Source organism: Mesoplodon mirus (assembly GCF_964341445.2).
Source record: "Mesoplodon mirus genome assembly, chromosome: 7".
Classification (NCBI taxonomy): domain Eukaryota; kingdom Metazoa; phylum Chordata; class Mammalia; order Artiodactyla; family Ziphiidae; genus Mesoplodon; species Mesoplodon mirus.
In genome coordinates, this window is record NC_138983.1 from 15,550,713 (window position 1) to 15,622,801 (window position 72,089).

The window sequence follows — 72,089 nt, forward strand, 5'->3', positions numbered from 1 at the left end:
CCAGGGAGCCCTTAGACTATGGACCCCTATGCTTACTTGCTGCTCGGGGCTCTTTAGGGAGTAGTAGGGCCAAGGTCCAGGTCTGGCCCAGAGTCATCACCAGCCAGGAATGAGTGGCCAGGCAGGAGAGGGGCTGAGGAGAGGCCCGACCTCTGACAGCATCGTTCAGGAAAAGGAGCAGACTGAGGTCAGGGGAACCCCAGTGGCCTCTTCCTGGCAGCCAGGGACAGGGCCAGAGCTCGTGGTTCCACTCCCTGAGTGATGAAAGCACCAGGGACCTGGGGTCGCTCACCAGCCAAGCCTCCAGCCGCCTGCTCCCAGTGAACTGGAGTTTCCTGCAGCAGGTCCCTCTGCTAGCTTTCCACGAGATTTCATTCTTGCTTCCTTCAGAGCAGTAGAATCATAGGTGGGCACCCTGTCACCCGGCTAGACTACCCTTCTTGGCCCTCTTTGCAGTAAGGTCAAGTTCTTGCCAATGGGATATCGGCCAAAGTGATGTGTGCTTCATCTGAGGCAGAGCCTTTAAGACAATAGGCCCACCTCCTCCTTGATCTCCTCCCCCTGCCCCACCCAGCATCAACCAGGACATGGCTGACACCCAGCCTCACCCATGAAAATGTATGCAACCCTAGGGAATGGTGGGGAAACAAGATAGAAGGAACCTGAGTCTCCAAATGACTGAATATGGTGATCTACCTGCACAAAGCTTTACCAAAAGAAGAGCAAGAAATTTCTTTGTTCTTTATGGTACTGGGTTTTGGGGTGGGGGGGACGGGAGAGAGTTTCTTTGTCATAGCAGCTTAGCTTCCTCTAAGTAATACAAGGAACTTCCAATAAATATGACAGAAAAGAATAAGAAAGTGCAAGGCAAGTCATTTCTGAATCTGGGACCATTGGTTTCCCTTCTATAAAACAGAGCTAACATCCAGTATTACCAGTTTACGTCTAGTATTTTTCATTGAACTTCGACCATATGTCCAGGATAAAAGGAAGGGTAGGGATACAAAGAAATAGAAAACAAGAAAAATCTTCAAACTCCCTGACCCATCCATCCTAGTAGGGCCTAGCTCACCTTGACCAGTCTCACGACACACCTGTGTCCTGGTTTCACAGGGTCCACACACTTTCTCCAAACAGGCTGTGAACATTCAAGGCTCTAGGCCTTTGCTCAAGCTGTATGCTCCACTGGAATGCCCTTTCCATTCTTCCTTGCTGGTGAAATGCCCCTCATCCTTCCAGACTTCCTTTGGGGTACAGTTAGCTCTTCCACACTGGGTCATATTACCAGGAAGGTGCACATCCCTCTGGTTTCTTTTTAGGTAATAATCAATTTCCAACTTTCAACTACTAAACTTTGAATGTCCAGTACTGAGTGCAAGGCCTGGAAAAGAACAAGTGCTCAGAAATGTGCACTCATTTGACAAACACTGATGGGGCCCTGTACTAAGGATAAGAGGCACAGTCGTGAAGAAAACATACACCTCTACCCTCAGGCAGCTTATATTCTAGTGGGGAAAACAGACGTTAAACAAACACACACACAAGCTAATATCTAATTACACATAGTGATGAATGATGTAAGGAAACAAACAAGACATGGGACTAGAACACCATGGCTGATGACAGCTTTTCAATGGGATGTCAGGGCAGGCCTCCCTGAGGAAGGGCCATGTGGGCCAAGACTTCAAGGGAATGGGCATTGGGGAGGTGAAGGAGGGTGTCTGGGGTGGGAATGGTGCTCTAGGCAGAAGGCACAGTATGTACAAATGCTCAGAGTCAGGAAAGAGCTCCATGTGGGATTTGTGGATAATAAATGGGGGAGCGTGGCAGGAGATGGGGCAGGGTAGCATGAGGATTTGGGGTTTTATCCGCTGAGCACCCAGCAGCCATGGAAGGGCTTTAGGTAGAGGAGTGACCCTCTGTGGCTTCCATCAGCAAGAAAGGAGGTTACTGCAATGGTCCAAGCCCAACAGTGTGGAGCTTTGGACTCAGGAAGTGGCCGTGGTGGAGGAGAGAGGTGGGCCGGGGGGGTTTTATGGGAACAAAATTGAGGTATTGAACGTGGCAGTTAAGGGAGACGTTTTCTGGAAGAGGGGAAGGATGGATAGAAGAGAATAAGGAAGGGAAGAGGGCTTGTGTCTTCAAGAAATGTATCTGGCAATCAGTTGAAGCTATAACTGATGGTGTGTAGGGAAAGCTGGATGACAGGGCAGAGTTTGCAAGAGAATGATACCATTGGCCCCTTTAAACAAGCGCTGTCAATAGCCGGGTGAGGGGGAACAGAATTTGTGAATGACTCAGGCCTATAAAGAATGGAAACAACTTGCACATCCATCACTAGGGGATTGGTTAAATAAATTCAGGGCCTCTTTATAACAGATGGTGTAACTATATCAAAGAACAAGGAGACTCTATATGGATGGATAAGGAACTGTTTCCAAGACTTACTGTGAACAAACAAGGCACAGACAGTGGGCATTGCACGTGACCATTTGTATTGATATTAGAGAGGGGGAAATGTATGAATATAAATATACAAGTATAAAATATAAATACATTCTCTTCTGGAATAAAAATAGACTATCTCTTAGAAGTACCCAAGAAACTGAAAACATTGGTTGCCTCCAGGAAGGAAAACAAGAGTAGAGAGAGACTTTTCACTCCATATCTTTTTGTGCCTTATGGGTTTTCAACCATGAGAATGAATTAACTATTAAACAATTAATAATTACCATTAAAGAATATGTTCCGGGCTTCCCTGGTGGCGCAGTGGTTGAGAGTCCGCCTGCCGATGCAGGGGACACGGGTTCGTGCCCCGATCCCGGAAGATCCCACATGCCGCGGAGCGGCTGGGCCCGCGAGCCATGGCCGCGGAGCCTGTGTGTCCGGAGCCTGTGCTCCGCAACGGGAGAGGCCACAGCAGTGAGAGGCCCGCGTACAGCAAAAAAAAAAAAAAAAAAAAAAAAAAAAAGAATATGTTCCGGCTTAAAGAGTAAACAGCTGTTACACAACATGTATAGATCTAAGGAGCTGCTGTCAGGGAGGACTTCTGCCTGCTCTGACGAGGCCCCACCCACTACTTCCCCTCCACCCCCCATTGCCTCACTCCCACTCTTTGGTGCTGGGGACACAGCAGTGACCTGGGGAACTCCTCGCTCTTTGCCTTCCTGTCCTATAAACCCAGGTGTAAAGTAGGACTCTGGTACCAGTTGCAGGGTTCTACAGCTTTGATTGGTGCTATTAAAATTGATTTTCTTTTCTTGAAATCACCTAATATACAGAAAATATATGGTCAGTTCCACAGCAGCAAATAGCCTAAATCAACACACTCCAAGGTCAGAATCCCAAAGCAAAAAGTTTCCACTGAAAACAGTTCCATGTGTCACCCACGGGAGCAAACCCCCCTGTGCCCTTGGGAGCCAAAACCTGGTGAACCCAGGGAGGATCCAGCCCATGCTGGGGAGCCCCCTGAAATCTGCACATGGGTGGCCCCTAATGGACCAGTAATGGGCCCAATCCAGAACAGGGCAAGGCACGAGATGGGAGAGGAGGAACATGTAACATGATTTGCAGGACCCAGAGCTGAATGAAAAGGAGAGGTCCCTGCTCAAGACTTAGTAGAGATTCCAAGATGGTGAGAACAGAGCATTAAAGCAAGCACAGGGCCCCACGTGACTACACAAGTCCCACACCCACAAAGCTGGTCTTGCAACCACGCTCCAGGGTAGGCAACCCAGAGGAGGCTCAGATGAGGTTCAGAGAGACACCTAAGGTCACAGGCACCTTAGCGGAGGCACCAGGATTTGAACCCAGGTAAAGGCCATGCTTCTCGCACATACTGCACCTAACAATAGTAATCACTGTCACGGGCACTCACTCCATGCAGGGCCCTGTTCTCAGCACTATCCACGTATTTGTTTAATGCACACAGACACCTGCTATGTATGTTAGTATCTCTGTTTTTACAGATAAGGATGTAAGCACAGAGAAGTGCAGTAACTTTGCCAAGGACACACAGCTAGTGAATGGCAGAACAAGGGTTCAGGTCCAGGGGGTCTGACCCCCAAAGCCCACTCTCACCACCACACTCTCCTGGCAGAGGTGGTTCAGGGGTTCAGGGGGCTGAAATCAACCCAGCCATCCAGAGTGGGTGGGTCAGACTTGCGAGCAGAGCAGAAGAGGCCAGAGAGGGCTTTCCTGTGACCGGTTTCTAGATTTGTCTGGGACCACGCAGGAAGTGCTGCATCATCGCCACGGGCCCATCGTGCAGGTCCTAAACACTCTGACTGTTTATAGGAAAATGGGCAGCCACATCTTCACTGACGGCCTCAGGCTGATGGGACAGCAGCTTGCAAAGAGGAGGGAAAAGATAATGGAAAATGCCGAGGGAAGCTTGAATGTTTCTTCCTGTTCCAGCGTTTCTCCCATGAGGACAGGCGGTGACTGACACCAGGGAGAAAAGTCCCCACTCCTCCCACAGGTGGCATCTCTATGCAATGGACACATGAGCCCGCCCAGCCCACAGCCACCTGCGTGTCCTTGCCGGGGTAATGGGACACTGCAGAGGGGTGAGGAGGAGGTGTGGGCATCTGGCAGGTTAGGGCAGAAAACCGGCCTTTAATAACCTGTGGCTAATGGGAAAAACAGTGCTTTCGTGGGAGGCATGGCGGACCCCAGAGAAGCAAGAATTAGACTGACTAAATCCTCTCTCTCTCATCACAGTTCTGTGGGAGCCCTGAGCTGTGTTTACCACATGGTTCATCACATCCTCACCCAAAACTTCAGGAATAACTACGTTAGTATTCCCATTTTATCAATGGGGAGGCTGATACCCTTGAAACCGTAAGTAACCTGTCCAAGAGCACCCAGACGACAAGGGCCAGAGCTGGGATCCCAAGACTGGTCTGTCTGACTCCAGTGAGTGAGTGGGTAACCGCCGTGTTAGGCCACCACACTAGGTCACCTGGGCAAGTTTCCACCTCTGCATCTGAACATGAGGGCTGAGTAGCCACAGCACGTGGAATTGTGTGAAAGCTAAAATAAGACGCTGTATGGAGCGTTCCTAGCACGGCAGCTGGTATATAGTAAGTGCTCAGGAAAGGAGCTGCAGAAGAGAGCCCACGTGGCTTCAGGCTAGTCAGACCTCCCATATTGGGCATGAATCCACTTGTAGCAGGTTGTATGATTTTTTTTTTTTTTTTTTGCGGTACGCGGGCCTCTCCCTGTTGTGGCCTCTCCCGTTGCGGAGCACAGGCTCCAGATGCGCAGGCTCAGCGGCCATGGCTTACGGGCCCAGCCGCTCCGTGGCATGTGGGATCTTCCTGGACCGGAGCACGAACCCATGTCCCCTGCATCGGCAGGCGGACTCTCAACCACTGCGCCACCAGGGAAGCCCAGGTTGTACGATTTTATTTTATCTCAGACACCCAGAGTTTGGACATTAAGCTTCAGCACACTAATGGATGTAAATGAGACGCAAATTAAGCTGTCCCCGGATATTCAGGAAACCAGCTATCTCTCACTATATAGCTCTCTCTTCTCCTTCTTCTGGAGATCAAGGGGATGGGCTGTCTCTGAAGACAAGCCAATGCTCACATCTGTCTGAGTTACCGCTCATCACCAGTAAATGGCATCTCCAAGCACTTGCCATAGCAGAGGTGCTTTCAGGGCCCAATTCTTGGCATCTCCTTTCCTCTCTGTGCTCCTTCAGGAGCCAGGTCCTCACAGGTCTCCATCAGACCCGCTCAGAAGATATGGTGAAATTTCCTCTTACTCAGGACTCAGTGACTGAGAACCCCTCCAAGTGGTTAGCCCTACTGGAAGTGTTCACACGACAAGGGAAATTCGGACAACCACAGGGGTAGATGGAGCTCTGCATAGTAGGATGAGATGCCGAGGGGCAGTAGGCTAACGTCATGCAAATGCCTAGAGGTAACATGCACAACTAAATCAGGAGGGTGGAAGGAAAGCACCCACAGCCCAAGGACCCTCAATGTGTGGAAGCAGTAGGATCTGGGGTGAAGGTGAGCACTTGCCCTGTGTCCAGCTGGCCTCCCCCACTATGCAGGAGCTGCAGGCCCCGAGAGCCTGGTCTTTCCAAGGAAGCTGTACACCTCAGCTTTGAACTTGACATTCTTCATTTCTGGTTCAATTTGTTGTAATACAGTTAAGCGTAACAAAAGTTTGAGGTTTTCTGACTCATGGGCCTCCTGTTTATAGAACCTCTTATATGAGTGGTTCTCAACCTTCCCTGGGGTCATGGACCCTTTGAAACCACGATGAATAAACTCGAAAGGAAAGCCATGGTATGAGAAGATAGTTGCAACTCATACAACTGCAAAGGATTGGTGTCTAGAATATATTAATACAAGAACAAACCAAAAGTCCGATACGAATCAATCATAAAAAAACCATACAACTCAATAGAAAAATGGGTAGTAGACCAGAAGTGTGCTTTACAGAAAGGAAACCTGGATGGCCAATAAACATACAAAAAGTGCTCACTCTTACTGATCATTGAAGAAATACAAATTAAATAACATTACCAACACACAAACACACACACACACACACACACACACACACCAGATTGGCAAAAATCAAAATTCCTGACGGTAAGGACAACAGTGAGATGTGGAGGAAACGGAACTCTCATCCACTGCTGAGGGGAATGTAAATTGGAAAAACACTCTGGAAAAGAATCTGGCACAGTCTGCTAAAGCTGTATGTGCATACACCCCATGACCCAACAATCCCTTCCCAGTTACTTTCCTTACACAAACTCCTGCGTGCATGTAAGACAATGTCCACAGAACATTATTCATAAAGGTCAAATCCTGGAACTATCCCTCTTTTCCAGGAACCGGTGAGCTGTGGCTGAGTTACGCAATGCAAGACAACAGAGCAAGGGAGCAAACGTCCAGGTTCACACACGACCTCAAGGATCTCAAAAACAGTCATGTGGCCCTCGGGATGCAAGTCTGAATATTCACCTTCAAAGTTCAAAGACAGGTAAGACCAAACAAGATGTTGTTTAGGAATAGGTTCATAGGTGGGAAAACTATAGAGAAAGCCAGGGAATGATAATTTTTTTAAAAAATCAGGAGAGTAGTTACCTCCTGGGGGAGGAAGGTGGTACTGTTAAAGCAGGGCTCACCGGGGGCATCTAGGATACTGACAGTGTCTCTCAAAGGAGAGGATTGGTACACAACAGGTGTTCCATTATTCTTCCATTATAGAGTAAACTTTGTATATTCCTTTTTGTGTATATTTCATCACCAAATAAACATAAAAATCAATCTTCCTTCTTTCTGCCATTAAAAAAAAAAAAGATCTGGGCTTCCTTGGTGGCCCAGTGGTTGAGAGTCCGCCTGCCGATGCAGGGGACACGGGTTCGTGCCCCGGTCCGGGAAGATCCCGCGTGCCGCGGAGCGGCTGGGCCCGTGAGCCATGGCGGCTGAGCCTGCGCGTCCGGAGCCTGTGCTCCGCAACGGGAGAGGCCACAACAGTGAGAGGCCCGCGTACCACACAAAAAAATAATAATAATAAAATAAATAAATAAAAATTTTAAAAAAGATCTGATGAAATGTAGGGATCCTTTTTCCAGAACTATGAAAAAACATCCAAGTGTTCCATCTCAGTGCAGAGGGCTCAGAGAGCCCTTCGAGGTCCTCTGTAGGAAGAGCTCACATATGCTGCTACAGCTGATTCACACAACCGTCATCCCGGGAGGTGGGTAGCCATCCTTACTCCACCAGTGCAGTGATGCAGCTCAGGCAACAGCATTGAAGGGAATGTTCCAGTGCTGGCACAGCCAAGCCAGCACCCGTACAGAGGAACTCTCCACATCTGCACGGCCTCCCACCACCAGCCTCAGGACCCTTCCCTCCCTTCCTGGAGCATTTCCAGCTCCAAGACCCTAGCATCCCCGTTGCCTGCTCAGGGCAGCAGCTTCGGCTGGCATCCCTACTTGCTGGGTCTTCTGCAACCCCCCAAATCTCAATCCTTTGGGGGAGAGAGAAGTATGGAAACACCAGAAGGTAGCTAATTGCTTGTGTTACAAAGAGTAATCTTGCTTTTTAAACCTTAGGAGGTTAGTGATCTGTTTTTGGTGTATTAAAGCTTAATTGTTTAAGTGGGGGAATAAAAATCAACTTCTAAACAGGGGAGCCTAGAAGGAGAACAGACCTCCTAGAGAAGCAACATTGAGAGGCAAAGGAAGAAGACTCGCCATGTGGCTCGGGGAAGCCACTTTTTGTCTGTGGGCCTCAGTTGCTTATCTGTTCAGTGGAGAAGTTGGGCTTCTAGAAGATGCCTGAGAAATTTCCAGCCCTGACATCCCAGGGTGCTAACCACCAGCTTCATCTGCTCCCTTCTGGAATTATATGAGACAAGAATGGTCTTCCTCATCACAGCCCGGTGCCTGGCACGTGGTAGATGCCGACTAAAAAAGTTGTTGACCTGTACCCTACGTGCTCCCTATTCCTCGCAAGGCTTATCACAGACACAGGCCTTCAGCCGGCCCTTGACATTGCTTTCCTCATCTATAAAATGGAGAGAATATCTATGAAATGGGGATAGGGCCAATGTGAGCTATAAAGGATGTGAAAGCCCTTCCCCAGTGCCTAGGACATATTAGGTTCCATCTGGTTCATTCCTATCTTTCCTTGTCCTTCTTCCTTGGCCACCTGAAATACTGCCTCTGTTCTGGCTGAGCTCACATTCCCCCAGCACACACAGAGAAGCTTCTCCATCCCTGAGTCCCACCACCATCCCACTGGATGGCCCAGGCTGTGGGGAGGCAGGTCCCCATGCTGTACTACAGGTACGAATGGAATGCTAAGCCTCTCCACCTCCAAGAGGTCCTAGGAGCCTCTGTTTGTTAGACATGGTTCCCAGAGCTTGTGGGGCCCCAGTACGGTACCAACTGCACACCTCCCTCGCTTGGGGCCAAAGCCCACAAATGTTGAGTTAAAAGTGAGGGCAAGGGACTTCCCCGGTGGTGCAGTGGTTAAGAATCCGCCTGCCAATGCAGGGGACGCGGGTTCGATCCTTGGTGCGGGAAGACCCCACATGTCGCAGAACGATTAAGCCCTCGCGCCACAACTACTGAGACCGCGTGACACAACTACTGAAGCCCGTGCACCTAGAGCCCATACTCTGCAACAAGAGAAGCCGCTGCAATGAGAAACCCATGCACCACAATGAAGAATAGCTCCCACTCGCCACAACTAGAGAAAGCCTGCGTGCAGCAACGAAGACCCAACGCAGCCAAAAATAAATAAATAAATTTCTTTAAAAAAAAAAAAGTGAGGGCAATAAATCCATCTAGTAAATGAAACACTCTGTAATGGAGCTATCAAGTTCCTTGAAATGTAAAGAAAAATGAAATAATGAAACAAAGAAACGAACAAAAAAGCAAGAGCAATTCTGACTGGAGAGTGGTTCTTTTGAGGTGTTGGCTATTAGGGGAGGTCAAAAGAGGGGGATTGGGAGAGAAGCACAGAGAGAGGAGAGAGCAGGACAAAAGAGGAGGAGGAAGAGGGGTGGGAGGCAAAGAGGTGGAGGGAAGAAAAGGGGGTAGGGGGAGACAGAACGTAGGAAGAGTAAAGGTAATTTCAGGTCCTGGTGCTAAGAGCTTTGACTAAATTGGATTTGGCATCAGCAGCTTGCCTTGGCTTCTCTGTCTGATTTGGTCTGGGTGAGGAAGCAGGGGTCCAGACTGTGAATCCACACTGACCTTCAGATAAGCTGATTGTTGGCTGGAGCTGCCCACCGCATCCCTCACACTCAAGGGGAGACACACACGCAATCTCTTGGGGGCGCAGACTGCCGAATGGGGAAGGGGGGCCGGCTGCATTCCTAGACTGAAGGTCACAGCTCCTTCCAGGTGGCCCTCCCCACACAGACCTGGGGGTGGTAACTGGAACCACTGTCACCCAGGGCACTGAACTGTCCCTTGAGATTTCCCTGCATCCTACCCAGATCTTCGTGGACAGTCCCTTTATTAAAGTCTCCTCCAGTTACCCAGTTTCAGTGAGACCCCTGTCTCCTGCTGGGACCCACCTGAAATAAGCACACAGTGAGTGATCCTCAAGTCAGCCCTGCCTCCAGGTTCTCCCATTTCCAGATAAGGAAACTGAGCCCAGAAGCTCAGAGAGGGGAAGTGACTTGTCTGGGGTTGCAGAGCTGCTAACGGAGAAGCTGGAGTTGGAACCTGCATCTACTGGTCCCCCAACCTGGCATCTTTATATAATTCTGGTTTCCTAACCAGAGACAGACACAGACACAGGGACAGAGGTTCAGCCATGGAGGACCAGGCCAGAGGTCGGGAAGCTCAAAAGCTAACACTGTCACCACCCACCTGGGTCCTGTCTAAGCTGGAACCTCAGAGGCAGCTGGAAACCTACCTTCCTCACCACCCAAAGTCCTGTCAATTCATTCCATCAAAATGTCTCTGTGTAGGGCTTCCCTGGTGGCGCAGTGGTTGAGAGTCCGCCTGCCGATGCAGGGGACACGGCTTCGTGCTCCGGTCCGGGAAGATCCCACATGCCGCGGAGCAGCTGGGCCTGTGAGCCATGGCCGCTGAGCCTGCGTGTCTGGAGCCTGTGCTCCGCAACGGGAGAGGCCACAACAGTGAGAGGCCCATGTACCGAAAAAAAAAAAAAGTCTCTGAAATCTTCCATCATCACTGCCAGTGTCCTATTAGCCTCTTCCTCGTTCCCTCCTGCTTGGACACAGCCAAAGCCTCCTACCACCATCAGCCTCACTACAGGGGGAGGGATCTTTCTAGAATGCCTACCTCACTTTGACGTTTCTTCCTAGAATCTGTCTCTGCTTCTTCACTGCCTATGGGATAAAGTCCAGACTCCTTGGAATGAAAACATTTCCCAGCCTGGCCTCTGCCGACCTCCCCCAGCGGCCTCCTGACCACCCCACAGGGCAGCCACCAGAACATCTGCAGTTATGCACGTGCCCTGCTTTCCCACCTCCGGGCCTGGGCACAGACTTTCTGCTCCACCAGGAGAGCCCTTCCAAGTTCTCTGTTCGGGGTAAACTCTCATTTCTCTTTCAAGATCAAGCTGAAGCATGATTAAGAGGAGAGTCTCCTTAGTTCCCGCTCCACCACCACTTCCCTCACCTCACCCGAACAGCCCCACCCACCAGACCATCTCTCCCGCTATTGTCCCCAGAATCTTTCTTCCTGCCTCTGATACAGCATTTTTTTCTGCTATGTCAAAATTCCCTCAGGGAGTGAACCCTCGCAATAAATCTAAAATTAACCATGGATTTCTTTATGCCACATAATAATTGCTATTGTGCCTTTCTCCCTTGCTGTTCCATGAACTTCTGGGAGCAGGGATGTATCTCTATGTCCCCAGGTCAAGGCCTGAACCCTAGCAGTGCTCAGTACATCTTGCTGACTAAGCCACTAAGATGAAGGATCCCCGACTGCGTGAATAATGAGCCTTTGGGCCTGAGGCTGCTGTGTGGCCTGGGGCAAGTCTCTGAACCTCTCTGCTCCCATTTCCTCTTCCAGAAGTCTGAGTAGTAAGACCTGCCACTTGCTCATAAACATATAACTACCCTTTTCCTCCCCTTCCTTAGAGCTCAAGCCTTCTCCCAAGTGCTACAACACTTTATGTTTATCCAGAGCCTTCTTTTAAATTCTCCTCTTTGAGTTTCCCTAAGTCCTCCTCCTGCAGTTGATTTATTTATGCTCAGAGGAGGGCTTGTTGGATCACAGAGGTGCCGCTGCAGAGCCTGGGAGCCCCCGTGCATACCCATAAGAGTTCTCTCATCCATAAAGGATTCTGGCTCCTAAGCAAGCATGATGGGCCATGAGAACACACAGGCCTTCTTGGTACCCACAGGCATATGACGTCATCCTGGACTAAGACTCGGAGCTCTGTGGAAACCCAGCCGGGGGGGATCCTGGACAGCACCCCACCTCTTCATAGAATCATCAGGCAGCGTTTGAGGTGACAAACATCATTCTCCTCTTGTGATACACTTTTCCCTGTTTCCACCCCTGGCCCCCACCTCCCCCAGTCTTCCAATAAAGGTGCTGCCACTCCCTGAGGCAGAAGTCATCCAGAAGCAAGGCTGTGTGAAGTATCAGGCTGGTGGCGGACACCCCCTGGGAAGACCTGTCCTCCCCGGCTGCCTCATTCTAGCAAGCTTTCTCACACACTGCCTCCGATTCACAGATCCCAGGAAGCCATCCACTTACAGTGACGTGACTTATGATTTATGGTTATGATTATGATTCTCTTCTCCCCCCTCCCTTTTTTTTGGCAAAACATCTGATTTAATGGGGACAACGCTATTCAGAGGAGCTGTGGGCTGTAAAAATTCAATAGCAGGGAAAAAATGCTGCTAATGGTCTCTCCTACTAACAGCTACAGAGATCAGCTCTCAGGGCTGAAACAGAGGCTTCTCAGGAACTGGCCTGTGACATTCCTGCCAGTGGCTGAAAGAGACCCAGGCTCAGCCCCAACCTGGTGTGGTGGCCCAGGAGTCTGGGACTCCCTCTAAGGCCTGTCTCTGCCTCCTAGCCAGCCCATGTCTTTCATCACCTCCTGGCCCCTCCGGGCCCCCACTGTCAGTGATGGGAGGGGGCAGGGACCCTAGACTCTGGGGCCAATAGCCTCTTGCCAGGGTCCTTGGCTAAAGGAGACAGCCAGCAACTGCTGCCAGGGCTTTCAAGCCTACCTCTTTCCTCCAATTACAAGATGAACAATCCTGACCTAGAGGTGTTTTTACCTACTTTAACTCCTCTGAGCAGCCTGGGGTGATGGGAGCCCTGCTGGGTAGCACCCAGAATGCCTGGGTTCCGGGACTTGCTATATGACCCTGGGCAAGTCCCTTCCCCTTCTAGGTTTGCTTCTCTGTAACATGAGGCAGCTGGACAAGATCTCAGGGGGTTCTGGGTAAGCGGGGTAGGGAGTATGCTGCCTATTCTCTCTTCATGGGAATATGAGCTCCATGAGGGCAGGATTCTCTTACCTGCTGTGTGTGCAGCACATAAAGTATAGCACCTGTCACCTGGAAGTCATTCAAAAAATATTTGATGTGTGAATTCTGCAGAGCAGCAAACTGATGGCCTGAAGGCTCAGGGGCAGAGGTTTGGGAAGGAACTCAGAGCAACTCAGAGGCCCCAGCTGAGGTAAGAGCTTTTCCAGGGTTCCTCGGCTCCCCGGCCAACCCCCTCCTCCCCCAGAGGAATCTCCTTCCTTTTGCTTGAAAGAAAGTCACATTCGTGGGGCTGATGCTCCCAACCTCAGGTCAGCCAGTGGGGTTGAGTCCCCATGATTCCTGCTTCCCACATCCTACCGAGAGGCAGGCCTGGCACATGGGCCTGCGTCTCAGGCCCCGGGGGCTGCTGCGTCCCTTCTAAGGGGCTCAGTCCTGACTTCAGGAGTCAGTTGCTCCAAGTCCAGGTCTGGATGGGCCTCTTGAAGCTCTGGCTGCCTCGGCAAGCAGAGAGCAAATGGGCAGTTTCCAAAATCCAAATCTTTGGCCTTTGATGGTTGAAGGTCAGGATGGATACATGGACTAAGGAGACCTCAGGACAAAGGCAGTTATGAGCCCAGGGGCCTCGACTGGGTGGGCCTTAAGTGTCCTGCTGCCCCATGTGTGCCAGCTCGAGGGAGCTGCAGTGACCCGAAGGGCCTAAAGGAGAGCGCAGAGGACCTAACAGCCTCCTCCAGACCCAGCTAGTCTTCTCCCCTCCCCACGCCGACAAGCTCCACCCCCCAGTGTCCAGGCATCTCTTGGCAGAAGCGGGTCAGGCTCTCCCTTCCTCCAGGCCTCTCCCCTGAGCTCTGGTACTTGGAGGCTTGCCTCTTCTGCTCCTCCCTGTAATGTGTCAGAAATCAAACTCAACACCTCCCCCCAAACCTGGTCCTCCAGGGGCTCAAGACGGGGCAATGGGGGACCTTCATAGGCTCCTCCCTCACCTTCATTTCCCGCTTCCAATCCCCCGGGAAGCCCTGTGGACTCTGTCTCTTATTCCCCCTCAGTGTGCCCCTCCTCTCCATCACACTGCTATTGCCCCTCTGCTGGCTCTATCCCCCTCTGCTGCTTCCATCCCCCCTCTCCTGGTTCCATCCCCCCTCTGCTGGTTCCGTCCCCCCCTCTTGGTTCCATCCCCCCTCTCCCAGTTCCGTCCCCCCTCTCCCGGTTCCATGCCCCCCTGCTGGTTTCGACCCCCTCTCCCGGTTCCGTCCCCCCTCCTGGTTCCGTCCCCCCTCTCTTGGTTCTATCCCCCCTCTGCTGGTTCCGTCCCCCCCTCCTGGTTCTGTCCCCCCTCTCCCGGTTCCACCCCCCCTCTCTTGGTTCCATCCCCCCCTCCCGGTTCCGTCCCCCCTCTCCTGGTTCCATCCCCCTTCTCCTGGTTCCATCCTCCCTCTGCTAGTTCCGTCCCCCCTCTCTTGGTTCCATCCCCCCTCTCCTGGTTCCATCCCCCCTCTGCTGGTTCCGTCCCCCCTCTCTTGGTTCCATCCCCCCTCTCTTGGTTCCATCCCCCCTCTCTTGGTTCCATCCCCCCTCTCCTGGTTCCGTCCCCCCTCTCCCGGTTCCGTCCCCCCTCTCTTGGTTCCATCCCCCCTCTCCCGGTTCCGTCCCCCCTCTGCTGGTTTCGACCCCCTCTCCCGGTTCCGCCCCCCCCTCCCGGTTCCGCCCCCCCTCTCCCGGTTCCGTCCCCCCTCTCTTGGTTCCATCCCCCCTCTCCCGGTTCCATCCCCCCTCTCCTGGTTCCATCCCCCCTCTGCTGGTTCCGTCCCTCCTCTCTTGGTTCCATCCCCCCTCTGCTGGTTCCATCCCCCCTCTCTTGGTTCCATCCCCCCTCTCCTGGTTCCGTCCCCCCTCTCCTGGTTCCGTCCCCCCTCTCTTGGTTCCATCCCCCCTCTCCCGGTTCCGTCCCCCCTCTGCTGGTTTCGACCCCCTCTCTCGGTTCCGCCCCCCCTCTCCCGGTTCCGCCCCCCTTCTCTTGGTTCCATCCCCCCTCTGCTGGAGAACTCCCTGTCAAGCCCTTCCTGGTGGCCTCTGCCGCTCAGTCTGGCTCTTTCACCAGTGAGGGCCTGAGGGCAGACCTGCAGCTGAGATCCTTTTCTGAGGGGGATGAGAGTGTGGGTGGGGAGGCTGCTGAGGCAGGGACAGTACTCAGAGGAGGGTGTGAGCCAGGAAGCTCGTCTTGTTCTCCTCAGCCGAGGTAGGAGTGGATTGGAGGGAAGGAAGGAAATGGAGGATGAGGGAGGGACCTCAGAGGCCCCCCCTAGACCACCTGGCCAGCCCAGCTTGAGAGGTTCTGTACCTTCCTCTGCCCTCACACAGGGAGCTCCAGGGGCCCTGTGAGGCCTGGGTGTCAGTTTGCAAAGCCCAAAGGGAGAAAGGTAGCTGCCTCATCCCTGCCTTCAGAGAAACAATCTGGTCTTTGTAGCAGTCACTTGTTCACGACTGTCTCAAATTCTACTGGTGGAAACACCGTAATTGGACGGGCTGCAGCAGGAGAATGCTTATGACAGGACAGCGAGGGAAGAGAACAGATGGCAAAGTGGTACGTTCATTCTGCCTATAGCCACTTAGTAGGTTCCCCCAGCCCCGCTCCCCCAGCCCCACCCGTGCAAGGGGGTTGGCCAACAAAAGTGCTGTTTCTGGGCAGCCTTTTCCTGCAGGGTTCTTTAATATTCTTGCTGCACTGTGCTTTTGTTTTTGTTTTTAAATGGTGTTTGGACCTTCCTGAAGCACTGACAACCTTCCAGCCTCTTCTGCAAACTCTAAATGTGACTTTGGGGGAAGAAGAGGTGGATAGAGGGCAGAGCTGGGTTTCAGTCGAGAAGCGGCTGAGGCCCAGAGTGAGTAAGTACGTGAGTTGGTGAGAACTCCTCCACACCTCCTGTTTGCGCCGGGGTGCAAGTTGGCGCTGAGTTAAGATTCCCGAAGGGGAGAGTTGGGGAGATGGTGGCTACATCCCTAACCTAACTCCAGGGGCCTTATGGTGCCGGGCTGCCAGGGCAGGGACCTCCTCGGAGCCAGCCTTGTGACAGATGATGGCTTTCCTATGTCAGGGGTGACAGCCAGTGGGAAGGGAGGACCCTGCCTAATTGCTTTTAATTTTAAAATCCTGATTTTACTAAAGAAATCTCCTGCCATAGTTCCCTAACTATCCCAGGGGCTCAGGGAGAGGAAGAGATGCCTTCCCTGCCGGGAATAAAATCATATTCCCACAGAGGTGCCATCAGGACTCTGAAGGGAAGGGTGTAGCCCCTCACCCAGGGACCCCAGAGCTCTGACCAGCATCTCCGAGAATGAGACTTGCCCCTGGGGGACACGTGGAGCCACCCAGGACAGGAGGCAGGTCCCCTCTGTGACCAGATAACCTGGGGTCAAATCCTAGCTCCTGGAAGTTAGGGAACCTCTCTGAGTAAAGTGTCCTCATCTGTAAAATGGGGCTGCTGTTTCCTGGCCTGACCACCTTCCAGGAGCCTTGTGAGGCTATCGAATATGAGCATGGATGTGACAGTGCTTTGGCGGTGGTTAAAATTTGTGTGCTGTCAGAAGGGTTTGTTCCTCTGTAACTGGCAGGCTCTGCTTGCCAAAAATTGCAGTGTTTGTGAAATGTGCACCAGTCAGGTGCATGTGGCCTCAGATTCTAGCTTGTTTCCCTCTGCTGGGGTAGGGGTAGGGGACGTGGGGAGGTCCTGGCAAAGGCTGCAGACAATCTGGGCGTTGGGTGGGGAGGATTGATCACCAACCACCACAAATAAGCGACAAAAAATGTCATTTTGAGCATTTCTTCTGTGCCATGCACTTTACATCCAATATCTTTTCTAATCCTCACCACAACCCTATGGCAAAGAAACTATGCTTTTTCAAATAGGGACATTGAGGCACAGAGTGACTCAGTAACTACCTGCAGGTCACACAGCTGGGATGGGATCCCAGGACTGTCTGAGTCTGGATGTCACACCCTCCACCACTAGGCAAACTGTCTCTCTGATTGGATAATGGCCCTGGTGACCCACAGGGAAGAGGACACCAGGTGCTGCTCTATCTCTTCAAGGAGAGTGCAAAGATCAAAGTGGCTGTGGGGCAGATATGATCACTGTATCAGTTAGCTGTTACCGCGTAACAAACCATCCCCCAAATTAGTGGCTTAAAGCGATAGCCATTTGTTACTGCTCACAATCTACAGTTTGGCTGGGGACTCTTCTGTTCTCTGTGGTGAGGCGCAGGTTGGGAGAGGACCCTGCTGTCCTTGGCTGTAGGCGGATCTGGGATGCCTTGATGCTTCTCCACAGGTCTCTCAAATCCTTCCAGCAAGCTAGCCGAGCACATTCGTATGACAAAGGCAGAGGAGCAAGAGGGACATGGAAATACAAGTGCTTTTTCAAGCCCTGCTTGGGTCCAGGTCGCTGCTGTTTCATTGGCCAAAACAAGTCACAGCCATGCCAGAGTCAGCGTGGGAGGACGCTACCCAAGGGCAAATGAAGAAACCAAGGCCAGGGGAGGCCAAGGCCACCCACTTGTCAATATCATAGCTGTCAGGATTCTGAGGCCAGGATCCCTAACTTGGGGTCTGTGAACTTGGGTGGGAAAGAAATACAACTTCATGTTCACTTACCTCTAACTGAAATTGAGCATTTCTTTCAAGTGCGAATGGTAAGCAACATACCAGTTATAGTAACAGCACCTCTGACTTTGTCACCAGTCAAAATCACAGATATTTTCATGTCACGCTACACTTGAGGCAGGTATCCTGAAATATCGTCCGTGCTCATTACTGCTTTGAAAGTACAGTGGTTATGACACCTGATGTTAGGTCTTACCATGTACTGCATTAATAAAGAAGCACATACATTGCTATTGCCCAGTTTAAAATTGTTTGATAACTTTTTTTAAAAAAACAGATAAAACTGGCTTGTTTTGTAATCATGAATATTTTATACTTTTAAAAACATTGATCTGAGAAAGAGCCCACAGCCTTGACCAAACAGTCACAGGGATCATGGCACAGAAGAGGGTAAGACACCCTGCCCCCAGCCTGGGCTCCTAACCCCTGGCTCATCTTTCCTTTTCCTCCTGAGCTCAGCAGAGTGAGAAGCCTGGACTAGCCTGGGGGCTTGGCACATTCGGGGGAGGCCTGCCTCTCTCTTCCTCTGCCTGTCCAACTCTCCCCCGCCCTTCCCCATCCCGCGGCCATGCAGGAGTTAAACGCCCAGTTCTCTGGAGAACCCACTCTTCCCTTTTACAACCAAGTCAGGTTTGTGCCGATTTCCAGGCACCAATTATGGGCCAGCTCTCTCAGACCAATTAAAATGTGCAGGTGCAATAATGTCGACATCAACAGTCTGAGGTTATCTCAGCAGATATTTTTCATGAAATATTTATAAGAGACTCTGGGGATTTTAACCCCTTCCGTGACCATGCCTCCCCTCTCAGGCAGGGCCCTTACCAGCGGAGTGAGAGCCTGCAGAGGATGAGGGCAGAGAGATGCGCAGAATCCTGCAGTGATGGGTGGTGGTGGGGGGCGGGCGCTGAGAATGCCCAGGAGGGTGGGCGGGGAAAAAGACTTCTCTGAAGGTCTTTAAAAAAACCAGAATCTGTAGAATGAGACTAATCAAGTGGCTGGTGTTCTGCAGAGCGCCCATGTGGGTTCCAGAAGGCCCAGGTTTTAGTCCGGACTCTGCCATGCACTTGCTGTGTGACCCCAGGCAAGCGAGGCACTTGGCCTCTCTGGGCCTCAGTGTCATCATCTGTAAATGGAAGGAAACGGCCCCACCCGGTACACCTCACATAGCCGTGGTGGGAAGTACACAGCAGAGCAAACGGGAGAGGCTTTGGAAAGAGTTCCTGCCCGCAGGAGCTTCTCTCAAGGGGCTCTGGCTCCCGAAGCAGGTGACCTGGGATCTTCAGCTACCAGGAGTGGGATGTCGATGGCACCAAGTGAGCGTTGATGAAATGTTTGTGGAATGAATGCATGACCAGACTTGACTACTTCCTAGCTCTGTGACTGGCTGTTAAGGTCTGTCAGCTTCAGTCTCCTTGCCTGTAGTAGGGGCTCCTGGTCCCAATCCCTCAGGGACGTCCTGGGGACCAGTAAAGACACTGGCTCTTTGTGAAGTGGAGAGACTTCCCCCGCTTATAAGGGTATTGTCTGTGAGACTGGACAAGTTTCCTCAGGACCCTCCAAGGAGGGTCTCATGATCCAGCAAAGACAGAGCTGCCAGATGGGGCTGACGGTAATACGGGCCCCGTTTTTGCCTGCCTCCCTGTCTCCTTGAAGGAAATGCTAAATTTCAGTTAGAGGTGTGTGAACATAAAGTTGTATTTCTTTCCCACCCAAGTTCACAGACCCCAGGTTAGGGATCCTGGCTTCAGAATCCTGACAGCTCTGATATTGACAAGTGGGTGGCCTTGGCCTCCCCTGGCCTTGGTTCCTTCACTTGTAAAGTGGGTTTGGGAGGTGGGCTGAGTGGGCTTTAAGCACGGCTCTGCCACTTGGGTGTGCCCTGGGGAAGTGGCCGGGCCTCACTAAGCCTCACTGGCTGCAGAATGGGGCTCCTGGCAGCACCGTCCTCGGGCTGTTCTGGGGCTGGCTGAGACAGTGCAGGCAAAGTGCCCAGCAGAGTGCCCAGCAGAGGAGCTCAGTACGTGGTAGCACCCCCAGGGTGAACCTGGTGCTTTGACGTTCAACCCAGGCTGCCCAGAGGCAGACGGGAAGCCCGTGTCTCCCCCACCAGACCTCGAATGCTCAATACGCTCAATCTACTGTCCCATGTGCATCTACTGTCCTGGCCTCTGTTACTTCCTGCCATCGCCCAAAGAGGGTCCTGAACTCTGGAACACATCATCTCCAGAGTAGGGCTGCTCTGGGATATTTTCAAGTCAGTACCCAGCAGGCAGCTGTGACGGAGAGGCCAGACAGGCCCATGTGGTGACTGGCACATCCCTGCCTTGGGTGGAAGTGCCACCTTTAGGATTGTAGATAAGTTCCCAGCTCTCCTACAGCATGTGCAGTGATGTCACCTCCCCTCCCGCTCCCCGTGCCTGCTGAGGGGCCTCATGTTCAAGCATCAGGCCTCATCCTGACTCTGTGCTAGTAATGGGGAGGCCAGACCGTCCTCCAAACAGACAACCCCTTTAGGTCAGTAAGGTGGGAGCAGTGGCTGACCTCGGCCTCCTGGCCCTCTCTGGGCCTCTGCCTAGACACAGAAGGTAGAGGGGCATCTCCTATTTTGGAGTGTCAGGGAAGGTTGCCATGGCTGCCTGCCTGTTCTGAATCCCATCCAGCCCAAGCCCCACCCCCTTCCTTGACTGGCGGCTGCAGAGATGAACAACAGCCCCTCCCCGTCCTCCTCTGCCCTTAGGTGCAAAGGCGTCCAGAGCCCTCTGGAAGGGACCCCCCCATCCCCAATCTTGGGGGAACCCTCCATTCCCCAGGAGACCCCTCTTCCTCTGGGACTTGCTGTGGGCCCTGTGGCGGAAGCCATCCTCTCATTTTGGAAGCATATAGGGCCCATTAGTGCCAAAGTGAGCAGAGGGAGGGTACCTCGGCGGAGCCTAGGTTGTGGGGCTGAGATGGGGGGGTGGAAACATCCGTGTGGAGCACATCCTGCAGGTCCAGGCTGGGTAACCGCGAGGGGACAAGAGGGAACGGATGGGCAGGGGGCAGAGGGCCAATGGCCCCTCTTCTGCCTGACCGAGTGGCCCTGCCCTTGCCCGAGGCCCCTGCTCCCCGGCTTCCCACAGTCCCTCTGGAAGAAGTTAAAGGGGAACCAGTGGGCCTGAATGCCTGCTCTGTGCCAGTTACTGTGCCTTGCTTTATGGACATAACCCCATGCCATGTCACAGTGACTCTCTGAGGTGGCAGGAGTGCTCTCTGAGCCCCATTTTACAAACAGGAAACTGAGGCTCAGAGAGGTTAAGTGATTTGCTTAAGGTCACGGAGCTAGGAAATGGCAGCAGCAGAATTCAAACCCAGGCCTCCCCGACATATAAGGCCTCCGTGAACCATGAACTTCCCACTCCGAACCTGACCCTCAGAAGCCTGCCTACCAGTAACTGAGATGTGTCTGTGTGCCAGGCAGAGTTCTGGGCTCCGCAGGCCTCACACCTCCTTAGATCCCCATGGATGCTCTACTTTAGAGCCCAATGTCACACAGCCTGGAGTGGGAATTGAATCTGATTTGTCCGCCTCCAAAAACAATGATCTTAGTTCAATTCAACCAATGCTAACTAAGCATCTACTATGTGCCAAGCCTAGACCTAGTGGGGCTATGGCAGTGAACAAAAACAAGACACCCCAGCCCACCCCACCCCTGCCCTGGGGAGCTTACTTTCTAAGTGGGAGAACAGACAAAAACAATAGACAAAAGGTAAATCACCTAATATATTAGAAAGTGGTAAGTGCTGGGGAGGAAGTCGAGCAGAGTAAGGGCGGGTGGGCGAGCCCGGAGTGGGGTAGGAGGGGGACAGTATTAAAGACGGCAGACAGAGGAGACCCCAGTGAGAAGGTGACATGTTAGCAAAGACTTGAAAGAGTTGAGGAAGTGAGCCAGGTGTATAGCAGCACCTGGTACATAATAGGTGCTTAGTAAATATTTGCTGAAAGAAGGAACAAATTCCAGGATCCACGGGTGGAGTGGTAGTTGCAAGCTATTCATAAATAGTAACAGGTACGACACATCAGCTAATATGCTGTTCCCCTCGGCATTCTGCAGACTTCATTTATGGCATGTGTGGACACGGCACGGCATTCTATGCTCAATAACTGTTTGTGGACTCAAAGACGAAAGGCATGCGGGCCCAGAGGGAATGCCTAGTGCATCGCCTGGGACCAGCTCTGGTGTGAGCTCCTCCCCCAAGACGGCTCAATCCTGCGCTCCCTGCGACTCCAGACTTTTCTGTAAGGGGGAAAACTGCCAACCACAGACATGCGTTCTGGGCAGAGACCTGTGGGCAGGCCAGACGGGCTGGGGTGGCGGAGTAGGTGATTGTGGCTTTGTGGTTGGGAGCTAATCAAGGGGCCAGGCCCCTGGCTCCGAAAGGGGACCCGGGTTCCTCTCAAGCCTGCTCAGGGCATTTCAGTACCGCGTGGCTCACTGCTTGCTGAGAGGCGAGCCAAGATGGTATTTCTGAGGCTAATGCCCAGCGAGATGTGGGCAGGGGCATGGGGGTTGGAACATTATCTGCAGACTTGGCTCGCAGGGGAAATCCTGACAGTGCTGCAAAAGTAAACTGTGCTTTCCTATAATTAGATACATATTTATTTTAAAAGGTTATAATTTCCTACTGGTTTGTTGCTTGGTAAATACAGAGTTTTTTTTTTTTTTTTTCCTTAACTTCAGCTCAGGAAAAACAAATCCAGGTTTGGACTTGAATAGGGATGTCATGATGATCCCGGGCAGCAGTTTTCTTCCAAACCCCAGCAAAGCCAAGAGTGAGATGGGATGGAGCTGGAGTCAGTTTGGGGTAAACAAGATGTGGGGGGGCAGGCAGAAGGGTCAGAAAGAGGCCTGGGTGTAACTGGAGTGACATCATTACTGCCCTGCAATTCCCTCCTCTGTGCTTTCACTCCTGCATCCCCCTCTGCCTGGAATGTCTTTCTTTCTCCATAGCTGCATGTCTAAATCCTACCGATCAGGACTTCCTTGGTGGCGCAGTGGTTAAGAATCCACCTGCCAATGCAGGGGACACGGGTGCCCTGGTCGGGGAAGATCCCACATGCCGCGGAGCAACTAAGCCCATGCGCCACAACCACTGAGTCTGCGCTCTAGAGCCCGCAAGCCACAACTACAGAGCTCACGTGCCACAACTACTGAAGCCCACGTGCCCTAGAGCCTGTGCGCCGCAACAAGAGAAGCCACCACAACGAGAAGCCCGCGCACCGCAACAAAGAGTAGCCCCCACTCACCACAACTAGAGAACGCCTGTGTGCAGCAACAAAGACCCAACGCAGACAAAAAAAAAAAAAAGAAATTCCTACCTATCAATACATGGATGAAAGGCTGCCTCCTCCGGGAAGCCACCCTGGATTCCCCTGCTTGCTGAGAGCTGTCTTTAGCCTGATTTCCCACAGCCCGTCCTCAACTCATCTAAGGCAGCTGTCACAGTACGTTGTGGTTCCTTGGTGTTGTGGGTTGAACTGTGTCCCCTCTCAAAAAGATGCATATTGAAATCCTAACCCCTGGTTCCTGTAAATGTGACCTTATTTGGAAATTGGGTCTCGGCAGATGGAGTTAATTAAGAAGAGGTCATATTCAGTTTGGGCGGAGGGCCTAATCCAGTATGACTGGCGTCTTTATAAGAAAAAGAGGAGAGACAGAGCAACAGACACACACGGAGAGCGCCACGTGACAACAGACGCAGAGACTGGACCGATGCAGCTGCAAGCCAAGGATCTCACAGCCTCCACCGGAAGCTAGGAAGAGGCAGGGTAGGATTCTACCCAGAGTCTCGGAGGGAGCATGGCTCTGCTGACACCTTGATTTTATTTTATTTTATTTTATTTTATTTTTAATTGAAGTATGGCTGATTTACAAGGACTCCAGTGTACACGTTGATTTTAGATTTCCAGCCTCGTGAACAGTGAGAGGATACATTTATGTTGTTTTAATCCATTCAGTTCACGTTACTTTCTTAGAGTAGTCCTAGAAAACGAATACCCTGGGGTACAGGCCTTTTCTTTCTCCTGGAAAGTTCCCTACTGTAACACAGCGTGGCACAGTATCCGTGCTCCATTAACACTGACTGATGAGTGAATGGTTGCATGGATGTCTCTCTGGAGAGGGCGATCCACATCTGGCTGGTCTTTGTGGTCCCAAATGCCTCGTATAGACCAAGGTACTGGCCTAGTTCATGTCCCTGTGGCCTCCAGTCTGGGTCACCACAGTAGACTCCCAGCTGGCCTCCCTGCCTCCACTCTTGTCGTCCAGCCACTTGCTCAAGCTTTGCTGAACTCTTAGGTCATTCCAAACTGATTGGTCTTTCCAATCTCTGGGCCTTTGCCCATGCCGTGCCCTTGGCCTAGAGTGGCTGCCCCCCCACCCCCAACCTGCCATCCACCAGGAAAAGCCCCACCCATCTTTCAAGCTCCCCTGCACTTTCTGTGTGTTCTGTCTCTAGTATCGCTCCTTTCAACCTGGGTTACAGTTACCTGCTTCCTTGTCTGTCCATCCTGCTAGCCTGTTAGTATTTTGAGGTGAAAGATCCTTTATTTCCCATCTCCGTGTCCCTGTGCCTTCCCACAGAGGAGGGGCTGGTGGATGCCTGAGGGCTGAATGAGGGTATGGATCTGGGCTGAGTGGCAAGAGGAATGGTCCTCCCTTGTCTTAGGGAGCTTGTGAGATGATTTTCACATCTGCCCCACTCCCTTCCAGGGCTTGGGGTCCCAAAGGACTGGAAGGCTGGTGGGGAGACCTGATGGGCAGAGCTGGAAGGGGCTCTAGAGCGGCTTCCTGGTCGCCCTTCTCAGGTCTGAGATGAGGGAGCAAGATCAGAGGAAAGGAAGAGCATTGTCCCTTCCCATGGGACCATGTGCCCAAAGCCCCAAGATTTGCCTGGAGCCTCTGGTCTGCTTACTTAATAAGACTCTTCAGCATTAGGGGCTAGAACTGGGGGATCTGATGGGGAAAGAAGGAAGGAGAAGAGAACTAAGTTCTTCAAGAGGAGATGAGAACTCAGACTTACAACACCTACACGTGCCAGGCCCTGGGTGAGCTGCTCTGACACTTTATCTGGAATTCTCAGCACAGCCCTAAGAGGCAGGTACTATTTGCAGGTGAAGGAACTGAGGCTTAGTTGCCCCAAGTCCCACAGCTGGTAGAGCTGGGATTTGAACCTAAGCCCACCTGGCCCAAAGCTATGAGCTTTCTACTACTCTGTGCTGTCTCCTCTATGAAGGGCACTAGGATTGGCCTCAGAGGTGGCCAGTCCAAAGGGGCAGCAAACCCTATGCTCTCAGATGCCTGGAGAACATCTTGTAATTTGTGTTTTTCAAAATGGAAGAGAAGGTTCTGGGGTCCTCAGGCCCTTGAGGAAGCTCTTTTCTCCACTGGAGCAGTTAAGTCAAGTGGAGGAGGATAAGGATCCAGGCTAGGGGCTCAGACTTGGAGGATTCCATCCACAGCATGATGGGGCCAACACGAGAGGCTAACACAAAGGTCACATTAATGGGGGTGTAGTGTCCAGAAGGAGGGAGGTGATTATTCTGCTAGGGCTTGCAGGGGCCAAACAATGGTCTGGGCAGGGTCCACTCTTGGGACCTCACACTGAGAGAGACACTGCCTGGTGAGGGAGCTGGGTACTTTTCACCCAGAGAAGACACAGCAGGACATGAGAACTGTCATCAATACCTCAAGGGCTCTCCAGTGGATGAGCAATTAGACAGATTCCTTCTGGTTCTAAGAGCTGGAGCGAGGACCAGCAGCTGGAAGGTATGGGAAGCCAGACTTCACGTGTTTTCTATTAAAACACAAGGGGCTCCCTTGATGGGAATAAGATCTCTATCACAGGAGTCATTCAAGTGAGATGGCAAAAAGTTGAGTCAGCATGAAATTATGAGCTGGACCAGGTGCCTCACTGGAGATGATGAGAATGTCTGGCCTCAGGAGATGCTCATAACTCTACTCTCATTATGATATTTTCTATGGCAATACATTAAGTACTTGCTAAAAAGTCAGAGGCCCTGGTCTTTTGAATCAGGCATTTCCCTTGATAGTGAGGTCTGGGAATCTGCATTTTAAGGTGATTCTGATATGCAACCAGGTTTGAAGGTCACTTCTATGAGGTCATGGGGGCAGCAACATCCCTAAACCCCTTCCCCCAATTCACGTTATAGAGATGCTCAGTGTCTCCCACTCAGCCCCTCAGCCCCTCAGGCCTTCAGCCCCTGGCCTGATCTGCTGCAGGCCAAGGGGTGTTGACCGGCTGAGGCAGAGTTTACGCCTGGTTGTCGGTCCCTTTCCATCATGATCCTCTAGGGAAGCAGGAACCTGGTCTGTAATATATACAGGGTGGGGAGAGGCATCCCTGAGACCTGGCCTATTTCTCTGGTATGTTTGCCAATAACAGGGGGTGGTGGTTAATTATATGTGTCAACTTGGCTGGGCCATGGTGCCCAGATGTGGGGTCCAACATCATTCTGGATGTTTCTGTGAACATATTTTCAGATGATATTTATGTTTTTTAAGTTAGTGGATTTTGAGCAGATTGCCCTCCATAATGTGGGTGGGCCTCATCCAATCAGGTGAAGACCTGAATAGAACAAAAGTGACTTCCCCCAAGCCAGAGGGAATTCTGTAGCAGACAGCCTTCAAACTTGAATCACATCATTGGCTCTTCTCTTGGTCTCTAGCCTATTGACCCATCCTGTAGATTTTGGACTTACCCGCCTTCATAATCGTGTGAGCCAATTCCTTTAAATAAATCTAGTATATGTACATACATATATGTGTATACACACACACACACCAACCACAATACCTGGTGGTGTAATATATATATACACACATACACACACACCCTGTTGGCTCTGTTTCTCTGGAGAATCATGACTGAAACACAGGGCGACAGACCAAGGCAATCAACAGAGGCATCCCACAGAGCCGAGCTCCCTGGGCACCAGGAACTGCCAGGCATAGAGGCGGCACAGAGAATGCGAAAGCTCATTCTGCCAAAACCATTTCCCTCTGCTCTGAAGTCGGTTTTAGAAACGCAGAGCGCTGGCAGGCAGGGTGATTATATGAAGTTCCTCAGAACATTCTCGGGAAATGCAGAGTGAAGCCAAGCCAGAAACCCAGTAATTGGGGAGCCGGCAGGTGGGCTGGGACAGCTGATTGAGAGCGCATGCCTTAACCTGTCCAGACACAGGAGGGGATGCAAAAAGTGGGGGATGCAGGGAGGGAGCCTCCAGAGAACTTGGAAAAACTAGATAGAGACAGAGACCCACAGAGGCCAGCTCCCAAATCACCCCGAGAATCGAGGTGAGGAAAGTTCACAGAGAATGTTCCCAAGTCTCTGAGATCCCAGACTCCCAAATCAAAGAGACCTGGGGGGTCATCCAGTCCAGCCCTCTGCCTCCAGACTGGATAGCTGGCAGCCCAGGCCAGTGGGTCCCCTATATTGGGAGTATTTGCAAAGAATATCAGGGAGGAAGAGAGGAAAGAGGGGAATCGTGATGACATGATGACCATGACCTTAGCAGGTTTTGAGCACCCAGTGGGTCCCAGGCACTGAGCTCAGAGCTCTCCAAGCACCATCCCGTTGAATATGGACAGTAATAATACGCAGTATGTACTATTCCTGTGCCCATTTTACAGATGAGGAGACTAAGGCCCTGGTAAAGTAACACCCAGGTAGAAAGTGAAAGAACTGAAATTCACACCCAAATCAGCCTGATTCCAAAGCCTTTGTCCTTAACCACCAAGGAAGGAAGAAGAAAAATGGGTGGAGGGGAAGAAAAAGAGCGGAACTCCGCCACTTTATGAAAAAGGATGCAGGCCCAGAAAGGACAAAGAACCTTCCTGGTTCGAAGCTGGTGGTGCAGGCTTGATGTGAAGGTTGCAGAGCTGGACAAGGGGCCAAATAGGAAAAGATGCGGGAAGGAGGGCCCCAGGCCTGGCTGGTCCCCCAAGCCCAGCAAGTGTGTTCTCAGACCCTGGAGAAGGACTCCTGCAAAATCTCCCTCCTGACAACCCTGGCATTCTACCTTTTATGTCCTTCTTCTCCTGGATTTCTTTTTGAAGTATTGATACAAACACCCCAGAGAGGCATGGCACCTTGGGGTCCAGCTCGAACACCTTCAGCAGGGGTGCATCTATCTGGTAACGTTTTACAAATGTCTCTGGCACCCGGAGGTGAACAACATTAGCCCAACTTCAGGCTACCCCTTGAACGTAAGTGTAGGCAGTAAGTCTGAGAAAGATCCACAGAGAGGGCAGCCTGGGGAGAAGGGGAAATAGCAGGAAGGGGCTGTTACAGGCGCCTGGTGGTATCCCCTGGCTCCTCAGGTCTGCGTTCCCTAAACTAAATGCCATCCTTCCTCCCCAGACCTCATCTTCTACCTGGCCGATGGCGCTGAGATTCTGGGAGTCATCCCCGATTTGCTTCTCTCCCTCCTCCATTCCGCCAACAACTGTGTCCTGCCGACTCTACCTCCTAGACTGACCTAGAATCCTTCTACTTCTCATCTCTCCACTGCTACCACCTAGTCTAAGCCATCACTTCTTACCCGGACTAATGCTACCACCTTCTACCTGGTCTCCCTGCTTCACCTGTTGCCTTGCACCCATCCATTTTCACTCAATAGCCCAAGTGGTCTTTTTAAAACACAGATCTGTCCCGGTCCATGCCTCCTAAAACCCTTTCCATGGTGCTCCACTATCTGCAGGATAAAGCCCAGACTGCTAAGCAGCGCTTACTAGGTCCTCTGTTATCTGACAGCTACCCACTTGCTCGATCCCACCTCCTGCCACTGCCCAGGGCACTCTCCACTCCAGCCATCTAAGCTCATTGGGGTTCCCTCACCTGCTCTCCTGCACCTCCCTGCTTTTGCATGTGCTGTTCCACCCCCTAGATTTCTCCCTCTTCCTTATCCCCTTGCCCTTTTGTGGAGCCCACTGTTTAAGAGGTAAGCCAGGCATCATCATCGCTTCTGGGAAGTCTTCCGGGATCTCCCCCACCCCCGTCCCTACACCAGGCAGATGGCCTGGCCTCTCGGCATTCAAGGCAGTCTGCACATACCTCCACACTGTTTTTAATTATGCGTTGACTTGTCTGTCTCAGCTAGACTGTGAGCATGTGAGCTCTTTAAGTAATACAGGGATTGTATCTTTCTCATCACCAGTGACTAGCTCTGGTTCTGCCATGTAATTACAGTTCGATGAGCATCTCCGAAATGAAGGCAGGTGTATAAGATGCCATAATGCCAGGTAGAAGGTGGTCAGAGATGAGGCTATGACGAGAGGTACAAGGGAGAAAAAGGGTTGATTCTAAGTCTTTCTGGAAGTGCTGGCATTGGAGAGGGGTCCCAAAGCACGGGCAGGGTTTCAACAAGCAGAGATGGGAAGACAAGAGGGCACTGGGGGCTCTGCTAACCGTTTGTATAAACACAAATGTTGACGCTGGCATTGCAGGCTCAGAGGCAGGTCCGAGACCCAACCTTAGCATCCAGTCCACTGGAGTCTCTGATCTTGCCCTTCCAGCCGTGACAGTAGGGGATCCAGATCCCCAAGGCAGACTGCTTTTCCTTTGGGCCACTGGAAAAAGCAATACATTTGGGCCTTTAAACAGCTTGGCCAGATCCTCCATTGTCCTGATTTGCCTTTATTCACAATGCAGCTTGGTCTCACTCAGCACTCTTTTCTATTTCCTTGTTATATCCTCTATGGGCCCATGGCCTGCAAGTAGCTGGAAGGGAACCAGAGCCTCAGGGCAGTCGGGGTTCAGGAAGACTCAGTGGCTGAGCCTTTCCTGTCGCTTGGGACCATCTGCTCTTTGGGGCTATGTGGATACGGGTGGTAAGACAAGTTTCTGTGCTAAGAAGAGTATCTGGACATCTTGACAAGGTCTCTATATTAACCAGGAACTTGCACGAGTGTCGCCAGAAACCCACAAACAAGAAGGCGTATTTTTTCCCAAATTGGTTGTTCGTATTCAGGAAGCTGGCTGTGGGCTGGGAGTTAGCACACATGCGTGCAAGTAGGAGCCAGGCAATCATGCCCCTTGGCTGACTGGCACTGGGAGCTTAGCTGAGCAGAGGCTCACCTGGTGCCCAGGAGCCCAGGATCAAGAGATTTGCTTTGCTGGCAGTTCAGCTGTGCTTTTGATTAAGCAACAGAAAAATGTAAAAAGCAAAACCAACAACAAAACAGAGAAGAAAAGTTATTCAAGGTGAAATGGTTAAGTTGGGTGGACTTCCGATGTCTGAGAAACCAGAGCATACTGCTTTTGGAACCCACCCACTCTTGGGAACAAGAAGTGGGTGGGTGAGGAGGAAGGGAGAAGAGAGGGAGGGAGGTATGGACTTTTCTGAAGACCTACATGCTAAGCACTGGGCTTTGCCTAAATTGAGAGGCCAAGGGGCAGAGTGGTTAAGATAGTGGGATGCCAGAGCCAGTCCATCTGGGCTCAAAACCTGGCTCTGCCCTCTCCAACTGTGTGTCCTTGGACTCTGCTTAACCATTCTGAGTCTTTTTCCTCAGTAGTGAAATACAACTTGTTATGAAGATTAAATGAGCAAATACATATAAAGAGTTTAGAACTCAACCTGGCACATAGTACATGTTCCCTAACTGTTGGCTATTATTATTATTATTATTATTATTATTATTATTATTATTATTATTATATTAACTTGTTTAATCTTAACCATAACCTATGAGGTATATGCTTTTATTCTCCTTGGTTCTCAGATCGGGACAGGCTCAAAGAGAGAAATTCCCTGCCAAGGTCACACAGCTGGTAAGAGGCAGAGACGGAACCAACTCCAAGTTGGACAATCTCCTTACACCTGTGGTAGGAGCCTGCTCCACCTCTGACTCTGGTTGATGACAGGACTGGTCCTGGCTCCTCATATCTCAGTCCCATAATGGAGGCCCCATTCACCCCCAACACATGACCCCACATGATGGGGTTCGTGGAACACAGTGGGTCTTCCTTGGTGAAACTCTCCCTCTATTCTCCTCACAGATGTAGGAATCATGGACCAGAAGGGATCAAGAGAGCACTCTGCGGACCTCCCTTCTCACCTGGGATGACAGAGCAGTGGGCTGAGAGTCAACAGATTTGGGTTCCAGCCCCAGCTCTGCCACTAACCCAATGGGTGACCTTGGGTAAGTCATTTTCCCACTCCCTAAAATGAAGGAGTTGGATTCAACCATCCTGAGCTCTCTGAGGCTCTATGTTGACACTTTTGAGGATCAGTGTCACATCTCACATAATAAGGTGAAAAAGTGAGTGTTTCAGCCAGTTGACCACAATCAGAAATGATAACCCATCTGTTAAGTGCCCCTTGGAAGCACATCCATTTAGGACATACCATCAATTCAACGGGCTTTGAGAAGAGTTAGGACAGCAGGGAGAGAACCACTGTTTACTTTGTACACCCCGGATTTGATGCTTCCCCACTCGAGAGCTCATGTAATCCCCCCAGAGAAGCCCGGAGAGACACAGGCACTGTTGGTGATGTCGTTTTACAAAGGCGGCAACTGAGACTCAGAGAAGTTAGGTCACACGAGTAGAGATGACCTTGGAACCCATAGATTTCTGACTCCAAATCCATGCTCCTTACAAGATTCCGAGCAAACCAAAACTTGCAAGCAAACACATGACTTCACATTTTGTTCTTTTTTAAGCATCTTGCTATTCTTCCACAATCTCCCCTCCACCTGCAAAGCAGGAACAGAGATTCAGTTCATATTTTACCGCCCCCAATCCTGGCGGCCCTGGAACAAAACAGTCTGATCAGGGCCTGGAAAGCTTGACTCTGAATGTCTAGCACATGGCCGGTTGGTGTCTTCTGAAGTCAGCCAAGCTGGAGCATGCCTGGGGACTGAACGATCATGTCTCTGGTGTCGCAGAACCCACCCCACATGTGTTTCCCGTCTTCCACGGTCCTCCTGTCCTATCTGGGTTCTTTCTTTGCAGGCATTTTACCAGATATCTGGCATCAACCACGTCTGGTGTATCTGGCCTAGTCCTCTGTCCACCGCGGGGGCGGGGGGGGGGCAGCCACCGCCCCTTCCTGCCCCTCCTTGGGCAGCAGAGCTCTCAGTGTCTTCCAGGCAGAGTTGGGGGCTTTAGAGTCAGGCATGCCTGGGCCCACAGCCTGGCTGTCTGCCTTTTATTGATCATGGGATTCTGGCAAATCACCTCACTCTTCTGGGCCACAGCTTTTACGTCTGAAAAATGAGGGGACTCTTTCCTCTTAAGAGTTATATACAGATTAAGGTGCACAGTGCTTTAGATCCAGCTTTGGTGGAAGCACCAGAGGGGCTGCTGGGAGGGAGGAAGGGAAAGGATGCGGAGGTGAGGGGCAGGGCCCATTGGCGCCCCACCCGCCCCACTGGAGCAGCTCCCCTGGTGTGTCTGGTTTAAGTGGCAGGTTTGGCTTGTGAATTTGGTTGGAGGAAAGGGTGATGCAGCTGAAAGTATAAAATTCGCGGCTGTAGTTATTTTGTGGAGGTGCTGGGCACCCAGCGAGCACTTTATAAATGTCAGCGCTCTCCTCTTTCCCCCATCATTTTCTCCCACTGGATTCGTTATTCAGTGGCTCAGCTAAAAAGCGAACCCAAATGAATGGAGAGAAGGCAGCAGCGGGAAGAGTATGGAGTGCTTTCAAAATATCATCACCCCGGGGGAAATCCACTGTCGGAGGTCGGGATGCGGGTCAAGGAGGCTGTGACCCAAACACAACAAATCATGTCACATACCCCACAGCAGCTCCATACCAAGGGCTTCGTGCCTGCAATGAGCACCAGAAAAACACCGGCGCAGACCCCTGCTCCGCCCACAAGCCATTCACAATAGGCTTTCCTCCTCCTCTCCTGAAGGGAGGACCCACAGGGAAACAGAGAGATTTGAAGATGTGTGAAGGGGCCCAGGAGGTGGGGAGGCCCGAGTGAGCTGGCCTGCCCGCTTCTTTCAAATGAGCAGGGTATGCTGGACTGTGAGGGCTCCATGAAAGAAGAGAACCTGCCATCAACCGGGCACAGTTTGCACAGATGCTCTGAAAACACAGATCTGCTCCAGAGAGCAGCGCCGCAACTGGAGCCACAGCGCCACCTCCAGGCATACATCCACCTTGCATTTTCCCTGCCAAACCACTTCTGGACTGCAGGGAATATGCTGGGGGCTCAAATCCAAAACACTAATCCTTCAAGATGTTGTGTTGCTGATATACTGAGACAGATGAGCTTGGAGTGGGAAGAAAGGTCATTGCTAACAAGTATATTGATGCCAGGGTGTCGGGGCCGTGTTCCAGGCAGAAACTGGCAGAACTGGAAGCCAACCTTCCATCTTAGAGACAGGGAAACTGAGGCTCAGAGACCTGCCCTCAGTGAGTTGCAGGCAGAGCTAGGACCTGAACATAGGCTCTTAAGCATCCCATGCCTCTCAACTCGGATGGCTGTTTGCTTGTTAATTCCACAACAACTGCGCTGTGTGATAGCTGCCATGAGCCTGCAACACACACTACAGAGTGGTTCCTTCTCACTCTGAAGGGCCAGAAGATGAGACTGAGGAGGCAGCTACAGATGAGCATCAGAATGTGGGCTCCATGGAGCCCAAAGAGAGGCCTCTGCTCTCATAATGGATGTGAAGGGGCTTCATTCATAGGAGTCACCTACCTTCCTACACACCCTCACACACAGCCTCTCCATCTGGCAAACTCCCACTCCCTTTCATGACCGACTCACAAGCTGCTGCCTTGTGAGGCCGTCTCTGACCCATCCTCCATGCCCGTGGGATCCATCATTCCTGCCTTGTGCCACCCCTGTACCTACTTGAGACATTGCTCATGGGAGGGATCCCCCTATATTAGGATGATTTGTGTGTCTATTTATCTAGATGGGGAATTCTGGCCAGGAACCAGATCTTACTCTTCCCTGTGTCTCCAAAGCCCAGCCAGAGCCAGGCACAGAACAGGCAGGTACTAAAAAAGTGATGGATGGATGGATGGATGGATGGATGGACGAAGGGTGGATGGACTGGAAATGGGGTAAGTCTAATGGATGGGGTATCACTCTTTTATATCCTAGAACGCTAATGGCATCTGTTCTAAGGAGACATACATCTAAGAGCTTCTGTGTCTACGCCAACGCCAAAAAAGCATAACTGCAGATGTACGTGTGAAGAGGAGTGGTGTGTTGACATCATCTGTCAGCCCCTCCTTCTAACTATCTCTTTCTCCTGGTTCCCCAGGGAACCTGGTGGAATTCAGACAGAGATTATGGAGGTATAGTTCCTGGGATGCCTGTACCAGAATCACCTGGAGAGGTCATTAAAATGCAGGTTCCTGGGCCCTGCCCTCAGGGATTCTGACTCAGTAAGTCTGGGGCAGGGCCTGGGTATCTGAATGTTTAATTAGCCTCACCCAGGTGATTCTGATGCATAGGTAAGTTTGGCCACCACGCACTAAAGAGGAACAGCATACGGGGACATGCCAGGAATTGCCTTTGCTGACTGGCCCATCCAGAGAGGTTGAAAAATTGACCTGAAGTCCCACAGACATTAAATGGCAGGAAGTGCCTGGAGAGTCCTCTGACACCTAGAGGCCAAGAGGGCAGGAAGGGTCTCTAACTCCTCCCACCCCCACCCCTAAACCTGGCCCCAGCCTGAGGAGGCTGGCACACTGGCTGAAAAGATGGCCTTCCCCTACCCCACAGGACACTGTGAGTAGGGCCTGCCTTGTGCTCCCTGTCCCCTCGCAAAGCCCGGAGTGGCAGGGTTTACCCCGTGTTTACCAAGGCAGAGAAACCAGCAGCTGTTTTCAGTGTCTGTTTCTACCTAAACAGAGTTGTCGCTCCCAAACACGGGCTCTGCCAGCTAACATGACCAGGCCTGGAACGCTAGCCCCAGTTGTGTTCAGGCTGGAAGAGCTTAAGGATGATGACAGAACCAGAAGATCGTTCTGGACCCGGGAATGGCCAAACATCCTGGCAACTCTAAGTGGGCAAGCAGCCCTTCCAGGCCAGCTGGGGAGCTCCTGGAAGGAGGGGAAAGGGCCCACTGGAAGGCAAAAGAAAACATACAGCATTGCCCAAACCCCTGCTTGTCCCTGTGTTCCAACAGGACCTACCCTCCGGCCATACTGGGCCTTTTGTTGAGCACCTACTATGTGCCAGGCCCTATATTTGGTGCCTCACTGTTTTGGTTCATCCTTACTATAACCCTCAGGAAACAGATAATATCGTTATGCCAATTTCACATATAAGGAAACTAAGATCCAGAAAGATAAAGTGACTAGATCCTGAGCTGGTCAGACTAGTTGCAGAGTCAGAACTTCAATTCAGGTTCCTCTGCTTTTTTCCAGGTTCCCTTGCTGCCCGCTGTGCTACTCCCCATGTACAGCCCAGGCTGTCCGGCCTCCCTGCCTCTGTCCATGCTGCTCCCTCAATGCAGAACGCCTGGCCCCCGACAGCCACTGAACATCCTCCTCCTGCTTCTTCAGACCCAAGTCATAGGCCGCTTCTTCCCCAAAGCCCTCCTGGATCCCATCTCCCATTGGAGTAGAGAAGTTAATTGCTACGTTCCCATAGCACATTGCCGGACTAGTATACAGCTGCATTTTCATCTGCCTTACAATCGCTGATTTCCATGACAATCTCCCTAAATTTCAGTCTCCAACCCTGTCTCCCCCACCCCCCAGATCCTGCCCACTACAGCCCTGCCCCAGGGACTAACTCAGTCGTTTTCCCTCATCAGGCTGTCCCTTTGGTGAATCACACAGGTCCACCGCCCACGTGTAGACTGAGTTCAGGTGCCCCCGCCATCACCCTGGCCAGTGGCTGCCATCACATTGAGGGCAATGCAGTCCATTGGTCTCATGGAGGAGCACTGAATTCTAAGCTAGAAGACCTAGGTGTGAGACTTGGCTCTGAAACTCATTCACTGTGTGGCTTTGGCTAAGCCACTGGGCCTCAAGGTCCATCTGTAGAACGCGTGGGTGGATGGAAGAGATGATCTCTGTTCCATGGCTCTGTCAAGCACTGACTATGCATTGAATGGAGCATCCTCTCTGAGGCATCTGCATCCTTATCAAGGACCTAATCCATTGAGCCCTCAGAGAGGCTGTGGGGTGCCTACCTGATGGACACGAAGGCAGGCTCGGCCGGAGCAGGGGGTTCTCACTGCGAGTGAGAAGAGACAAATTCAGGTGGGTCAGCTGAAGGGCCTTGCATCCCAGGAAAGGAAGGTGGAACTGACGCTGTGGGCGCTGATCCCTTGCAGGGAAGGACAGGGAAGTGGAGGTTGGGACCACTCACCTGGCACTGGTGTAGGGGGTGATGGGAAGGGAGCTTCGCCCTCCCTTAGACACCACTCAAGAGCCTGCTCGCTGTAGGAAGCCTGGTTGTCAAGAGATCAGGTGCTGGGCCAGCACAAGTGGCAGCAGGATTGAGTAGGGGGAAGTTCTGGAAACATCTCAAGAATCTCTAGGACTCAGTGACACGAGTATGCGGCAGGGAGGAAAAAAGGAAGCAAAAAGATGGCCCAGAGGTTTGATCCTGGGGTGGTGAGGTCTGGAGAGTGACGGGCAGACAAACCTGTCGAGGAACAGGCTGAGGGCCTGGGAGGCTGGTGCTGAGGGGAGGGGAGGGGCCCAGGACAGAAGACCCGGCTTCCAGTCTCCTCTACTGCCCTTTACCTCGAGCAGGTCACTGTTCCAGTCTGAGCCTGTTCTGTCATCAGTGAAATGGGGGGAAGGATCCTGCTTACCTGACAAGGACGACGTGAGGCTTTCAGGCGCCAAGGTACGTATGGTGCCTTGCATGATAAGTCACTCGTAAACAGTGATGAGTTCGCCACGCATTTGTATTCCACAATGTAATAATAATAGCTAGCATTTATTGATCACCTGCCATATGTGCCAGGCGATGTGGTAAGTAATTTGTTTATCATGATCTGAACGCTTCTTCCCCCAAACTCTACAAGACCCCTTGCATTTTGTGGATGGTATATGGCAGATCAGAGAAATTAGACAACTTTCCCCAAATCCCACAGCGGGAAAGGGGCAGTCACCTTCACCAAGCTTTAGTCAGCACCTAACAGGTCCCGGGCACTGGTGGGAACATAAAGGGTGTAAAACCTGGCGTAGGTCTTCAAGGTACCTCATGGCAGCTACCAGCCTACAGAGGAACAGGTCTCTATGAGCTTTAAATATTTGTTCTGGAATTCTATTCTCTTTGCTGTGAGCGTTGCTAGACAGGGGACAAATATCTCCTGGCTTGACTCTCTGCGAGCAGGGCACTGGGAAAGGATGTCAAGCCCTGAGACCATTGTTCATGATCCGTGGCTGCACCCGCCTGCCCGCCTTTTATCCAACTACCCTGGGTGCTATTATTCAGCCCTGAACCACCAGCAGGAGCTGCAAAGCAGTTAATTACAGAAGTATAATCCCCTTCGTCACAAAGAGCTGATCTTCTAGGGTTGCGAGAAGATAAGATTTAGGCCTCTTTCAATTCCTTTATTCTCTCATCAACATAGATTCATATTTCAGTTTCCCGCATCGGAAACAAAAAGGAAACCTGCTCAGCCCACTGCTGCTGGAGAGAGATAAATTAGGCTACACAAAGAGCCAGTCCTATAAACTCAATCTCTTTCCCTTCCTTTCATGTTGGTGATTATAAACAGAGTCAAGGGCAGTTGAAATATATTCCTCTGCCTGCCTGCCTGCCTGCCTCGTCCTACTCAAAGAGAGGAGACAGGCGCAGCGATAACAATCCGATGGTACCAGGGAAAGAGGGGTGCAGGCTCCCGCACGATCTGACGCCGGCCTGGTGAGCAGATCGGATAGAAAGACCTTTGTTTCTTGCCACTCCCTGGTCACAAAATTGTTTCAAAAGGCCACAGAGAGAAGCTGGACGCTGTGCCACTGTGAATGCTTTCATTTTCTGGATGGCAGCATGTGCGATGCTATTTGATCAAAAGAAAGGGCCTTGCGATTTGGCGGCCCACGTGGCGGGTCGGTGCCAGGGACTCTGGCCAGTTTTAGTAATGTAGACACGGGTCGGCCAGCGGATCAGACCGCAGCACAAGGCCAGTTTTAGCAGCCCTGAGGAACAGATTCCAGGCTCTTCAGAGAAAAAAAAAAAAAGCCCACTTACGGAGAGCAGTCTCCAGTGAAATGATATTATCCTTCTACAGAGCAATCGGGGTGGGTGAGTTTGATCACTGGCATTGCCTTTGCACGGCTTGTGTTGCGTTTTCGGGCTTCGCTGGAGTTACTGACTGTCGAGGGCCCCGATGGCATGGGAGAAACAGGGGGACCACAGAAATGAACTGATTGGCCCAGGGAAACAGAGCAAGTTGGTGGCAGACCTGGGGGTGACAGAGATTCTGATGGTAACAATTGGCCAGGCGCTTACTGCAGGGTGCCAGGCACTTGCCAACTCCCAGAGTTGCCACTCGATGCTTTAATAGACTTGGAGATTCAATTATCCCTTTATATTTCCAGCAGACTGGTCGTCGTCTAAATCATTTTTTCACTGTAAACACACCCTAATTCACAAATAGAATATAAAACAAATCATGTTTGAAAGCCGTGTCGCTTCTGAGCCACCACTCTTCAAAGACACACACCTCGTCCCCGGCTCCCGAGGGAAGAAGGTTAATAAAAGGCTTCGGCACTGTCTCCAGTTCAAAGCCTGGGGCCCGTCTCACAGATGGCTAGGAAGTGTGCTAGGAGGCTGAGGCTGAATCAATCTTTTCCTTTCTGGGGCTTTTAATGGCTGTTTGCCTCTCTGCTCCTAGACACCCTCCCTCAAGCCTCCAGAGGAAGGATAGCAACTCCTGCTTCTGTCTGGATCATTCTGATTATTTTTTCCAGAAGCCTTTCCAAGTGTGATATCGCAGGTGAATGCCAACACCGTCGATTCTCTAACAGCTGCCAGCGGAAGGACACGGCCCACCCAGCCCCAGTTTGCTGGGAAGCCTGGCCTTTCTATGGGGCTGCACCTGTCTCGCCAAGAGGGGGATCCCAACCCTGCACAGCGCCTACCTGTCAACTAGTTCCTGAATGAACTTCCCTTCTCATTCCATTCCTCTCCAGTGTTTTTTTTTTCTTTCTTTAGCTTTCATCATTTTTTTTAAGTTATAAAAGTAATACCTGCTCTTTGTAATACACTATTCAGTTGAGTTGTGTAAAGCAGAGGTTTCCTCATTCTTCTATGACCCAATTCCACATTCCTGAGTAGCCAGTTACCAACAGTCTCATGTGTGTCCCTCCAATTATTTCTTTTGGTTCATGTAGATATTAAAGATTACCTGGAGGGCTTCCCTGGTGGCGCAGTGGTTGAGAGTCCGCCTGCCGATGCAGGGGACACAGGTTCGTGCCCCGGTCCGGGAAGATCCCACCTGCCGTGGAGCGGCTGGGCCTGTGAGCTATGGTCGCTGAGCCTGCGCGTCCAGAGCCTGTGCTCCGCAACGGGAGAGGCCACAACAGTGAGAGGCCCGCGTACCGCAAAAAAAAAAAAAAAAAAAAAAAAGATTACCCGGAACCCAATTTTTGCCTTTATTTGCAAATATGGGATCAAACCATATATATTTCTCTACAACTTACTACTTAGAATTAACAAAAGAGCCTGGACATCTTTTCGGGTCAATACAGAGATGCTGGGTTCATTCTGTTTAATAAGGTTGTGTGCATGAGATTATGTAGATGGCTGTACCATAACTTTCCAAACCATCCTAGAACCCTTGGCTCTTCCAGATATTATGTCTCCTGGATATCATGATATTATATAATGCCTATCCATCCTGTCTATGAAAGCCATGGCTTTTCTCCATTTATAAACTGTCCATCTTTGGCAAGGCCCTTTCCAGGCTGGCCCAGCCTTAGGGAGAGAACTCCTTACTCCTATGATGTTACCAAAAGCAGTCCCTGCCAAGGGAGTCCTGGCCTTTCAGGCTGGACTCAGACAGACTTATAAAAGCGGGTTTCACTGCCATGAAATCTGGACTTCCTTTTGGCAATGAAAAAAACATAAAAGCATAACTAAACCCTTAAGACGTCACGAGCAGGCATGCAAAAATACTACATGTAGTTCTAGACATGACTACAATACCCACCAGAAAGACCTCAGAAAACAATCCTTGAGAACACAAAAAGAGGCTGTTTACCAAAGAACGATTTTTATAATGCTCTTGCTGCATTTTATTAGAGCGGGAAGAGGCCTGCAGTGGAGAAGGCTACAGAAGATTTCTGTGCTCATTGAAACTGAATGCTAAAACAGCCTGGGTCTGAAACATTTCAAAACTGGAAGTAAATTCTGAGAAGCAAACTGCTTTTCTGGAGCTCTTTTATGGAAGTCACATTCAAACAGTTTTAGAAATCAAAATGAAATCTTACAAAATGTCTTAAGAGTTTGTATCCTTAGAACTAGTGATTTTTTTTTTTCTGGGACTCTATCCCAAAGAAATAATCAGCAATGCCAGCAAAGATACAAGTCAAAGGATGTTTATCCCAGCATTACTTATAATGAAAAATAGAAAACAAGCAAAATGGTCTACAACAGGGAAACGTAATACTGCACAGCTATCTAAAAAGATGTGCACAGGGGCTTCCCTGGTGGCGCAGTGGTTAAGAATCCGCCTGCCAATGCAGGGGACACGGGTTCAAGACCTGGTCCGGGAAGATCCCACATGCTGCGGAGCAACTAAGCCCATGTGCTACAACTACTGAGCCTGCGCTCTAGAGCCCACGAGCCACAACTACTGAAGCCTGCATGCCTATAGCCCGTGCTCCGCAACAAGAGAAGCCACTGCAATGAGAAGCCCCCGCACTGCAAAGAGGAGTAGCCCCCACTAGCCGCAACTAGAGAAAGCCAGTGAGCAGCAACTAAGACCCAACACAGCCAAAAATAATAAATAAATTAATTTAAAAAAATAATAATAAATAAAAAGATGTGCACAAAGGGTTGAATATTATGAATAAATGCTTATGTTATGATGTTAAGTAAAAAAGAGAGATAAACTGTATATTAAAATTGTGCAAAAATATACATAGAAAACACTGGAAGGAAATACATCCACCTATTAACACTGGTTATCCCTGGGTGATAGAATGTGTTATTTTTCTCCCTCTTCTCTTTCACTTTTATAAAAAATTTATAAACTTTTCTAAAATGAGCCTGCGTTATTTTTATAATGGACTAAATTAAATAGTCTTAAACTACACACAAAAGGTAGAAGTGACTCTACTATTTTGGGGATCACGGGGTGGTATGTATGAGAAGAGATGGGTGTGGCTAAAGTTAAGGGTTTTCTGGGATGGGGGGCAGTGATGAAGAAAGTCCCCCCACTTTCTGGCATCTTTAAGAGGGTGGGTCTTAAAATGAAATATTTTCTGCAGAACAAGCAGCAGAAATGTCAAAGGGATGATACTGTCAATTCACTCAACATGTAGTGTGCATCTACTACATGCCAGGAACTTGGAGAAATGACCAACTTCGCATTCTAGTTTATTAAAGAACAAGACTACACTCTGTCCCCATCACCATACATGTAGCACGCTGATTATCTTGATTTTCTCTCTATTGTTCTCAGAGAGTCAAACAAAAAGAAAAATGAACAAGTTGTGATTTGCAATGAATTCAAGAAAGAATATATTGGAAGTAGCCCCAGGACCTTCAACTGACTCTGCTAAGAGTGTGTGCGTTTTTTTTGCGGGGGGGTGGTTTTTTGCGGTACGCGGGCCTCTCACTGTTGTGGCCTCTCCCGTTGCGGAGCACAGGCTCCGGACGCACAGGCTCAGCGGCCATGGCTCACGGGCCCAGCCGCTCCGCGGCGTGTGGGATCTTCCCGGACCGGGGCACGAACCCGTGTCCCCTGCATCAGCAGGCGGACTCTCAACCGCTGTGCCACCAGGGAAGCCCCAGAGTGTGTGTTTTTCATTAGAGACAGCTCAGGGAAAAGATGCAGGCAGGCAGTTATCAAATTAAGGTTTGTAATTTCTGCTGTCTGTTCTGAAAGTTCTTGACTGATCTCAGCAGGATATTAAACAGTTATTAATCCATTCATTCAGCAAATATTTATTGAATACCTACTATGTGTTGGTGCTACTCCAGGCTGGGATTAGTGCAACAAATCAGAGTCCGCCCCACTGACAGCACTTATATTCTAATTCAGGAATAGGCAATAAATAAAAACATAAACTACAATCAGCCAGGTCATGATCACTGCTATGGAAAAAAACAAATAAAACCAGGTTACAAGAACAGAGTGAGAAAAGTCTATTTTCTAGATAGGGTATTTTAAAAAGTGCTCACTACAAAGGTGACATTTGAGCAACTATCTGAAGAAACTGATTGAGTGACATGAACATACAGAATAGTTTGCTATGTTGAAAGAACAAGTGCAAAGGCCCTGAGGTAGGAATGCAGCCAGAAAACCGATCTGGCTGGAGCACTGTGAGTGAGGAGGAGAGTGGATAGAAACTGAAGTTAGGGATATAGCCAGGAGCCAGATCATGCAGAACATGGTAAGGACTTCAGATTTTATTCTAAGAGTAAGAAGGGCCCCTGGATGGTTTTGTGATGGGGAGTAAAGTGATCTAAGTTTAAAAAGATTACTCTGGGTACCATATGGGGGATGAGAATATAAATAAAAATTCAGACTAGAAAGCTATAGAAGAAATCTAGTGAAAGATGATGATGGAGATGGTGAGAAGTAGTAGGATTCAGATATATTTTGAAAATGGAATTTACAGGATTTGGGGATAGACTGAATGTGCGGCAAGAACAAACACACACAAAACAAAACAAAACCAAAAATCATATCTAGGAAAATTGTAAGGTCTTTAGCATGAGAAGCTGAGTAAATGGCGGTGCGTTTAATGATATGGGGAACACTGGGGAAGGACTGGATGTTTTATTTTGTTTTAAGGGAACACAGTGGATGTTGTTGGTACCCAGCCCACATCCGTAAGCCTTTCCACTTCAGTGCACACTGGTGGACTTCCGACTGCCAGCATTTGCATCTCTTTGCCTGAGAGCTTTCTCCCAAGCTGGAGAATCCACTCTGTGTGCCCAGCACATTTCATGGGAGCAGCCCTCAATCACTGACACTCAGAAGGTAGTGCATAAATATCCCCACTTCCTCCCCTGGTGGGATGGGGGAACGGTGGATAAATCTGACACATGTGTTCTACACCACTATTTCTCAGGGTTCACCAGTGGGATTAAGCTCCAGTCACCACAGTATCAGCTTGCTTGATAACACATCCCTTTATTGGCCTTTTCCCCTTTCCAGCTCATTCTCCCCAATTCCCTACCAATGGTTCCTGCACCTTCCAAATAAATTACCCACACTCGAATCCTTGACTCTGGGTCTGGAATCTCTGGGTCTGTTCTGGCGATTCCAAACTAAGATGGGGAAAACAAGAGCATCTTCTAATTCCTTACACCCTGTATTTTTTCACAGCCACTGATCATCTCATCTTTTGGTTATTCTTTCTCATCATCTCTACTAGAACAGTAGTAGCAGAGTCAAGATGATCAGTGAACCATATGTGGTAGAGACAAAATGGAGTAATTTTAATAAGCCAGCAGCTCGCCAACTGATCTCCCCCCATCCTGATCCCTGGCCTTTTCTTCTCCAACCACTGAGTTCAGCTACTCCACTTTGCTTTTGCATTTTCAAAACCAATAAAAAATAGAAAGCACAATGCTTTAAGACCATTTAGGGAGATGTCAAAATGGAAGAGGCAGGAGAATGACAGATCTTTTCTGTCCCCTCTTTCACTGGACAGTTCAGTAAATGCCCTGTGACATGAAGACCACAAACTATTAGCAGCAGCAGCAAATGCTATTTATTGAGCATTGACTCTAGGAGGAACTAAACTCTCTCATCAAAAGCCAGGGAGCAGGGAGACCTGACTTGCCGTATGCCATACCTCCTGGGGAAGCATGCTTGTTTGTAAAGTAGCATTTTATATGTCACAAATGATTCAGAATCATCACTTTCCACTTCCCTTCTGTTGACATGGATTGACTGTGGGAGGAGGTGGTTTAAAAAAGCAAAAGCTGCGGGGCTTCCCTGGTGGCGCAGTGGTTAAGAATCCGCCTGCCAATGCAGGGGACACGGGTTCGAGCGCTGGTCCGGGAAGATCCCACATACCGCGGAGTAACTAAGCCTGTGCGCCACAACTACCGAGCCTGCGCTCTAGAGCCCATGAGCCAAAACTACTGAAGCCTGCCGCTTAGAGCCCGTGCTCTACAACAAGAGAAGCCACCACAATGAGAAGCCCATGAACCACAACAAAGAGGAGCCTCCCTCGCCGCAACTAGAGAAAGCCCGCGCACAGTAATGAAGACCCAACGCAGTCAAAAATAAATAAAATAAAAAATAAAAAAAAGGAAAAGCTGCACAAAGATCCTTTGGTTTGAGCAAAAGTGCTTGTTACAACTGCACTGCTGTCAGTGACCATCAGGCACGATGTGATCACGAGCATCCTTTCTACAAAGGAGGTCAACAGACACACAGTTCCACTGGCGGTGAGGATGCTGAAATCCAGCCCCGCTGGCGGATCAAGGGGTCCTGAACACCTTGGAATCCATAGGATCTGGGATCACACTTCAGTTTAGCCACTTACTAGCTGGTGACTTTTGGTATGTTATTTAGCCCCTTTAAGCCTTGGTTTCCTCATGAGCTAACTGGAGAAAATATACCCACTTCATAGGGTGGCTGAGATAAATCACGGCCAGCAACAAGCAGAGCAAGCACGCCATCGATCTCAGCTCCCTTCTCTAGTTAACTATTTGTGCTGAAGGCAGCCTGGCAAATCTACTGTGACTCAGTAAAGACCTGAGAAAACCAGCTCAGTGATTCTCAGAATAAAAGGACTATACCCACTAGTAATGGTTCTTCCCCAGGCCTTCTGTGCTTCTTCCGAAGGCCTCCTCTGCTGGAGTACGAACTCTTCCTGAACACGTGTCTTAACGCTTCAGTATCCTCAGCGCTGATTACAATGCTTGGCTCATAGGAGGGGAGCAAGCTTGGTGTCGTGGAAATAGCACACTTTTGAGTTAGACAGGTCTGGGTTCGAGTCACAGTTCTGCCACATGCCTTTGGGTAACTTGCTTCCTTAAACCTCAGGATCCTTATCTGTAACATGGGTGATAATATCTACTCTAAAGTGTTGTATGAACTGAGATAACAGATGTAGAGCCCAATACCAGTGCCTGGAAATTTGTAGATACTAGAAAAAGAGTTAGCCTTTATTAACAGACATTTGCTGGCAATTTGTAGATACTAGAAAAAGAGTTAGCCTTTATTAACAGACATTTGCTGAATGAACTCATGGATAAAAAGAACTGAGCTTCATTCAGTTAACAATGTACACACTCCCCGCCCCAGACATGGTAGAAACATGCCATATCACATTTTCCTTTATGTCTCTCAAGAGGTAGCCACAGGTCTTTCTTATAGTAACAAAGATTTCTGCAAAACACACCACCTGCCCCGCCTCCATCCCAATGTGCACATAGAAAGAAAATCTGGTTACAAATAATGCTGAGGGGGTCTCACAACCTCTCCCCCCTCCAAATGTATTAATTACAAATGGAATTCTCCGCTTTACAGTGAAAGACCTGACAGACACCACCTAAACCAAGCGATCAAGGCTATCACCAGTAAAGAAACATACTGGCGGCATGGACCCCGATATGGTACACTGAGAAGGACACATCATTTCTATGAAGGTTTCTTGCAGAAACTTCCAAACCCCAGTCTAATCATGAGAAAACATCAGGCAAGTCCAAATTGAGGGACAGTCTACAAAATAACGGACAAGAACTCTTCAGAAGTGTCAAGGTCATGAAAGACAATGAAATAAAGAGGAATTGGCACAGGTTGAAAAATAGGAGACATGGAAAATGAAATGCAATGTGGGACCCTGGATTGGATCTGAATAAAGTTTGCAGTTCAGTTTTGTTTTTTTTTTTTTAATGTTGAGGACAGCCTTGAAGGGGAAAAGGACTGACAAAAGGTTCAACCGAGGGGTGAATGGAAGAGAGAAGGCTAATCCCAAGAATTTCGTGACCAGCTGGGGTTGAGAAAGTTTTATCAAAGGATTAAAGTCTAAACTCCATTTTTTTCTCATTTTTTTAAACCTGAGCGCCAATGATAGTCACTTTCTCTCCTTCATCCCTAGCCCCTCCCATCCACCTGAGTCAGAGAATAAATCTGAGCCATTTCCACATAGTTTCACAGCAGCATAATTTGCTCCTGACATTTTCATCAGTTCTCTATATAAATATTAGATGGCATAACGTGGTAAAGTGCTTCTTAGACAAAATATGTCATTTAGGTGGAATCACCAAATTAGGATGTAGCCTTCGGTTCGAGGTTTTCTAAAAAGTAGCCCCCCTTGCTCCTCAGGGAGGAGGGGACCCCACATACTTAATTTCAGTTAAGTCTGAGTTGTAAAGTTACACAGGAGTCCAACTAAGGCTTTCATTTTATATTTGAGGAAAACTGGGGTCCATGGAGGGAGAGTTGCTCAGGTTCACCCGACGGGGTGGTTTAATAGAACCACTGCAGGATGGCACGCTGCCTTCTCCAAGCTGCTAGTATTTACTGCAGCCTTATTGTCCCGACCAAGAAGGAGACCAGCTTACAAGCATTACACAGCAGCAGACATGTGGGCCTTACCTAGACCTCTGATTCAGACTCTTTTGACACTGTAGCCTAAGCATCTCTAGCAGGAAAAGGTTCTGGAAGATACAGGTACAACATAGCAGATGCTGAGAGCCGCTGTTCTTCAAGCTGGACCGGGTGTGGGTATGTGTGTGTAGACACACGCACATTTTAGGATTTCTAGGCTATATGTGAAGAGCTGCACTCTATCATTTCCATGTTCCTTCACTGATCCCCTGCCCTCCCCACCTCGGACAATGTTCCTCTTGCCTCTCTCCATTCTGTGTCCTTGCCTGTCTCGTGTCTTAAGGTCTACTCTAAGTGGTATTTGGTCCCCTGACCTTTGCCAGCCTTCCTATGATGAGACGGTAACAGCTTGGTGCCAACAGAATCCATTCATTCATATATTCTTTCATTCATGTATTGGAGACTATTTGGGGCCTTGGAGATAGAGTAACACACAAGAAAAACCAGATCTTTACTTCCATTAAGTGTATATATTAGGAGCAGGAGTTAGTCAATAAACAAAGGACGAAAGATACAAGAAGACAGCCATCATGAGGAGTGTTGGGATAAAAGTGAATCAGGATGATGTGACAGGAAGTAATAGGAGACTAGTTTGGGTGGTGAAGGAAGGCCTATTTGAGGAGGCAGTATCTAAGCTGAGAGATTCAGCTCTGCAAACACCTGGGGTTCTGGGCAAAGGGAATAACTAGTGCAAGGGCCCTAAGGCAGGTCCAAACTTGGCAGACTGAAGACAGACAGACAGTGTGGTGGATCACAGTGAGCGGAGAGGTGGAGAATGGTCACAGATGAATCCACATCAGGTAGGGTCTGATAGGGCTCAGCAGTTAGTGTGGGAAGACAATAATGGGTGGTTCTAGGTAGAGAAGGTACAGAATCTAATATATGTTTTAAACAAACATTGTGGCTGTTAGGTGGAGGATGGACTGTGGAGGGGGGAGCGATGGAGGAAATGAGTCATGAGATTAGAAACAGGGAGACCAGATTAAGGGGGCTTGCAGTTAACCAGGTAAAGGATGATGGTGCCTGGGTTAGAAGGTAGAGATGCGAACAGCAGATGGTTTGGGGATATGTTTTGGAAGAACAGCTGATTGAACTTGTTGATGGACAAGCTGTGTGGAATGAGAGGAAGAGGGGTTCAAGATTATTCTTGGGTTTTTTCCTTGAGCACACTGATGTGTGGTGTTACCACTGGTTAAAATAAGGAACTCTGGGAGCGGAAGAGGGTGGAAAATGGAAATGGAGAGTTTTATTTTAGACACATTAAGTTTTTGATATTAATGAACTAACTGAAGCTTCCATCTCATACTTTATATGTATCACCAGACACAGGACTATGAGATCCCAGACGTTGCCTTCCTTTTCAATTCCTTGTTAAGCAGGAATAAAGTGAAAGATTACTGAATAAAATATTCAGTCTTTTGTAAAACACTTTTATGTTCAGAGATTTGGTAGTAGAGCCACATCCTTCCTGGGCAGGCATAAGTAGCCAATCAATCATGGTGTCACAGCAAGCAATTGTTCAGGGGGCAAACTAATTAAAAATTTAATCCCATGATTTTCATCTAAATCTCTTTTTCCCATAGCTTTGATCAATGCCCACAAATACGATTTAGCAGCACTTTTCATTTAGATAAATGACTGAGTGGGGTACCTAATTAGTCTGTTATGAACCAATTGATAACTAAAATTACATGCTAATTACTAAAAATTGCACACTAATTTTTAAAGCACTTTATTAGCACAAAAGCTATATTCCTGCTATCAAATGAAATGTCCTTTCTATGTTACATTCATCAATTGTTCAAACCTACTTCTCTTGACTTTCTAAAGTCAAGTCACAGCGTGCTGTGTATGTAAACAGTGCACTTGAGAAATGTCTGCTCACCCTTACCCCACACTATAACACAAGCAATAGCGAAAGTTGTACCAATAGGAAGATTCCATGAACTTCTCAGCTACTTGGGAGCTTCTGCTGTACCCTGACAAAACAAACAAACAAACAAACAAACAACCAATCAGGCCATGAACCACATAAAACAACTAAGCAAAACTGAATGTGGGGATGTGATGAGTAGTTGAGAAAGGGTGAATTTTGCAGCCAATGTGTCAAGGTCATTGCTGAGGACGATGGATCATGGCTCTGCTCACTAGATCTGCAAGTCGGGGGATATTCATTTGGTGACCATCTTTCTTATCATCTATAGCAAAATGTCTACTGCTTTCAAGTCCCACAGAATCTCTCAGGAGCCAAAATCCTTATGTTTCTTCAAGTAAAAGAGATCATTTAAAAAATAAAAGTCAGTGGCTCTGGTCTCCTGCAGTCTTTTCAGCCCCCTTTACAGTGCTTTCTCCCCTTGGGTTTTCACTGCCATTTCAACAAAGGGTGAGAAAAGTGAAGAACGGTGCCGGCCACTATTGAAAACCAATACAGATCCCTTCTCTTGCTGGACATGGCCCCAGAAACAGGAGGAAAATTTACCAACAGGTGTGAGTGGTGGCTGGCTCATTTCATGAATAAATCTTAAACCTTAAAGGAGAAGAAAATGCTTTTCAGGCTGCTAAGGCCTGTGTACATACACATTTTACGGAGATAAGTCCTGGTTACTAAGCATCATTGTCTCTGCCCGCATATTGCATCTGCCACTTCCAACAGCCCGATAATAACCTGTGCCGGGGTCAGTTTTCAACTTACTCTTACTTGACTTGTCTCCCGGCCACCTCCCCCCGCCTCCGTCACTCCCCTCTCCTCCCTCCCCTCGGCCCCTCCTCTCACCGACAGGCCGCTGGCCGCTGGGTCAGGCAGAGCTGGAGCTTAGGCAAGAATAGAAGAGAAAAGGAACAGAGCCTCCTCGCATTGTTAGCTTCCGAGGGTCTCCCGGGCAACCGGACAGGCAGAGGTACCGGCTCAGCACCGGAAACGGAAGTCGGGCGCGGGGCTCGGTCTCCGCCACGTTGCGTGTGGCGGATGGGATTGTCGCGAGGTACTAAACTCCTGCTGCAGGGCAGGGGAGGCGGCGCTGCCTCTGACGCTCATTCTCTCGTTCTGTCGTTCTAACGAGTATTTACTGAGCTCACTGGGTGCATGGCAGTGTGCTGTGCTGCAGAACCCGGTGAGCAGGACCCACAGGGTGCTTTCCTTCCTGACAAAACCCTAAGACAGACACGGAAGGATTACCCACGTGGTGCCTGCGGAGGGTTTGAAGCACGAGGCCCCAGTTGGTCTAGGGGCATCTTTGGAGGTTCTTTGGACTTTGGTTACTTGGGCTAGGGCCACAGCGTAGAGAATAGAGGGAGAGAGAGATTTGGAGAGGTAGTTGGGACGCATGCCGTGGCAGTGGTGGATTGGATTTGTGGAATGTGGAGAGTTGGGTGACTGCCAGGCTTCTGGGCTGATAGCTGGGTGAATATTGGAGTTACACACACAGGAAGGGAACACAGGAGGAGAAGCAGAGTTGTGGGAATAGTTTGGTTTTAGACATGTTGAGCCTGTGGGACCCACTAATGCAGAAGCTCAGCAGTCGTGGGGTGTGCCTGTTTGCATCTTCTAGACAAGAGACCTGAGCTGGAAGTCTGTGTCTTAGGTTGTTCATGGGGGTAGGGATGGAGCAGCAGCATGGAAGAGATTGCGTGGTGGAGAAAATACTGTTTGGGAAAGAGGCCCAGCCTTCCCCCCCAAGAGCTTCTCTACTTAAAGGAGAAGAAGAGGAGGATCAGGTAGCCTTAGGAGAAAAACCCAGGGAATATGATATTGCAGAAGCAAGAGAAGAGCGCTTCAAAGTAGTGTAGTAGACTGGGCCATTTTTCTCGAGAAGTTAGTGAGATGAAGATTGAGAGATGCTATGACTAAATAGGCATTGCCATTAGCTAGAGCAGGTTCATTGGAATGGTGGGAGGAGACCAGTTTAGAGTGAGTTGAGGGGTGAGGGTGATGGTGAGAAAATGGAGACAAACAGCACAGACAGGCCTTCCAAGAAGTTGCCTTTGAAGAAATGAGAAGGATACTGGAGGAAGGATGTTAATGTTTTTCTTTTCTTCTCTCTCTTTCTCTTAAGATTGGAGAGACATGACCTTGTTTAACTTTTGATGATGATGAAATAAAATTCATATTTTAAGGCAAGGTAAGAAAAATTTTAATGAATTTTTTTCTCCCCACTTGGGCCCTCTTCCTCCCAGCTAGTGTGCATTGTGCATCTGCGTTATACATTAAGCATACCTCCCCAATGGCAGCAATAGCTGCTCAACCATAAAGTTCAGTTTTTCTTCTTCTGGCACCAGCTATGTAACTCTTCAGAAGATAACATTACTCACCTATGACCTTATTAATATTATTAGGTATATTACTTGTATTCTGCCTATTTTACAAGATTATTGTTTTATGCATTACCAAATACATGACTGAACCTCTGATAAAAATAATAATGACTAGGCAACTTGAAACAATTGGCCAAATATATAGTCCTATAAGGTCAGTGATCGTAATGTGTAACTCTAGATATGGGAAGAAGCAAGAAGAGGGAACCATTCCTGAACCATGACAGACTAGTAAGACAGGTGGTCTAGAGGCTTTTGGCTACTGTCAATAGGGCCTAGTCCAGTAATAGCCCATTGAGTGGTCTATCAATGAAATCCTTGCCTGACCTGGGTGTGAGCATTCCTAGCTCTGTGGGACAAATTGGTCACAAAATGCCTCCCAAACCTTGGTCGAAATTAAGACTGAAAGGGAGGGGATTGTAAAAGAGTGTTTCCCACCATCAAGTTCTACAAGAAACAAGCTATAGCTACTGCAGTCACTGACCTACAATACACCCTGAAAGGAATTCAGGGCAAAGGTCAGGATGAGGCATTTTGTGCTCTGGGAAAACTGGCGGAATTGGCCCTCAGATAGTTAGATATTTTCATGAGAAAATTTTATGAACACAGTTTCTTACATCTTCCCATACTTAGAAAAGCACTAAAACCATTAACTGTGATATCTGTTCTTCACAACTAGCAGTAACCTTCTACCAAGATGTGTGCTTGATTGCATGTATCCCTTCACCGAAATCACATATATACTGGCCTCCCCACTTACCTCTTTGGAACAGCCCTCAGAGCTTTCTCAAAGACTGTCTCCCGGGCTGTAATCCTCAGGTTGGCTCAAATAAATGTTTCCATTTCTTTCTAAGGTTGACAATTGATTAATTTTTTTGCTGACAATGAGAAGGAGCCAAGAACCTTTGGTGGTGATGATCACGTGGCCAAACTGACCCACTCCCAAGAGTAGTTTATGAGGAAGAGCCTCAATAAGGCAGGATGAGAGGAGAAGGGGGTATGCAGAGCACAAATGGAGGGGCTGATCTCAAGCAGTAACTGGGAGAGGAAGATGGAAGGCGGCAGGCACGTGGAGATTTGTAGGATTTGTGCTGTTGAGCAAGCTACGCATTCATAAATCCAGAAGGTACTACTGACTGCAAGGTCATCCTAATTTTGAATGGTAACTATGACTATTAAGGAAAGAGTGCTTCTTTCTAATTCACACAAAGTGGCCATAGCAGCCATGGGTAGTGGGAGTTTCGTACTGAAAGTTGAGGTACTTCTGGTCTCAGGGTGTGTGTTCACCTGGGAAAAGGAGGTGAGATCACTGAAGGAAGAGAATGGAGTCTCTGAGAGGTTTGGGGACAGTGGAGAAGGTGTCGGTAGTTGCTGAGTCAGGGGAAGGCAGATCCCAGACAAGTGACGTCTGTATGGGCAATGGATGAAATCACCAATGTCCACATTATCTCATTTTCTTGAGGCACTTCGAGCAGAGAGAGTTAGCTTTTTGCTAGTGGTGTAATGTCTTGGCAGGCGGATTGGGATGGTCTAAACCTTGCTAATCATCTTGTCTCCTACTGCAATCTTGTTTTCCATTTCTTTTTTTTTTTTTTTTTTGCCGTACGCGGGCCTCTCACTGTTGTGGCCTCTCCCGTTGCGGAGCACAGGCTCCGGACGCGCAGGCTCAGCAGCCATGGCTCATGGGCCCAGCCGCTCCGCCGCATGTGGGATCCTCCCGGACTGGGGCACGAACCTGTGTCCCCTGCATCGGCAGGCAGACTCTCAACCTCTGCGCCACCAGGAAAGCCCTCCATTTCTTTTGAAGGACACTGGGATGCTGCCTCTATTTCACAGGGAAATGTTTTTTGTGAAAGTGGAACCATAGACCAGCTTTTTTAAAATGCATCAGGACTTCTGCTTCAAGGAAGATGGAGTAGATGTACTTTCCCCTCTTTCTCCCACAAAGTACAACTAGGAACCCTGGACATTATATATAAAAGAAGTATAAGAAGACTCTGAAATGTGGAAAGAAGACACAGTAACTAGGAGCCATGAGACCCAACAAGCAGCATGGGGACAAGGTACCTGGGTTGTTTTGTTTTGTTTTGTTTTGCCTCCATATCCTAGAATTGGAGCTGAAGAAACCAGTGGCCCAGAAATGCTAAGTGATTCAGACCAAGAATAAAGCCCCAACAAAAGCCTGCTCTCTCTAAGTAAAGGACCAGGAAAGGGACAGCCTGGCAAGACAGGAAAACTTTTGACAGTAACTGCTCTACTCCAGCCAAACGCCATACATGAAACAAACAAAAAACAGTGCCCTCTCACCCATGCCTGCTCACCCAGGCATACCTTGGCGATACTGCAGGTTTGGTTCCAGACTACTGCAATAAAGTTTGTATTGCAATAAAATGAGTCACAAATTTTTTGGCTTCCCACTGCATATAAAAGTTATGTTTACACTATACTGTAATCTGTTAAGTGTGCAATAGCATTATGTCTTAAAAAACGTGTACATAGGGGGCTTCCCTGGTGGCGCAGTGGTTGAGAGTCCGCCTGCCGATGCAGGGGACATGGGTTCGTGACCCAGTCCGGGAAGATCCCACATGCCGCGGAGCGGCTGGGCCTGTGAGCCATGGCTGCTGAGCCTGCGCGTCCGGAGCCTGTGCTCCGCAACGGGAGAGGCCACAACAGTGAGAGGCCCGCGTACAGCAAAAAAAAAAAAAAAAAAAAAAAGTGTATATACCTTAATTAAAAAATACTTTATTGCTGGTCTTTCCCCTTCTCAGAAGAATGTGGACAGTAATAGCTCTAAGAATCCCAAAGAAGGAGAAAACAGGAATACCACAAGGAACAATATTTAAGAGAAGTGGATATTTAGGTGCTGACCTTACTTCTTACCTCCTCTGCATGTGGGTCTAGGTGATGTAAGGGGGAAAATTAATTGGCAAAATATATTGAGTTTGAACTGGAAAAAAAAAAACTTTATTGCTAAAAAATGCTAACCATGATCTGACAACACAGGGTTGCCACAAACCTTCAATTTTTAAAAAAATGCAGTATCTGAAGTGCAATAAAGTGAAGTACAATAAAACAAGGCATGCCTATGTCTAAATGTACGTAGAGGAAATGTTTAAGAAAATTATAAACGAGAGAGGGTAAAGGGAATCAGAGGATGATAAGTTTACTCCACTTAAACAGATAAAACTATAACACCAGTTGAATCTAATATTATGTAAATATAAAGTTTAATACCTAAAGCAACCACTAAAAGAGCTATACAGAGAGACATCAAAAATACTATAGAAAAATCAAAATGGAATTATTCCTAAAAGTTCAGGTAACTCACTAAAAGGCAGGAAAAAGAAACAGAAATTAAAAACAAAGAACAAACAAAAACGGGTAAATAAAACGATATGTTAAGCCCTAACATATCAATGATTACGTTGAATGTAAATGGTCTAAACTTACATTTAAATCTACCAACTAAAACATAGACTGCAGCATGGGTTAAAGAACATGACCTAACTATATGTTGTCTGTAAGAAACTCACTTCAAATATAACAATACAGGCAGATTGAAAGTAAAATGATGGAAAAATATATATCATGCAAACAATCAAAAGGAAGCAGGAGTGGCTATATTAACATCAGATGAAGTAGATTTCAGAGCAAAGAAAATGACCAGAGATAGAGCAGAATATGGCAAAAGATCAATCCACCAAGAAGACATTGTAATCCTAAGTGTGCATGCATCAAACAACAGAGCTACAAAATATATTAAACAAAAACTGAAATGAGAAATAGGCAAATGCCAAAAAGAAATAGACAAATACACAATTAAAGACTTCTATGTCAACAATCAATAGGACAACTGGAATCTAATCAGCATTTATAGAACGCTCCAGCCAACAGCAGCAGAATGTACATTTTTTTCAAATGCCCATGGGAAATATATCGAAATAGACCATATCCTGGCTGTAAAACACACTCCAACCAATATATATATATTTTTGTGTGTGTGTGTGTGTGTGTGTGTGTGGTACGCAGGCCTCCCACCGCTGTGGCCTCCCCCATTGCGGAGCACAGGCTCCGGACGCGCAGGCCCAGTGGCCATGGCTCACGGGCCCAGCTGCTCCGCGGCATGTGGGATCCTCCCAGACCAGGGCACGAACCCACATCCCCTGCATCGGCAGGTGGACTCCCAACCACTGCGCCACCAGGGAAGCCCTCCAACCAATTTTTAAACATTAAAAATCATTCAGAGTGCTCTGACCACAAAGGAATCAAACTAGAGATCAGTAACTGAAAGATGACAGCAAAATCTCCAAACACTTAAAAGTAAGCAACACACTTCTAAATAACATGAGTCAAAGAGGAAGTCTCAAGGGAAACAAAAGAATGCATTGAACTAAAGGAAAATGAAAGTACACATATCAAAATATGTGGGACAGAGTTAAACAGTGTTGAAAGAAATTTATAGTTCTAAATGCAAACATTAGAAAAGAGGAAAACTCCCCAATTAATAACCTAAGCTCTCACCTCAAGAACCTAGAAAAGGAAGAGAAAAATAAGCCCATCACAAGCAGAAGGAAGGAAATAATAAAGAGCAAAAATCAGTAAAATAGAAAACAGAAAAACAATAGAGAAAAGCAACTAAAGAAAGAACCGGTTCTTTGAGAAGATTTTTTAAAATGAACAAACCTCTAGCAAGACTTATAGAGAGAGAGGGAGAGGAGATACAAATTACCAATATAGGAATGAAACAGAATATTACTACAGCTTCTGCAGACATAAAAAAGATAATAAGGGAACACTACAAACAACTTTACACACATAAATTTGATAACTTAAGTGAAATGGACCAATTCCTCAAAAAATGCAAACTACCACAACTCACATAATATAAAATAGATCATTTGAATGCTCTATAACTATTTAAAAAGTTGAATTTGTAACTTTAAATCTCCCAACAATGAAATCTCCAGGCCCAAATGATTTCACTGGAGAATTCTATTAAGTATTTAAAGAATAATTCACACCAATTCTATACAATCTTTTCTAGAAAATAGAAGAGGAGGGAATACTTCTCTATTCTTCTTATGAATCTAACATTGCTCTAATACAAAAACCATACAAATATAAAGAACACCACAGACCAACATCCCTCATGAATACACACATACACAAATCCTTCATAAAATATTAGCAAATAGAATTCAGCAATATGTAAGGAGAATTATGTGCCATGAACAAGAGGGGTTTATTCTAAGGATGTAAGGCTGGTTCAATATTGTAAAATCAATGTAATTCAACATATTGCCATGCTAAAAAAGAAAAATCGCATGATCACACCAATTAATGCAGAAAAAGCATTTGAAAAAAATTCAACAACCATTCATGGAAAAAAAGCTTCAGAAAAATAGAAATGGAGGGAAATTTCAACTTGATAAGGAGCATCTACAAAACCCAGTAGCTAGCATTATATTTAATGGTGAAACACTGAATGCTTTCCTTCTGAGGTCAGAACAAGGCAAGGATGTCCACTCTTACCCTTCTTATTCAACATAATGCTGGAAGTTCTAACCAGTGTAATAAGGCACAAAAAGAAAATAAAAGGTGCACAGATCAGAAAGGAAGAAATAAAACTGTCACTACTTGCAGATGAAATGATTGTCTACATAGAAAATCCCAAGGAATCTACAAGGAAAAAAACCCCAAAATTTCATAGAACTAATAAGTGAGGTTCTGCAAAGTCAAATGAAACATATAAAAATCAATTATACTTCTATATACTAGCAATGAACACTTGGACGTTAAAATTAGAAATACAATACCACTTATCACTCAAAAATATGAAATAGGTATAAATCTAATAAAACTTGGAGGATTTCTATGCTAAAAATTACAGAATGTTGTTGAAAGAAATCAAAGATCTAAGTAAGTGGAAAGACATAGCATGTTCATGGATTGGAAGAGTCAACATACCTAAGACATCAGTTCTCCCCTAAATTGATATACAACTTTAACAGTTCTCACCAAAATTCCAGACAGGTTTTTTGTACATATGAACAAGATTATTCTAAAAAATTATATAGAAGAACAAACTAGAATAGCTAAAACAATTTTGGAAAAAGAAGAATAAAGTGGGGAAAATCAGTCTACTTGATTTCAAGACCACACTATCAAAACAAAGTGGTATTGGCAGAGGGAAAGACACAGAGTTCAACGGAACAGAATAAAAAACCCAGAAATAGACCCACACAAATATGCTCAACTGATTTTGGAGAAAGGTACAAAAGTAAATCAGTGGAAGGATAGCCTTTTCAATAAATAGTGCTGGAGTAATTGGTCATCCACAGGAAATGAACAAATGAATAAAAACAAAACAAGACCCCTAAACCCTCAATTTAAGTCTTACACACAAAAAATTAACTCAAAATGGATTACAAACTTAAATGTAAAACATAAAACTATAAAACATTAAGGGAAAAAAAAAACAGGAGAAAATCTTCAGGATCTAGGGCTAGGCAAAGAGTTCTTAGACTTGATACCAAAAGCATGATCTATGAAAAGATAAATTGAACTTCATCAAAATTAAAAACTTTTGCTCTGCAAAAGACCTTGTGAAGTGGATAAAAAGACAAGCTACAGACTGGAAGAAAATATCTGCAAACTATATATGTGATAAAGAACTAGTATCTAGAATAAAAAACTCTCAGAACTGAACAGTAAAAAAAAAAAAAAAAATGCAACTAGAAAATGGGCAAAAAACATGAGACATTTCACCAAAGAGGGTATACTGATGGCACATGAAAAAAATTCAACATCAGTAACCATTAGGGACATGCAAATTAAAACCACAATGAGATAGTGCTACACCACAATCAAGACTTTTTATCATGAAAATCTCAGTCTAATGAGTTTAGCACTATTTATCAGAGGAAAATATTTGAAAATTAAAGAATTTTTGGATTATATAGTTCTTTGCAGGTTCAGGTTTGAATTTCTTGTTTGAGATGCTGAATTAGATGTGGAAGCTTTCAAGAGGCATTTTATAGGATCCCTTAACCAAATTCATTTCACCATCTGCCTAAATTTTTACAAAGATTCCAACTGTCCTCTAATTATAATCGCTGAAGGCAAGAGAACACTGCTTTCTTTGTTCAACATATTTATTAATAAATTAACAAAATGTTGGGGCAAGTATTATTATTACCATTTTACAGATGGAGAAACTGAGGTTTACCACGATTCAACCAGAGCTGACCTAAGTCAAAGTTGGAGCTTCAAAAAGTGACCACAGGGCCCCTTAAAGGGCAGGGAGATTTCCCTCTGGGCTGCCTTAGTTGTGCTTCCTTGTGCTGCCAGGAGCGGCCTTCTTCCAGGTTATTTGCTCTTCTGGACCTCTCTGGTTTGCCTGGCTCTCTCAGATTGGGTCATGCTTCTCCTTGCTGTATCCAACTTTGTGCCAGAGCCGAAGCCCAGCCCCTGCACCCTGCCTTGCTCCTTTGACTTGGTTCTCCCTGTCCTAATCAATCTCGCCTCTTCTTGTCCTGATAGGGGTTCTTGACCTCTTTTGTGCCAGGGACCCCTTTGTCCATCTGGCAAAGCTCATTGGCACTTCAGAATCATACTTTTAAATGCTTTTGATACCTAAGATTACAGTTATACTGAAGTACTATTATCAAAATCTTTTTAAAAATTGTGGTAGAATAGTATGTATGCTTCTTTATTAATATCTTAAATAACAAGTTTTAGCATTGGGTTTTGTTTTTGTTTTTGTTTTTAACATCTTTATTGGAGTATAATTGCTTTCCAATGGTGTGTTAGTTTCTGCTTTATAACAAAGTGAATCAGCTATACATATACATATATCCCCATATCTCCTCCCTCTTGCGTCTCCCTCCCACCCTCCCTATCCCACCCCTCTAGGTGGTCATAAAGCACCGAGCAGATCTCCCTGTGCTATGCGGCTGCTTCCCACTAGCTATCTGTTTTGCATCTGGTAATGTATATATGTCCATGCCACTCACTTCGTCCCAGCTTACCCTTCCCCCTCCCCATGTCCTCAAGTCCATTCTCTATGTCTGCATCTTTATTCCTGTCCTAACAGTGGGTTTTCTAACCAGTTTTGAAGGGCAGATGAGCAGAAACTTAATTTCAAGCTATCTGCAACAACTATAATATGATAGGAAAATATCTGTGATTTCTATGGAAGACAGTAGAGACTGATAATATACTATGCTTTGCTGCCTACTTTGCAAAAGTGCCAAATTTCAGTTAGAAGTTAGTGAACATCAATATATCTTCCCTCATCCACGTTCACAGACCCCTTGTATCCCCTTCACGACCATGTTAGCGGCCTGTGGGCCCCAGAATAAGAGGCCCTGAGAGCAGAACCGTGGAGGAGAGCAGTTTGGAAGCAGCAGGCTTTGCAGGCAGAGAGAAAGCTGATCCCAGAGCCCCAGTTTTAAGTTCACGACAATCATCTCTCCATTTCCCTGATCAAGAGCTACAGCGGGGCTTCACGCACTGCTTAACATTCCGAGGAACTTCAAAATCAGCTGCCTGGCAAGAATAACTTTTAACTCTTAGATTCAGGGCAGAGTGTGACATCAAAGGCCTAAGCAAAAGCTTTGCAAATTTCCAATTCTCAGTGATCTGGTCTAATTCCGTGGGGCATTTATTACAGACATACTTTTTTTCCAAAGGAAATTATTTTATGGCTTAATGGGAAAGTAACCACCCAGCCTACTGCCTGCTGCTTCCACCAAAGCCCCTGGCAGAGCCCCTCTGGTTCCTGGCCTCAAAGAATGCCCTGCAGTTTGCGGGGAGCACACAGGCTCTACTTTAAACAGATCAGGCCCTGTGTTTTGTCATTTGTGAAACTCTCAGTCTCCCTGTGGCTCAATTAACTGCTGACAATTCCTTCCAGCGCGCCAGGGCCCAAGACCCTCTTCTCTCTGCCTCATTATTTTATATATTTTGAAAAGCTGGCTTTTTAAATTAAAGATCAATTTTACGGCCTTTTTGGTGGGGACGAGGGAAGAATACTTGCTCTTGGTAGGAAAATTGGAAAACACAGATAAGAAAAAAAAATCCTCCAACGTGGTTATATCCATTTATATCCCATCAGCAGTATGTGAGAATTTTAGTTCCACCTTTTTGTCAGAATTTGGTGTCTTCTGTCACTTCCATTTTAGCCATTATGTTGACATTTGCATTTCATGTGTTTATTGCTCATTTGGCATCCTCTTTTTTTAAGTACCTCTTCAAATCTCTAACACATTTTTCTGTTGCTTTGTCTTCCTTTCTCTTGTTGATTTGCAGGATTTTTTTATAAATCCTGGATAGATAACAATACAATAATATTCCATTGTCAGGTATATGAATTGCAAGTATCTTCCAAATATATGGTTTGCCTTCTCACTCCCTTAACAGTGTCTTTTAATGAACAAAAGCTCTTAATTGAAAAAAATCCAGTTTTTTTTTTTTTCCTTTGTGATTGTCGCTGCTGTTAGGAATTTTTAAGAATGCATTTGGGCAGCCTCACTGAAATTAAGATGTGTTGATGCAGGGTTTGGTCTGCTTAGCCTGTCCTATGTAGGACTTAGGTATACAGGAGAGGCCTGTGTGTTGCTAGGAGAGCATGGTCTTTAGAGCACTATTACCCAAGAAAAATATAATGCAAGCCACATGGGTCATTTAAATTTTTCTAGTAGCCACACTTAAGAAAAGTAAAAAAGCAAACAAAATTAACTTTGTGTTGGTGGAATATTTTATTTAAGCCAGCATATTCTGGAACCCAGATCACTTTCATATTTGAAAGTTTTCCCTGCTTTAGTGTTTCAATTTAAATTTTAGTCACACCAGCTACATGACAAGTGCTTGGTAGCCATATCTGTCTGGTGGCTATCACAGCAGATCGCACAGGTTGAGAGGCTGACAAGGAACTCTGGCGGCAAATGACCTAGGTTCCAATATGGCTCTGTCACTTAACAACAACAGCTGACTTCTATGAACTGCTTCCTCCATGCCAGGCTCTGTCCATAAGAACTAAAGATCCTGAGTACTTAAGGCATACCAGTACTGTACATGCATTATCTCATTTAATCCTGCCCAAACCTGTTGAGAGGGTAATATTCTTACCATCTGTGATAGTTAACTTTATGTGTGAGCTTAGCTGGACTCCAATGCCCAACTGCTTGGTCCAACACCAGTCTAGATGTTGCTGTGAAGGTACTGTTTAGCTATAATTAATATTGAAGTCAGTAGACTGATTAAAGCAGATTATGCTCCACAATGTGGTGGTCTTCATGTAATGAGATGAAGGCCTTAAGAAAGAAGACTGAGGTCCCCCAAAGTGGAAGGAATTCTGCCTCCAGAGTGCCTGTTGACTTAGATGGAAACATCAACTCCTGGAAGGTCCAGCCTGCCAGCCAGTCCCACAAATTTTGCATTTTTCAGCCCCACATTCGTGTGAACAAATTCCTTAAAATAAAATCTCTCTCTCTCTCTCCATATATACACACCCATACACACATATGTGTATGCACATATATGTATATGTATATATACACACACATATACTATACATTTAAGATATATATCCTATGGGTTCTGTTTCTCTGGAGAACCCTTACAAATACTCCCACCTCTTCTTTTTTCTTTTTATTAACGTGCATTTAAAAAAAATTAATTTATTAATTTTTTTGGCTGCGTTGGGTCTTCGTTGCTGCGCGTGGGCTTTCTCTAGTTGCGTCGAGCAGGGCCTACTCTTCGTTGTGCGCGGGCTTCTCATCATGGTGGCTTCTCTTGTTGCGGAGCACGGGCTCTAGGTGCATGGGCCTCAGTAGTTGTGGCACGTGGGCTCTAGAGCACAGTCTCAGTACTTGTGGTGCACGGCTTAGTTGCTCCAGCGGCATGTGCTATCTTCCCAGACCAGGGCTTGAACCCGTGTCCCCTGCATTGGCAGACGGATTCTTAACCGCTGTGCCACCAGGGAAGTCCCCACCTCTTCTAATTCCCCTCACTGGGGGAACGGGAGCAGCCTGGCTCCAGATCTCATACTCTTAACCTCTCTGCCTCTTCCAGTCATTAGGAAAACTGCTAAACTTCTATAGATCTCAATTTTTTCCATTGGCAAACTAAGATGAATAATAGTACTTATGCTGTAGGGTTGCTATGAACATTCTTCAGGAAAATCTAAAGCACCTGGCATGTGGTACGCATTCAATAAAAATTACTCTTATTCGTTGATGTCTTCCATCTTCAAACACTCTGCAGAATTTACCCCTGGTTGCACTGTAGACATCAAAGAATTTAAAGGAATTTTAGAAAAGTATATTAAATTAGACTTGTTGATGATCTTTATTACAGGCACTTGGAGAATAAATTTTTGCTACGCTCATGTCAATAAAAATCACCAGTTTTCAGGGAGTCCCCACCATGTGTCCAGCACTTGCATTCCATCATTTATTGAAATCCTCACATGAACCCTACTGGGGAGAGGCAGTGTCATTTCCCAGTTTACAGATGAGAAACGGAGGCTCTGAGTGACTGAGAAATACACCAAGCTTCTAAGTGACAATCCCTCAGGGAAATCATTTCCCTCTCCCTTCATATCATCAAACCATCAGGTTATTTGTTTTATTTAATAATCCTTTACAAAAAGGCACATGAGTGAATTGAAATTAACATCAAGTCCTTGTGGGGAAATTGAAAACTTAATCACTCCCTCCTTCTCCCTCATTTTTATCTGCTGCTAGGTGCACACGTCAGTCATTCAGCTTTGAAACTGTCATACGATCTTATAATTCTTTTCTTTGCAATTTTGTGCAGGTAATCCTAAAGAGGATTTTTCATATTATTGTGTATGATCGAAATTGAATGTAGCTTTAAAAAAAAGAATGATTAATAACTGAGATAGCCCTGTATTCTTTGGAAATATTTGTTGTTAAATGAAAAGAGACTTCAGAATATCAATACATTTCATTTTGTTTTCCTCCCTCTGTTCATTCTCGTATTCTTCCCAAATTGCGGTAATCCACAGATTAATTTTAAGGTATTTCTTTGAGCTATGTTCATAAATGTCAGGTTTTATAGAAAGATTATTCTTGCATGTTTTAATACAGTTTTCTCCTTCATTCTCCTCTCTTTGATGTCAGGGTTTGTATAAATCCAGTTTAACATGACTTTCATTGGTGAGGCTTAACATAGAAACCGTTGTAATGCTGAACCAAACCTCCTTCTGTTTTTCAATGATTATCTTTTTCTGTCAAAACAAACCAAGCCCTCTAGTCTGAGGATTTGTAAAAAAAAAAAAAAAAAAAAAAAAAATGAGTCTAAAAAATAGAAATCAAAGCTTAGAGGGTGAGCTCAGATTATATCTAAGTGCTCCTTTATTTTTGCACCCACACTTCTGAGAAGTGCTTTCCGTAGGCTGGTTATGTTGGCTATTGAAGGGAGAGTGTATTCTTGAGTGGAAATTCTATGATGTTTGTTCCGAGGTTGGATATTGCAGTAGTTCTTTAGTGCATGGTCTTTAACCTCTGAGTCCGGTACTTTTATGTGCATGATTTTTGCCTGGCATAGTTACATCAGGCTGTTTTAAATAATTTAGACTCTAATTTCTGTTGGAACAGATACGTTCATAACTGGACCACTAACACCTGTATTTCAATGAAGGTGCTGTGTAATGATCAAGGGCATCACTTCCCTGTGATACTGTCCCTCTTCCTCTTCATGTCCTCTTCCCTTTCTCTCATTTTTATGAGCAAGTCTTTGTTCTATCTCTGGGAGCTAACAGAATACAGGAGCAGAACTGCAGAGAGGGTGCTTGGGAGAGTCTGAATTGATTATGCTCAAATTACAATCCATGCATATTTATTAAGCTCCTGCTACATGCAAGCTTTGTTCTAAATCCTGCGTATGAAGATCAGCATGGTCCCCTTACATATTCCTCCCTGAGGTATAATTTACTACTACTTTTCTTGTGGTTAATTAAGCAATGTTCAGCAAAGCCTTAAAAACATGCATATCCTTTGATTGGGTAGCTCTGTCTTTAGAAATGTAACTTAGGCAAGTAAATGAGGACGCAGGTTAATACCTAACCAAAAGGATGTTCATCACAGTTGTTTAAAATAATGAAAAGTGGGAAATAGCCTAAATATTCAATAGTAAGGGATTGATAATTAAGGTAACTGTATGCTCTGTTCAAAGAAAACACACACAGAGACCAGACTTGAAAATTCCCTGAGCAGACAAAACCAGTTTAGTCATACAAGCAAAGCTTAATTTAGCTTATTTTGCAAGACAAATGAGGCTAACTTGACCTGGATCACTTCTTGCTTCTGCCTCTGAAAATCATAATTGAAATTTAAATTTTTCCCCCAAATTGAAAAGAGGTAACCACTAACCAATTCCCTTTCTTTTAGGAAAACTCTAATATTGTAACCAATCACTGTGAAGAATAAACATCCACTGCCTCCACACTATATAAGCTGCTTTATTTTTATTTTATTTATTTTTTGGCTGCACTGCTTGTTATGTGGGATCTTAGTTCCCTGACCAGTGATCGAACCCGTGCCCCCTGCAGGGGAAGCACAGAGTCCTAACCACTGGACCACCAGGGAAGTCCCTAGATAAGCTGCTTTATAAACAATATAACTTTGAGCCTCACTCCACATTTTGGCTTGAGTGCTCCCACTTTGCAAACTGTCTGTTTGGTGTATGCACAATAAACTTTTACTAATTACAACTTCAGTGATTCATTTGTTTTGCTTCTATTCTTTCTGAACTTTTGACAGCCCATACAGTGGAATATTATATAGCCACTAAGAATGAGACTATAGATTGTTGACACGAAAGGACGTTGATTATACACTGCCAAATGAGGAAAAAAGGTTACAGTGGAGATGCAGTGTGTGATTCCATTTTTGTAAACGAACATATGAATATATTGTGCTCATAGGGAAAAGGCCAGGACACTAAGCAAATGTGGTTAAAAGAGTGGTTATTGTTGAGCGGTAGGATCATAGATGCATTTTTATTTTCTTGCTTTTATTTTGCTTACCAGCATTTTCTAACTTTTCTCCAGAGATGAGGTGTTGCTTTTGAAATCAGAAAATCCAAAAAAGTTATTATTATTATTATTATTATTATTATTATTTTTTGCGGTACGCGGGCCTCTCACTGTTGTGGCTTCTCCCGTTGCGGAGCACAGGCTCCGGATGCGCAGGCTCAGCGGCCATGGCTCACGGGCCCAGCTGCTCTGTGGCATGTGGGATCCTCCCGGACCCGGGCATGAACCCGCGTCCTCTGCATCGGCAGGCGGACTCTCAACCACTGCGCCACCAGGGAAGCCCCCCAAAAGTTATTTTTAATGCAAAATCAATGAAAGAATCTGTCTGTGGGCCATTATAAGGCAGCAGTCTATGCAGGAAGGAAGGATGGACTCTGGTGGACACTCAGGTGTCCTGTCTGTGCTTTGCTGTCACCTCTGTCCTCCCTCATCTGACCCTTCCAGCCCTGCCTAGGGCTTTATTTCTTGGTTTCAGAAAGCCACACCCTCCTTCTTGCTCAGTGCAAATTACGGAACAGCCAGCTCAGTCCTGGCTCAGACAGATCTGAGTTCGGTTTTCCTCCTGCAATAAGAAGTCTAGCACCTTAGTGTCTGGCCTCTTGGACTCAGCCTTAGGAAACCTCTTCTAGGCAGAATTCAAGATAAAAGGCAATCTCTGAACCTGAGGAACTCCAGGCCTGCAGGGACACAGGCAGCATCAACTCTGGAATATGGATCATGGATTTCTGTCACATACAGGGAAACATGACTTTGGGCCTGGCCACAGGGCTTGCTCTGGTCAATGGACATGACATGACACTATTAGTGGATGTGACGTGCTCACACCCTTGAACTGGGCTTGTGCACTGCGCATGTCTTCTTATGCTCCACTGATTGCCACAAGACAACATGCCCCCAGTAGCCACGGCCCCTTCCCTTGGGTACCAAGGTGAGACACGGAGAGCAGACCACCCACACCAAGTAGCCACTGGGCCAAAGAAGATGAAAGAGAGACAGTGCAGATCTGAACTCACACTGCAAACTGGAGAAACAGGAGCCTGGAGTCAGGGGTCCAGCCCAGCCCAGCCAAGTTGCAGCTGACCTGCTGACCATGAGTATGAGAATAAAGGATTTTAGTTTTAAGCCACTGAGTATGGGGGTGGTTGTTATGCAGCACTGTTGAAGAAATAGCTGACTTACACAGTTTCCTCTCCTTTCCTTCCAAAAATATTTGACTATGTGCCAGGACTGGGCTAGGGGCTGGATATACTATAACAGTGTATAGACCATCTGATTTGCACAACACACCTGTGTAAAATATCTGACCACTGTCATCTGTGTTCTACAGATGTGCAAACACTGCACAGAGAAGTTGAGTCATCAGTGTGAGGCCACAGAGCCAGCAAGTGGCAGGGCTGGAATTGAAACCCAGGCCACCTGGCTCGGGAAACCCTGCTCAAGCTCATTCTACTCCCAGCTGCCCACGGTCACTCTGAGTCAGCAAAACCCTCACATGTGGGGGTGACTCCAGCCTGTCGGCTGGCTGTGACTGTGGCAGGAATAACATGCATGAAGTGTGTCGTCAGGGAGCGGCTCCTCCCCTTGCCCTCTGTCCCCCCTCCCAGGCTTGAGCTCTCAGAGGAGACTCACCTTTATAAAGACAATTTCACAGGGATAGGGGTTAGCAAAATACCTCCTGCGGGCCAAATCCACACACTGCCTATTTTTGTATGATCCTCTTTTTGTATGAACAAGCTAAAAATGCCTTTTACATTTTTAAATGGTTCCAAAACTATCAAAAAACATGTTGACACATGAAAATGTATGAAATCTAAATTATTTTTTTCTTTTTTTTAAAAATACACTTTTTTTTTGGACTAGTTTTAAGTTTATGGAAAAATTGAGCATAAAGTACAGAGTTTCCACATACCCCCTTACCACCAGTAAGAAACCTTACCAGTTTCTTCTATTATCATCTTGCGTTAGTGGGGCACACTTGTTACAATGGATGAGCCAATATTGATACATTATAATTAGCTAACGTCCATTGTTTACATTAGTGTTCACTCCTGGTGATATATATTATGTGGATTTTGACAAATATATAACGACATGTATCCACTATTACAGTATCATACAGCATAGTTTCATTGCTGTAAAAGTCATCTGCACATGTACATAGCCTTCACTTATTCATCCTTCCTCCTTCCCCCCAGATCCCTGGCATCCACTGGTCTTTTTACTGTCCTCATAGTTTTACCTTTTCTGGAAAGTCATGTAGTTGGGATTATGCAGTATGTAGCCTTTTCACATTGGCTCCTTTCACTTGGTAATATGCATTTGAGTTTCCTTTGTGTATATTCATGGCTTGTTAGCTCATCTCTATTTATTGCTCAATGACATCCCATGTCTGGATGGACCACAGCTTGCTTATCCATTCACCTATTGAAGGACATCTTGGTCATTTCCAAGTTTTGGCAAATAAGAATAAGTTTGTTATAAACATTTTCATGCAGGTTTTTTGTGGAGATAAATTTTCAACTCATTTGGGTAAATACCAAGGAGTGTGCTTGTTGGATTGTATGGTAAAAGTACATTTGGTTTTGTTAGAAACTGCCAAACAGTCTTCCAAAAGTAGCTGTACCATTTTGCATTTCCACCAGCAATGTATGAGAGTTCCTGTGGCTCCACATCCTTGTCAGCATTTGGTGTTAGTGTTTTGGATTTTAGCCCCTCTACTAGTTGTGTAATGGTACCTCATTGTTGCAGTTCCCTAACGACTTATGATGTTGAGCATCTTTTCATATGCTTACCTGCCTTCTGTATATCTTCTTTGTTGAGGTGTCTGTCCAGATCCTTTGCTTATTTTCTACCTGGCTTGTTTAATCTTCTTATTGTTGAGTTTTAAGAGTTCTTTGTATGTTTTGGATATCAGTTTCTCCATCAGACTTATTTTGCAAATATTTTCTCCCAGTCTGTGGCATGTCTTTTCATTCTCTTAACGTGAAATTCAAATTTTAATGTTCATAAATAAACTTATCAGAACACAGACATGGTCATTCGTTTACTCATTGTCTATGGCTAATCTCATGCTATATCAGCACTGTTGCGACAGAGCCCAACAGCCCGCAAAGCCTAAAATATTTACGAACTGTCCCTTGACAGAAAACTCTGTTGACCTCTGATTTATGGCATCATTTCCATTTCCTCCTTAATGAGCCTGTCATTCCCAGAAAAGCAGTTCTCATGAGCAAATATTACTGACCACAGACTCCCTCCTGGAATGGCTTTCTTGAAGTGTGTGGCTCCCTTCTGCCCAACTGGCCACTTTCTTCTTCTTTTGTACAGCTACTCTTTCATGGTTTGGTTTTGACTACAGAAGGCCTTGCTGAAGTCCATTCTGAATGGAGAGAGTACTGCTGGGGCAGCCAGGGCTGTCCTGCCTTTGGGGTTCCAAATCTGTTCTCTCCCCTCCGTGTGGGTCCAACAAGTGCCTCTCACTTTCCCACAGCCGGCCCTGGGGCCACATCTTCGCAGTACAGAAAGTCCACGGCCCCCTGGAGGTGAATCCTTATTACTACAGGGACATCAACCCTAGAGGCAGGAACTCTTGCCAGCTCACCTCCTAAACGGATTCCCACATTCTCCACTTCCCCACCCACCCCTCAGGCTCACTTTTGTGTCTGGGATTGAACTTCCCTCCAAAGTTTTGAGGATCTCGCTTGCAGAATTTTCTCATCCGATTTTTTCCCTCCCAACAGCAGGAATCAATTCCAACACGGGGGTGTCAGATAATTGAAACAAGCTCCATGTCATTTGCATTTTTCAATTTCCACATAGCTGCCAGTCTGATTTTGTTCCCTCCATATTTCTTGCCTTTTGAATTTTTTTTTCATGCCTTTAACATTTGGTCCTATTTTTTCCCTTTTCCAATAAGCAAAAAGAATGTAAATCTAGAAAAATGTGGGCAGACGTATGCTCTTTTTCTTGCTCAGTTTCCACTCTTCAACTATAATAGTGTGACAACAAATAAAGAAAAACAGAGAGACTTACACATTCTGTCTGATCTCTCCTCTCCTGCCAGTTATTTTTGAAGATTTGGCATCTGATGTAAATCAGTATTTTCCCCCTAACTTGCATCTTCTGTCTCCTACAGAACATGGGAGCTCAGGAGGGCCATAGCCTGCCTGGTTCCTGGGAGTTAATAAAAATAACAGCAATGATTATAGTTTATCGAGCACTTACTATGTGCCAGCACTTTGCCAAGTGCCTTTACTTTTAGAGGTGCTGAAAGGAAGATAAACTTCTCAGCCCTCTGCCCTGCCTTTCCTTACCATGGCTGGAAGGGATGGTTGATAAACCTAGACTCTGAAATCCGTTGGCCCGAGTTCAAATCTTGGCTTTGCCACCCACCAGCTGTTTCACCTTGGGCAAGTCACCTCACTTTTCTGAACCCCAAATTTTCCCATCTGTAAAATGAGGATTGTTAATGGCACTTATCTCATAGGGCTGTTCCGAGGATTACATCTTTTAATATCGGTAGCGCTTTGCGCTGTGCGTGGCATGTGGTGAGCATGCTGTGAGGCCAGGTAGGAATAAGTAGCTGCAGTGGGCAAGCCTGTGCCAACCTCCTACTGGTGAGTACCACTCCACCCCTCTGCTTCCTGCCCAACCTGCTGGGCACAGGAGCATCCTAGTGAGAGAGGAGGAGGCCTGCCAGCTAAAGCCAACACACAGACACACAGACACACACACTCAGAGCTCTTATACAAGAAGTGCATTTGGATTAGTTCCTAAGTGTTACCTTTTCTGTAAAACTTGTCCAGTCTTTCCAGGAGCTCCCCAAGGGTTTAAGCCAAATATGTGGGTACCACGCTTGGTCCCCCCTTTCTCTGCCTCCCACCCCCACCCAATCAGCCCAGAAGCAATTCCTCAAAAATGTATCCAGAATCTGTCCACATCTCGCCATCTTCATCCTCTGAATTCAAGCCACCCCTCCCCCCGTCACTCACTGAGGTTCTTGCAGTTACTGCCTCTGTTCTCCCGTGCTCTTGCCCTCTTATAATCAAATGGTAGGGCCTCTGGGAAATATGTTCTTCTCAGATAAAAGTGACATGGCAGGAGAAAATCTTTTCCCTCTGCTTCTTACTTCCTGTCTTGAATGTAGACTGTGATTCACGGAACCGAGGTTCCCACTTTGTGACCAGGAGGAAAGGCCAAGAGAATTGTGGGAGTATAGACCCAGAGTGCTGTCAGTTTCAGCTACTTATGTGAGATAATTAAATAGCTTTATTGATTAAGTTGGAGGTTGGCTAACTTTTTCTGTAAATGGCCAGATATTTTCAGCTTTCTAAGCCAACTCCTTATTTCTGCTGCTGTAGCAGGAAAGGAACCATAGACGACACATAAAAGAATGAGCATGGCTGGATTCCAACAGAATTTGATTTACAGACACGGATATTTGAATTTCATATATTTTTCATATGTCACGAACTGTTCCTTCTTTTGACTTTTTCTCTAGCCATTTAAACTGTAAAAGTCATTCTTAGCTCATGGGCTGCATGAAAACAAACGGTAAGCCAGATTTGGCCCCTGGATTAAGTCACTGTCTGTGGGTTTTCAGTTACTGGAAGCTGAGTGCCTTCTAGATGATTCTGTTATTCAACTTTCCATTTCACAGATGACAAAGCATCCAGAGAAGTGACACAGAGCGAGTGTGTGTCAGGGCTAATAAATCTAGGTTGCAAAGCTCCTGACAAGTCCAGGATTTTCCCCAGGATACAGTCCTGCTTCCTGCTCATTCACACACTATTTATGGCTCCCTTTCTTCTAGACTGTGACATTTTCCTTTATGTAGGTGATTGCATTTCATTCACACAAAATATATCGAGTATTCACCTTCACTGAGGACCTACCACATGCCAGGCACTTTACATTATTTAATCTTACAAGCATGAGGCAGATATTATTCCCATTTCACAGATGAGGAATTGGAGGCTCTGAGAGGGCTGCACCATGCCCAGGTTCACCCAGGAGTAGAAGGGGGGCACCAGTCCCACCCAGCACTTCCTGCCACAACTCACCTCCTCTCATGCTTCAAGGCTCAGCGCTGGTGTGCCCTAATGAGGTAGACGTGACCCCTCTTCTTCAGCCACTGAATATGTGCAAGGGAACCCTGGCAGAGCACACAGAGACATTTCTTTTCTGAAGTTTTATTCTGCTAAAGTGGGCTGTTTTTTTTTTTTTTTTACCTCTTCTAGGTGGAGCTAGAAACAAGACCAAGAGAAATGATGCCATGACATTCATCACCTTGGTCACTAGAGGGCAGCAAGAGGCCATGGGCCGAAGCAGCTTGTAGCCTTTTCTCCCTGGTTCCATTGAATTCCTTCATACACGTTTATGGGAAATTTGGGGGAAGAATATGTTTCAGCCTTTTATTCCAACATCCTCATTTTTCTGATGGAAAAAATGGAATCCCACAGGGGTCAGGTTGTGACTTTGGGCACATCATGGTCTGATTTCCACCTTGGTGCTGCCTTTTCCCACTTTGGGGACCCTGGACAAGTTATCTGAGCTCCGTGCCTGACTTTCCTCGTCTCCAAAATGGGAGATAATAACAATGCCCGTTTCCCAGAGTTACTGAAGAAATCATTTATTTCCTAGGGCTGCCATAACAAATTGCCATAAGCTGGGTGGCTTACAACAGATATTTATTCTCTCGCAGTTCTGGAGACCAGAAGTCCAAAATCAAGGTATGAGCATGGCTGTGCTCCTTCTGAAGGCTCTGGGGAACATCCTTCCTTGTCTCTTCCAGCTCCTAGTGGGTCTGGCTGTTCTTTGGCTTGTGACTGCCTCACTCCAATTTCTGCCCCTCTCTTCTCAATGGGCTTCCTCACCTGTCTTTGTGTCTTTTATATGAATTCTTGGAATTGGATATAGGGCCCACCTGGATAATCAGGAATGATCTTGAGAGCCTTAACTTCATTATGTCTGCCAAGGCCCCTTTTCCAAATATGGTCATATTCACAGGTTCTGGAGGTTAGGATATGAACACAGCTTTTAGGGGCCACCATTCACCCCACTACAACCAAAAAATGAATGCATGTCACATGCTCAACACAGAGCCAGGGACACTGTAAGCACTCAGTTGACAGGAGCTATTACTGCTGTGCATCTAGAGGTTGTGTCTGAGGTTAAACTGTGGAAACGTATCCAACACAAGAACAGAAACCCCAGTGTAGAAAGATCAGTCACCCTTTCCCTCAGGCCTCTAGGGCTGGCGGCCCAACTTGCCACGCTGCATTCTCCAACTTGACCAAACTTGTTTCTGCTTTCAGATTCCCCCAGTTCT

The 72,089-nt window shown here is 47.3% G+C and overlaps 1 long non-coding RNA gene across 2 annotated transcripts; it reads left to right on the forward strand.

Moving 5' to 3' along the window:
• Positions 1-6,925: 6,925 nt before the first annotated feature.
• Positions 6,926-40,348, forward strand: LOC309807461. 2 transcript variants are annotated; one of them, XR_014294577.1, is made up of 4 exons: positions 6,926-7,011; positions 30,694-30,836; positions 35,036-35,878; positions 36,377-40,348. It is a non-coding gene; the product is annotated as an uncharacterized lncRNA (long non-coding RNA). The 2 variants fall into 2 exon arrangements; XR_014294576.1 differs by having other exon boundaries at positions 35,036-40,348.
• The last annotated feature ends 31,741 nt before the right edge of the window (positions 40,349-72,089 follow it).